Source organism: Lithobates pipiens, unplaced genomic scaffold (genome assembly GCF_037356315.1).
Source record: "Lithobates pipiens isolate NorthernLeopardFrog02 unplaced genomic scaffold, aLitPip1_a1.2 Scaffold_19, whole genome shotgun sequence".
NCBI lineage: Eukaryota > Metazoa > Chordata > Amphibia > Anura > Ranidae > Lithobates > Lithobates pipiens.
In genome coordinates, this window is record NW_027507764.1 from 1352632 (window position 1) to 1424720 (window position 72089).

The 72089-nt window shown below is 46.1% G+C and overlaps 1 protein-coding gene across 2 annotated transcripts; it reads left to right on the forward strand.

Moving 5' to 3' along the window:
- Positions 1 to 17058: 17058 nt before the first annotated feature.
- On the forward strand, positions 17059 to 59001 carry LOC143995758 (cytochrome P450 11B, mitochondrial). Of its 2 annotated transcripts, none has more exons than XM_077490472.1 (9): positions 17059 to 17300; positions 45882 to 46037; positions 46403 to 46602; positions 51232 to 51435; positions 55108 to 55262; positions 55554 to 55720; positions 55797 to 55875; positions 56209 to 56400; positions 58721 to 59001. In XM_077490472.1, exons 1-9 carry the CDS (start codon positions 17278 to 17280, stop codon positions 58829 to 58831), a joined length of 1287 nt encoding a protein of 428 aa, XP_077346598.1. In that variant the 5' UTR covers positions 17059 to 17277; the 3' UTR covers positions 58832 to 59001. The 2 variants fall into 2 exon arrangements, with proteins under 2 accessions (XP_077346598.1, XP_077346597.1); XM_077490471.1 differs by lacking the exon at positions 17059 to 17300 and adding an exon at positions 27293 to 27785.
- The last annotated feature ends 13088 nt before the right edge of the window (positions 59002 to 72089 follow it).

Consider the following 72089-nt stretch of genomic DNA (forward strand, 5'->3'; position numbering starts at 1 on the left):
AAGGGTCGGTGTCTCCTCTATAAAGGGTTGGTGTCTCCTCTATAAAGGGACGGTGTCTCCTCTATAAAGGGTCGGTGTCTCCTCTATAAAGGGTTGGTGTCTCCTCTATAAAGGGTTGGTGTCCTCTCTATAAAGGGTTGGTGTCTCTTCTATAAAGGGTCGGTGTCTCCTCTATAAAGGGTTGGTGTCCTCTCTATAAAGGGTCGGTGTCTCCTCTATAAAGGGTCGGTGTCTCCTCTATAAAGGGTGGGTGTCCTCTCTATAAAGGGTCGGTGTCTCCTCTATAAAGGGTGGGTGTCCTCTCTATAAAGGGTCGGTGTCTCCTCTATAAAGGGTCGGTGTCTCCTCTATAAAGGGTGGGTGTCCTCTCTATAAAGGGTCGGTGTCTCCTCTATAAAGGGTGGGTGTCCTCTCTATAAAGGGTTGGTGTCTCCTCTATAAAGGGTCGGTGTCTCCTCTATAAAGGGTCCGTGTGCTCTCTATAAAGGGTCGGTGTCTCCTCTATAAAGGGTCGGTGTCTCCTCTATAAAGGGTCGGTGTCTCCTCTATAAAGGGTTGGTGTCCTCTCTATAAAGGGTCGGTGTCTCCTCTATAAAGGGTTGGTGTCCTCTCTATAAAGGATCGGTGTCCTCTCTATAAAGGGTCGGTGTCTCCTCTATAAAGGGTCGGTGTCTCCTCTATAAAGGGTTGGTATCCTCTCTATAAAGGATCAGTGTCCTCTCTATAAAGGATCGGTGTCTCCTCTATAAAGGGTCGGTGTCTCCTCTATAAAGGATCGGTGTCCTCTCTATAAAGGGTCGGTGTCCTCTCTATAAAGGGTCGGTGTCTCCTCTATAAAGGGTTGGTGTCTCCTCTATAAAGGGTCGGTGTCTCCTCTATAAAGGGTCGGTGTCTCCTCTATAAAGGGTTGGTGTCTCCTCTATAAAGGGTTGGTGTCCTCTCTATAAAGGGTTGGTGTCTCTTCTATAAAGGGTCGGTGTCTCCTCTATAAAGGGTGGGTGTCCTCTCTATAAAGGGTTGGTGTCTCCTATATAAAGGGTTGGTGTCCTCTCTATAAAGGGTTGGTGTCTCTTCTATAAAGGGTCGGTGTCTCCTCTATAAAGGGTGGGTGTCCTCTCTATAAAGGGTTGGTGTCTCCTATATAAAGGGTGGGTGTCCTCTCTATAAAGGGTTGGTGTCTCCTATATAAAGGGTTGGTGTCACCTCTATAAAGGGTTGGTGTCTCCTCTATAAAGGGCCGGTGTCCTCTCTATAAAGGGTTGGTGTCTCCTCTATAAAGGGTTGGTGTCTCCTCTATAAAGGGTCGGTGTCTCCTCTATAAAGGGTGGGTGTCTCTTCTATAAAGGGTTGGTGTCCTCTCTATAAAGGGTCGGTGTCTCCTCTATAAAGGGTCGGTGTCTCCTCTATAAAGGGTGGGTGTCCTCTCTATAAAGGGTCGGTGTCTCCTCTATAAAGGGTGGGTGTCCTCTCTATAAAGGGTTGGTGTCTCCTCTATAAAGGGTCGGTGTCTCCTCTATAAAGGGTCGGTGTCTCCTCTATAAAGGGTGGGTGTCCTCTCTATAAAGGGTCGGTGTCTCCTCTTTAAAGGGTAGGTGTCCTCTCTATAAAGGGTTGGTGTCTCCTCTATAAAGGGTCGGTGTCTCCTCTATAAAGGGTCGGTGTGCTCTCTATAAAGGGTCGGTGTCTCCTCTATAAAGGGTCGGTGTCTCCTCTATAAAGGGTCGGTGTCTCCACTATAAAGGGTTGGTGTCCTCTCTATAAAGGGTCGGTGTCTCCTCTATAAAGGGTTGGTGTCCTCTCTATAAAGGATCGGTGTCCTCTCTATAAAGGGTCGGTGTCTCCTCTATAAAGGGTCGGTGTCTCCTCTATAAAGGGTCGGTGTCTCCTCTATAAAGGGTCGGTGTCTCCTCTATAAAGGGTCGGTGTCTCCTCTATAAAGGGTTGGTGTCCTCTCTATAAAGGGTCGGTGTCTCCTCTATAAAGGGTTGGTGTCTCCTCTATAAAGGGTTGGTGTCTCCTCTATAAAGGGTCGGTGTCTCCTCTATAAAGGGTTGGTGTCTCCTCTATAAAGGGTTGGTGTCTCCTCTATAAAGGGTCGGTATCTCCTCTATAAAGGGTTGGTGTCTCCTCTATAAAGGATCGGTGTCCTCTCTATAAAGGATCGGTGTCCTCTCTATAAAGGGTCGGTGTCTCCTCTATAAAGGATCGGTGTCCTCTCTATAAAGAATCGGTGTCCTCTCTATAAAGGGTTGGTGTCTCCTCTATGAAGGGTCGGTGTCTCCTCTATAAAGGGTTGGTGTCTCCTCTATAAAGGGTCGGTGTCTCCTCTATAAAGGATCGGTGTCTCCTCTATAAAGGGTCGGTGTCTCCTCTATAAAGGATCGGTGTCCTCTCTATAAAGGGTCGGTGTCTCCTCTATAAAGGATCGGTGTCTCCTCTATAAAGGGTCGGTGTCTCCTCTATAAAGGGTTGGTGTCTCCTCTATAAAGGGTTGGTGTCTCCTCTATAAAGGGTTGGTGTCCTCTCTATAAAGGGTTGGTGTCTCCTCTATAAATGGTCGCTGTCTCCTCTATAAAGGGTCAGTACCTCCTCTATAAAGGGTCGGTGTCTTATCTATAAAGGGTCGGTGTCTTATCTATAAAGGGTTGGTGTCCTCTCTATAAAGGGTTGGTGTCCTCTCTATAAAGGGTCGGTGTCTTCTCTATAAAGGGTTGGTGTCCTCTCTATAAAGGGTCGTTGTCTTCTTTATAAAGGGTCGGTGTCCTCTCTATAAAGGGTCGGTGTCTCTTCTATAAAGGGCCGGTGTCTCCTCTATAAAGGGTCGGTGTCTCCTCTATAAAGGGTCGGTGTCTCCTCTATAAAGGGTTGGTGTCCTCTCTATAAAGGGTTGGTGTCTCCTCTATAAAGGGTCGGTGTCCTCTCTATAAAGGGTCGGTGTCTCTTCTATAAAGGGCCGGTGTCTCCTCTATAAAGGGTCGGTGTCTCCTCTATAAAGGGTCGGTGTCTCCTCTATAAAGGGTTGGTGTCCTCTCTATAAAGGGTTGGTGTCTCCTCTATAAAGGGTCGGTGTCTCCTCTATAAAGGGTCGGTGTCCTCTCTATAAAGGGTCGGTGTCTCCTCTATAAAGGGTTGGTGTCTCCTCTATAAAGGGTTGGTGTCTCCTCTATAAAGGGTTGGTGTCCTCTCTATAAAGGGTCGGTGTCTCCTCTATAAAGGGTTGGTGTCTCCTCTATAAAGGGTTGGTGTCTCCTCTATAAAGGGTTGGTGTCTCCTCTATAAAGGGTTGGTGTCCTCTCTATAAAGGGTCGGTGTCTCCTCTATAAAGGGTTGGTGTCTCCTCTATAAAGGGTCGGTGTCTCCTCTATAAAGGGTCGGTGTCCTCTCTATAAAGGGTCGGTGTCTCCTCTATAAAGGGTCGGTGTCTCCTCTATAAAGGGTCGGTGTCCTCTCTATAAAGGGTCGGTGTCTGCTCTATAAAGGGTCGGTGTCTCCTCTATAAAGGGTCGGTGTCCTCTCTATAAAGGGTCGGTGTCTCCTCTATAAAGGGTCGGTGTCTCCTCTATAAAGGGTCGGTGTCTGCTCTATAAAGGGTCGGTGTCTCCTCTATAAAGGGTCGGTGTCCTCTCTATAAAGGGTTGGTGTCTCTTCTATAAAGGGTCGGTGTCTCCTCTATAAAGGGTTGGTATCCTCTCTATAAAGGGTTGGTGTCCTCTCTATAAAGGGTTGGTATCCTCTCTATAAAGGGTCGGTGTCTCCTCTATAAAGGATCGGTGTCCTCTCTATAAAGGGTTGGTGTCCTTTCTATAAAGGATCGGTGTCTCCTCTATAAAGGGTCGGTGTCTCCTCTATAAAGGGTTGGTGTCTCCTCTATAAAGGGTTGGTGTCCTCTCTATAAAGGGTTGGTGTCTCTTCTATAAAGGGTCGGTGTCTCCTCTATAAAGGGTGGGTGTCCTCTCTATAAAGGGTCGGTGTCTCCTCTATAAAGGGTCGGTGTCTCCTCTATAAAGGGTTGGTGTCCTCTCTATAAAGGGTCGGTGTCTCCTCTATAAAGGGTCGGTGTCTCCTCTATAAAGGGTTGGTGTCTCTTCTATAAAGGGTCGGTGTCTCCTCTATAAAGGGTGGGTGTCCTCTCTATAAAGGGTTGGTGTCTCCTCTATAAAGGGTCGGTGTCTCCTCTATAAAGGGTCGGTGTCCTCTCTATAAAGGGTCGGTGTCTCCTCTATAAAGGGTCGGTGTCTCCTCTATAAAGGGTTGGTATCCTCTCTATAAAGGATCGGTGTCCTCTCTATAAAGGGTTGGTGTCTCCTCTATAAAGGGTCGGTGTCTCCTCTATAAAGGATCGGTGTCCTCTCTATAAAGGGTTGGTGTCCTCTCTATAAAGGGTCGGTGTCTCCTCTATAAAGGGTTGGTGTCTCCTCTATAAAGGGTCGGTGTCTCCTCTATAAAGGGTCGGTGTCTCCTCTATAAAGGGTTGGTGTCTCCTCTATAAAGGGTTGGTGTCCTCTCTATAAAGGGTTGGTGTCTCTTCTATAAAGGGTCGGTGTCTCCTCTATAAAGGGTGGGTGTCCTCTCTATAAAGGGTTGGTGTCTCCTATATAAAGGGTTGGTGTCCTCTCTATAAAGGGTTGGTGTCTCCTATATAAAGGGTTGGTGTCACCTCTATAAAGGGTTGGTGTCTCCTCTATAAAGGGCCGGTGTCCTTTCTATAAAGGGTTGGTGTCTCCTCTATAAAGGGTTGGTGTCTCCTCTATAAAGGGTCGGTGTCTCCTCTATAAAGGGTGGGTGTCTCTTCTATAAAGGGTTGGTGTCCTCTCTATAAAGGGTCGGTGTCTCCTCTATAAAGGGTCGGTGTCTCCTCTATAAAGGGTGGGTGTCCTCTCTATAAAGGGTCGGTGTCTCCTCTATAAAGGGTGGGTGTCCTCTCTATAAAGGGTTGGTGTCTCCTCTATAAAGGGTCGGTGTCTCCTCTATAAAGGGTCGGTGTCTCCTCTATAAAGGGTGGGTGTCCTCTCTATAAAGGGTCGGTGTCTCCTCTATAAAGGGTGGGTGTCCTCTCTATAAAGGGTTGGTGTCTCCTCTATAAAGGGTCGGTGTCTCCTCTATAAAGGGTCGGTGTGCTCTCTATAAAGGGTCGGTGTCTCCTCTATAAAGGGTCGGTGTCTCCTCTATAAAGGGTCGGTGTCTCCTCTATAAAGGGTTGGTGTCCTCTCTATAAAGGGTCGGTGTCTCCTCTATAAAGGGTTGGTGTCCTCTCTATAAAGGATCGGTGTCCTCTCTATAAAGGGTCGGTGTCTCCTCTATAAAGGGTCGGTGTCTCCTCTATAAAGGGTCGGTATCCTCTCTATAAAGGATCGGTGTCCTCTCTATAAAGGATCGGTGTCTCCTCTATAAAGGGTCGGTGTCTCCTCTATAAAGGATCGGTGTCCTCTCTATAAAGGGTCGGTGTCCTCTCTATAAAGGGTCGGTGTCTCCTCTATAAAGGGTTGGTGTCTCCTCTATAAAGGGTCGGTGTCTCCTCTATAAAGGGTCGGTGTCTCCTCTATAAAGGGTTGGTGTCTCCTCTATAAAGGGTTGGTGTCCTCTCTATAAAGGGTTGGTGTCTCTTCTATAAAGGGTCGGTGTCTCCTCTATAAAGGGTGGGTGTCCTCTCTATAAAGGGTTGGTGTCTCCTATATAAAGGGTTGGTGTCCTCTCTATAAAGGGTTGGTGTCTCCTATATAAAGGGTTGGTGTCACCTCTATAAAGGGTTGGTGTCTCCTCTATAAAGGGCCGGTGTCCTCTCTATAAAGGGTTGGTGTCTCCTCTATAAAGGGTTGGTGTCTCCTCTATAAAGGGTCGGTGTCTCCTCTATAAAGGGTGGGTGTCTCTTCTATAAAGGGTTGGTGTCCTCTCTATAAAGGGTCGGTGTCTCCTCTATAAAGGGTCGGTGTCTCCTCTATAAAGGGTGGGTGTCCTCTCTATAAAGGGTCGGTGTCTCCTCTATAAAGGGTGGGTGTCCTCTCTATAAAGGGTTGGTGTCTCCTCTATAAAGGGTCGGTGTCTCCTCTATAAAGGGTCGGTGTCTCCTCTATAAAGGGTGGGTGTCCTCTCTATAAAGGGTCGGTGTCTCCTCTTTAAAGGGTGGGTGTCCTCTCTATAAAGGGTTGGTGTCTCCTCTATAAAGGGTCAGTGTCTCCTCTATAAAGGGTCGGTGTGCTCTCTATAAAGGGTCGGTGTCTCCTCTATAAAGGGTCGGTGTCTCCTCTATAAAGGGTCGGTGTCTCCTCTATAAAGGGTTGGTGTCCTCTCTATAAAGGGTCGGTGTCTCCTCTATAAAGGGTTGGTGTCCTCTCTATAAAGGATCGGTGTCCTCTCTATAAAGGGTCGGTGTCTCCTCTATAAAGGGTCGGTGTCTCCTCTATAAAGGGTCGGTGTCTCCTCTATAAAGGGTTGGTGTCTCCTCTATAAAGGGTCGGTGTCTCCTCTATAAAGGGTTGGTGTCTCCTCTATAAAGGGTTGGTGTCTCCTCTATAAAGGGTCGGTGTCTCCTCTATAAAGGGTTGGTGTCTCCTCTATAAAGGATCGGTGTCCTCTCTATAAAGGATCGGTGTCCTCTCTATAAAGGGTCGGTGTCTCCTCTATAAAGGATCGGTGTCCTCTCTATAAAGGATCGGTGTCCTCTCTATAAAGGGTTGGTGTCTCCTCTATAAAGGGTCGGTGTCTCCTCTATAAAGGGTTGGTGTCTCCTCTATAAAGGATCGGTGTCCTCTCTATAAAGGATCGGTGTCCTCTCTATAAAGGGTCGGTGTCTCCTCTATAAAGGGTCGGTGTCTCCTCTATAAAGGGTTGGTGTCTCCTCTATAAAGGGTCGGTGTCTCCTCTATAAAGGGTCGGTGTCTCCTTTATAAAGGATCGGTGTCTCCTCTATAAAGGGTCGGTGTCTCCTCTATAAAGGATCGGTGTCCTCTCTATAAAGGGTCGGTGTCTCCTCTATAAAGGATCGGTGTCTCCTCTATAAAGGGTCGGTGTCTCCTCTATAAAGGGTTGGTGTCTCCTCTATAAAGGGTTGGTGTCTCCTCTATAAAGGGTTGGTGTCCTCTCTATAAAGGGTTGGTGTCTCCTCTATAAAGGGTCGGTGTCTCCTCTATAAAGGGTCGGTGTCTCCTCTATAAAGGGTTGGTGTCTCCTCTATAAAGGGTTGGTGTCTCCTCTATAAAGGGTTGGTGTCCTCTCTATAAAGGGTTGGTGTCTCCTCTATAAAGGGTTGGTGTCCTCTCTATAAAGGGTCGGTGTCTCCTCTATAAAGGGTTGGTGTCTCCTCTATAAAGGGTCGGTGTCTCCTCTATAAAGGGTCGGTGTCTCCTCTATAAAGGGTCGGTGTCTCCTCTATAAAGGGTTGGTGTCCTCTCTATAAATGGTCGGTGTCTCTTCTATAAAGGGTCGGTGTCTCTTCTATAAAGGGTCGGTGTCTCCTCTATAAAGGGTCGGTGTCTCCTCTATAAAGGGTTGGTGTCCTCTCTATAAAGGGTCGGTGTCTCCTCTATAAAGGGTCGGTGTCTCTTCTATAAAGGGTTGGTGTCTCATCTATAAAGGGTCGGTGTCCTCTCTATAAAGGGTTGGTGTCTCTTCTATAAAGGGTTGGTGTCTCCTCTATAAAGGGTCGGTGTCTCTTCTATAAAGGGTTGGTGTCTCATCTATAAAGGGTCGGTGTCTCCTCTATAAAGGGTCGGTGTCTCTTCTATAAAGGGTTGGTGTCTCCTCTATAAAGGGTCGGTGTCCTCTCTATAAAGGGTTGGTGTCTCCTCTATAAAGGGTCGGTGTCTCTTCTATAAAGGGTTGGTGTCTCCTCTATAAAGGGTCGGTGTCTCCTCTATAAAGGGTCGGTGTCTCTTCTATAAAGGGTTGGTGTCTCCTCTATAAAGGGTCGGTGTCTCCTCTATAAAGGGTTGGTGTCTCCTCTATAAAGGGTTGGTGTCCTCTCTATAAAGGGTTGGTGTCTCCTCTATAAAGGGTCGGTGTCTCCTCTATAAAGGGTTGGTGTCTCCTCTATAAAGGGTCGGTGTCTCCTCTATAAAGGGTTGGTGTCTCCTCTATAAAGGGTCGGTGTCTCCTCTATAAAGGGTTGGTGTCTCCTCTATAAAGGGTCGGTGTCTCCTCTATAAAGGGTTGGTGTCTCCTCTATAAAGGGTCGGTGTCTCCTCTATAAAGGGTTGGTGTCTCCTCTCTATAAAGGGTCGGTGTCTCCTCTATAAAGGGTCGGTGTCCTCTCTATAAAGGGTCGGTGTCTCCTCTATAAAGGGTCGGTGTCTCCTCTATAAAGGGTCGGTGTCTCCTCTATAAAGGATCGGTGTCTCCTCTATAAAGGGTTGGTGTCTCCTCTATAAAGGGTTGGTGTCTCCTCTCTATAAAGGGTTGGTGTCTCCTCTCTATAAAGGGTTGGTGTCTCCTCTATAAAGGGTTGGTGTCTCCTCTCTATAAAGGGTTGGTGTCTCCTCTCTATAAAGGGTTGGTGTCTCCTCTATAAAGGGTTGGTGTCTCCTCTCTATAAAGGGTTGGTGTCTCCTCTCTATAAAGGGTTGGTGTCTCCTCTATAAAGGGTTGGTGTCTCCTCTCTATAAAGGGTTGGTGTCTCCTCTATAAAGGGTTGGTGTCTCCTCTCTATAAAGGGTTGGTGTCTCCTCTATAAAGGGTTGGTGTCTCCTCTCTATAAAGGGTTGGTGTCCTCTCTATAAAGGGTCGGTGTCTCCTCTATAAAGGGTCGGTGTCTCTTCTATAAAGGGTCGGTGTCCTCTCTATAAAGGGTCGGTGTCTCCTCTATAAAGGGTCGGTGTCTCCTCTATAAAGGGTCGGTGTCTCCTCTATAAAGGGTCGGTGTCTCCTCTATAAAGGGTTGGTTAAATAAATTTAAAAGTTGCGATGCGCTAATTTCAAACCATAAAATAATCGTAGTAAACCACAAATATACAATTAAAAATACAAAGTGCAACTGTGCATAAGTTAATCAAATAATGCTTCTGTGCATGCATAAAAGTGATAGCTAGTGCCTAAACCGTAGAGTGACTATCTGTGCAAATAAACGCAAATTTGTCATAAAGACCAAAATACATACATATATATAGTGTATGAACTTTTTTGCAAAATATATATAATAAAGCAAAGACAAGTTAGGAGTGTACGTTTAAGTGATAACTGGTGTAAGGACCATAAAGTGGCTAAATGTGCAAAAAACGCAAATTTACGCAAAATTATCATATGAAAAAAACATATAAAGAGTGGATATTACTTATAAAAACATATAAAGAGTGGATATTACTTAAAAATGAAAAATACAGGTATCAAACAAATATAAACTGTTCAGTACAAGTGACCAGCGTGATTGGAGATAAAAATGTCCCATACACAGGCAGATCATGCAATTCGGTAAATGCACTAAGTGAGATGTGCAACGTGCTGGGCAATCAATCCATCCGTGATGATCCGTGCAATAAAGTGCAAATAATATGCAATTACCTCACTGCTGTGAGTAAACAGCAATATAAATGATGATCGCCAGGATGATTGCTGGAAACGGCAGAGTAACACAATCTTTTGGGAAACTTCTCTAACTTCCTCGTAAATGGCAAGTAAACTCAAAGGAATAGATTAAAGGAGACCGCCATAGTGTAGTATTTCAAACATCTAAGTTTTATTAAACAAGTTTAAAAACTACTCACAAACGATGCTGGTTTAAGCACATCAGACAAACAGCATTAGAGCAAAACCGGATATGGACGTCACTTCCGGGTTCCTACGCGTTACGTCTTGGAGACTTCAACTGGGATAGTTACACAGGGTACAGGAAGTGACTTATAGGTGTACTGGGCGGGACTACGCCGCCCATTTCATTGATATGCTAATGCAACGCTGTGTAGCCATAGTAATGCTAGTGGGGGGCGGGCCGAATGGATTTAGATGTTATGGGTGGCCTCCCATCTAAATAAAGCATTAGACAGCGCAGCGGAGACAGTAGATACAGGGGCGCAAACGGAAGAGCGGGGGGGAGGTTTGGCCAGACATTATACTGAATGTGGCGAACTGATTAAGTTATAACTCCGGACTGTGCTATATCATAGATCGTGCTATATGCTATTAAACTAATGTAAAATGATAGAGCACGTCCGGCGGCCATTTTGTTGGAGCTCAAATTTAGATATGTAAGTGGCCATGTTTTGGTGGTTTAATGTTATATAGAGCATTAAAATTATAGAGCTAAAATTGAAACTAAGATACAAAACACGGGAACCTCAATAGATATCGATCTATCTTATTGGGCCAGCAGAGAAAGGTAGAAAATGGCTAAAGGAACCATATCTTAGCGAGTAAACCTACTAAAGTCTTTGAATTTTTAGCCTCAAGTACCGGTAATACCCACAAGATTAAAGATTTTATCTCCTGTAATACAGTAGGCGCTGTTTATGTTTTAGAGTGCAGTTGCGGTCTGCAGTATGTAGGCCGCACAAAAAGGCCTTTAAAAATTCGATTGAAAGAGCACATACAAAATATACAAAAGGGGTACGATAAGCATAATGTCTCTAAACATTTCGCTACTCACCATAATAGAGACCCCAAGCATTTGAAATTTTGGGGTATTGTCCCCTATGTTAGACACTGGAGGGGAGGGCACAAGGTGAGGACTCTAAGTCAGATAGAGTCCAAATGGATATATACCCTCGATACCTTTGCCCCCAGGGGATTAAATATAGAGTTCGACTTGAACTGTTTTATTAGCGATTTTTAACCCCTTTTAGATATAAATTTTTATGTGCGATTTCATGTTATGGTCCTTTATCTTCTTTCAATATTTTAATTTTCTTATACCTTTTAAAATGATTTATCTACATACCGTCATCTTAATATCATATGTTCTTAAACCTATGCTCCTATAATTTTAGGCTAAACAATTTTATGCGATTTTATGCATTTTTTATAGTTTTAGCTTGCTATGTTTGTATCACATGTCTAATGTGGACGTCACCTCCGTGCCTCCACATTATGTGTGTTTGTAACCTGCTTAGTAACCTCCCTTTGGACTTTATTTTAAATTTGAACACTATTTTAAAATTGAACAATAATTTTAAATTGATTTTAATTACCTTTCCAGTTTTCTAAATACAGCTGTGTATATGTAGCCTTTTATATCTACCGATATAAGATATGGTTCCTTTAGCCATTTTCTACCTTTCTCTGCTGGCCCAATAAGATAGATCGATATCTATTGAGGTTCCCGTGTTTTGTATCTTAGTTTCAATTTTAGCTCTATAATTTTAATGCTCTATATAACATTAAACCACCAAAACATGGCCACTTACATATCTAAATTTGAGCTCCAACAAAATGGCCGCCGGACGTGCTCTATCATTTTACATTAGTTTAATAGCATATAGCACGATCTATGATATAGCACAGTCCGGAGTTATAACTTAATCAGTTCGCCACATTCAGTATAATGTCTGGCCAAACCTCCCCCCGCTCTTCCGTTTGCGCCCCTGTATCTACTGTCTCCGCTGCGCTGTCTAATGCTTTATTTAGATGGGAGGCCACCCATAACATCTAAATCCATTCGGCCCGCCCCCCACTAGCATTACTATGGCTACACAGCGTTGCATTAGCATATCAATGAAATGGGCGGCGTAGTCCCGCCCAGTACACCTATAAGTCACTTCCTGTACCCTGTGTAACTATCCCAGTTGAAGTCTCCAAGACGTAACGCGTAGGAACCCGGAAGTGACGTCCATATCCGGTTTTGCTCTAATGCTGTTTGTCTGATGTGCTTAAACCAGCATCGTTTGTGAGTAGTTTTTAAACTTGTTTAATAAAACTTAGATGTTTGAAATACTACACTATGGCGGTCTCCTTTAATCTATTCCTTTGAGTTTACTTGCCATTTACGAGGAAGTTAGAGAAGTTTCCCAAAAGATTGTGTTACTCTGCCGTTTCCAGCAATCATCCTGGCGATCATCATTTATATTGCTGTTTACTCACAGCAGTGAGGTAATTGCATATTATTTGCACTTTATTGCACGGATCATCACGGATGGATTGATTGCCCAGCACGTTGCACATCTCACTTAGTGCATTTACCGAATTGCATGATCTGCCTGTGTATGGGACATTTTTATCTCCAATCACGCTGGTCACTTGTACTGAACAGTTTATATTTGTTTGATACCTGTATTTTTCATTTTTAAGTAATATCCACTCTTTATATGTTTTTATAAGTAATATCCACTCTTTATATGTTTTTTTCATATGATAATTTTGCGTAAATTTGCGTTTTTTGCACATTTAGCCACTTTATGGTCCTTACACCAGTTATCACTTAAACGTACACTCCTAACTTGTCTTTGCTTTATTATATATATTTTGCAAAAAAGTTCATACACTATATATATGTATGTATTTTGGTCTTTATGACAAATTTGCGTTTATTTGCACAGATAGTCACTCTACGGTTTAGGCACTAGCTATCACTTTTATGCATGCACAGAAGCATTATTTGATTAACTTATGCACAGTTGCACTTTGTATTTTTAATTGTATATTTGTGGTTTACTACGATTATTTTATGGTTTGAAATTAGCGCATCGCAACTTTTAAATTTATTTTTCCAGTAGTGAGAGACAACTCATTTAGTGATTGCTGCTTTTTTCTATTAGTTATTTTCCATTCTTCCCATAGAGCGCAGAAGTTTTTAGATATATATACTAGACGTTTACATAAACTTTTTTACCTTCCGCTGCAAATATGGAGGTCTTCTCTTTTTTAGAAAAGAGACAGATCAATTTAGAAGAAGTATTTAATGCCACTAATATAGAGACCAAATCCAAGAATAATAGTGTTGAGCAACTTACCAAAAAATTGAGATATAATATGGAAAAAAGAGTGAGCTTATGGTGGGACACCACCACCTTTGAACAATACCTAAAGGATGGGCTAGTCCCTAGACGGCTAAGGTGGGATGTACCACCCAATGATGGATTGATGGACCAGGAGTCAATAGATGAATGGTTCAAATTCTTTAATGAAAAGGGATTAGAGTTACTAAAATTCTTGATCAAAAGAAAACAGAGAAAGATTAGGATGGTTGAACAGAATATTGAACAAATCAAAAATGATCTGGAGATACACAAAGATTCTGCTGAATTCCTCACATTGACAACACAGCTTAGTAAAGACCTGATTAAAAAAGACAAAGAAGTCCAAACAAGGAAGAGCAAAAAATATGCCAGAGACATGGGGGATTTTAAAAATGATCAGGTGTTCAGGTGGCAGGGGCAGTTGGGACGAGTAGATCCCATCTCCGCCTACTCAACACCTGAGAGACCTGTAAGAATAGAGTCTATATTACCCCCAACTAACCCCACTGTAATATCTTCTACAAGTGGACAAACAACAAAAAATGTAAAAAATGTATCTAACGAGTCCCCAATGAGGAATAGACCCAATGTGGGACAGAATTATCCCAAACAGTCAACACCTCAATACCCGGAAAAAAGGCCTCCACACAACCCCCATACGCCGAAAAAGGGGTGGAAAAAACCCCACTGGAAAAAAGCCCAGAATAAGAGGGCGAATCAGGATGACCAATGGCATCACCCTTCGTACGAACAGCCTCGAGCCCCCTACTATCCTCCTCAAATAAGGAACCCTGCTCCTTATTACGATCAGAACCGAAGAGAGAGAGATGATTGGGGTCCAGCACAACCCTATTATCGACCCTACGACCACTATTCAGTCCCCACATACAATCATTATGCACCATTAAGGGACTATCGAGAGAATGAAAGGGAAGAAGAGTACTATCAGACCTACTACCCCGATCCAAATACAAATAGGGCTTTTTTAGGCAGAGGCCCGGACCATCACACTCCGAGGGTGAGGGATGTGCAGAGAGACAGAGAACGAAGCCCAAAAAGAAGAGAGGAAGAAGAGCAGGAGCGAGAACTCAAGCGAAAAAGAGAGTAAAAGGAGTAGGTGTTTTTAACTTGAGTGGCATCTCGCTAACAACTGAAGAATTGACAGTATTAGACAAAGGCCTCAAGTTTGCCCCAAAAAAGAACCTGAACAAATTCGAGACTTATGTTAATATTCAGAAGTACATAAGGGGCTTAAATATGAAAAAATATTTTTTAAACAACCCCAGAACCACTTCTGTCCCGCCACCTAATGATATCAAACATAGCACTTTTAGGAATAAATCTACTTTTAACCCGCAAATCAGTAATAACAAATTTGTAGATGTTTTTAAGAAAATTGTTGCAGAAGATTTAAAGGACCTTGACACCAAGAAACATACCGAGCCAAACCATATGAGATGTGGAATGAAACGCCTCAGTGAGCGGAAAGATATAGTGATCCGCCCAGCGGACAAAGGTGGAGGCATTGTAGTTTTGTCCAAAACGCAATACAATGATAATATGGCAAAATTGCTGAGCGACACTAAGACTTACACTATCTTACCAAAAAATCCTATCTTTAGAGGAAAAAAAGAGCTGGAGCTTGTAGTCCATCTGGGCCTAAAAAAAGCTATCTTGACCAAAAAAGAAGCCCAATACCTCATACCAGAAGCAGCAAGAACACCAATTATCTATTATTTACCTAAAATTCACAAGGACAGGACCAACCCCCCACCGAGACCCATAGTAAATGGGATAGATTCCCTTACTTCAAGGATGGGATCCTACATAGATAACTTCCTACAGCCGACAGTACAAAAGACGAAGGCTTATCTCCGTGACACCAAGCATGTTTTACAGATTTTAGATGAGCTCACACAGGACGGACCTTTTATTCTGGTCACGGCAGACGTAACTTCACTCTATACCATAATTCCCCACCATGAAGCATGCGAGGCTGTGAAGTGGGGTCTGAGAAATCACTCTGACCTCATTTGCTTTCAACGAAAGTTTTTAGTTAAATGTCTGGACTTTTGTTTAAAAAATAATTATTTTTGGTTTAATAAAACGTTTTATCACCAAACTACAGGCGTCGCGATGGGGGCCAAATTTGCCCCGAGTGTGGCCGGTTTATTCATGGCTAGATGGGAAGAGAACGTAGTATTTTTAAACCCACCTAAAGAACTAGTGCTTTATAGACGTTATATTGACGATATTTTAATACTTTGGAAAGGGAGTAGTGCCAGTCTTAATCTGTTCCAACAAAAATTAGATGAGAATAATCTAAATATAAAACTTACCTGGAATTCAGATGAGAAGGAGATAGTTTTTTTAGATTTACTAATTGCACAAAGTGGCGGGAGAATAGAAACTAAAACACACTTTAAAAGTGTAGACAAAAACAGCTATCTCCCGCTGACAAGTTGCCATCACCAAAATTGGCTTTTCAATATCCCCAAGGGGCAATTTATGCGCCTACGGAGAAATTGTAGCAAAAAAGAAGTGTTCCTCGAACAAGCGGAATCCATGGGACAAAGATTCCAGGAGAAGGGTTACGACAAGTGCGTAATTCAAGAAAAAATATCAGAAGTGGAGAAGATGGACCGCGAACATCTCCTTAAAGATATGAAAACGCAACACAAAGCCAAAAAAGGTGTAGAAGGAGCAATAATTCTGGACTATAATAACCAATACAAAAAAATAGAAAGTATAATCAAAAAACACTGGCACATTCTCTTGAATGATAAAGATTTGCACAAAGTTCTACCTCCTAAACCGAAGTTTATTTATAGACGCGCCCCCAACCTCAGAGACATGCTAGTGAAAAACATACCTGATCCTCCTGTGAATAATTTCACGTTCTTCACTGGGAAAGGTTTCTTCCCTTGTAAAAGATGCCTAGCGTGTACCAGAGCGAGTAAACCTACTAAAGTCTTTGAATTTTTAGCCTCAAGTACCGGTAATACCCACAAGATTAAAGATTTTATCTCCTGTAATACAGTAGGCGCTGTTTATGTTTTAGAGTGCAGTTGCGGTCTGCAGTATGTAGGCCGCACAAAAAGGCCTTTAAAAATTCGATTGAAAGAGCACATACAAAATATACAAAAGGGGTACGATAAGCATAATGTCTCTAAACATTTCGCTACTCACCATAATAGAGACCCCAAGCATTTGAAATTTTGGGGTATTGTCCCCTATGTTAGACACTGGAGGGGAGGGCACAAGGTGAGGACTCTAAGTCAGATAGAGTCCAAATGGATATATACCCTCGATACCTTTGCCCCCAGGGGATTAAATATAGAGTTCGACTTGAACTGTTTTATTAGCGATTTTTAACCCCTTTTAGATATAAATTTTTATGTGCGATTTCATGTTATGGTCCTTTATCTTCTTTCAATATTTTAATTTTCTTATACCTTTTAAAATGATTTATCTACATACCGTCATCTTAATATCATATGTTCTTAAACCTATGCTCCTATAATTTTAGGCTAAACAATTTTATGCGATTTTATGCATTTTTTATAGTTTTAGCTTGCTATGTTTGTATCACATGTCTAATGTGGACGTCACCTCCGTGCCTCCACATTATGTGTGTTTGTAACCTGCTTAGTAACCTCCCTTTGGACTTTATTTTAAATTTGAACACTATTTTAAAATTGAACAATAACTTTAAATTGATTTTAATTACCTTTCCAGTTTTCTAAATACAGCTGTGTATATGTAGCCTTTTATATCTACCGATATAAGATATGGTTCCTTTAGCCATTTTCTACCTTTCTCTGCTGGCCCAATAAGATAGATCGATATCTATTGAGGTTCCCGTGTTTTGTATCTTAGTTTCAATTTTAGCTCTATAATTTTAATGCTCTATATAACATTAAACCACCAAAACATGGCCACTTACATATCTAAATTTGAGCTCCAACAAAATGGCCGCCGGACGTGCTCTATCATTTTACATTAGTTTAATAGCATATAGCACGATCTATGATATAGCACAGTCCGGAGTTATAACTTAATCAGTTCGCCACATTCAGTATAATGTCTGGCCAAACCTCCCCCCGCTCTTCCGTTTGCGCCCCTGTATCTACTGTCTCCGCTGCGCTGTCTAATGCTTTATTTAGATGGGAGGCCACCCATAACATCTAAATCCATTCGGCCCGCCCCCCACTAGCATTACTATGGCTACACAGCGTTGCATTAGCATATCAATGAAATGGGCGGCGTAGTCCCGCCCAGTACACCTATAAGTCACTTCCTGTACCCTGTGTAACTATCCCAGTTGAAGTCTCCAAGACGTAACGCGTAGGAACCCGGAAGTGACGTCCATATCCGGTTTTGCTCTAATGCTGTTTGTCTGATGTGCTTAAACCAGCATCGTTTGTGAGTAGTTTTTAAACTTGTTTAATAAAACTTAGATGTTTGAAATACTACACTATGGCGGTCTCCTTTAATCTATTCCTTTGAGTTTACTTGCCATTTACGAGGAAGTTAGAGAAGTTTCCCAAAAGATTGTGTTACTCTGCCGTTTCCAGCAATCATCCTGGCGATCATCATTTATATTGCTGTTTACTCACAGCAGTGAGGTAATTGCATATTATTTGCACTTTATTGCACGGATCATCACGGATGGATTGATTGCCCAGCACGTTGCACATCTCACTTAGTGCATTTACCGAATTGCATGATCTGCCTGTGTATGGGACATTTTTATCTCCAATCACGCTGGTCACTTGTACTGAACAGTTTATATTTGTTTGATACCTGTATTTTTCATTTTTAAGTAATATCCACTCTTTATATGTTTTTATAAGTAATATCCACTCTTTATATGTTTTTTTCATATGATAATTTTGCGTAAATTTGCGTTTTTTGCACATTTAGCCACTTTATGGTCCTTACACCAGTTATCACTTAAACGTACACTCCTAACTTGTCTTTGCTTTATTATATATATTTTGCAAAAAAGTTCATACACTATATATATGTATGTATTTTGGTCTTTATGACAAATTTGCGTTTATTTGCACAGATAGTCACTCTACGGTTTAGGCACTAGCTATCACTTTTATGCATGCACAGAAGCATTATTTGATTAACTTATGCACAGTTGCACTTTGTATTTTTAATTGTATATTTGTGGTTTACTACGATTATTTTATGGTTTGAAATTAGCGCATCGCAACTTTTAAATTTATTTTTCCAGTAGTGAGAGACAACTCATTTAGTGATTGCTGCTTTTTTCTATTAGTTATTTTCCATTCTTCCCATAGAGCGCAGAAGTTTTTAGATATATATACTAGACGTTTATATAAAGGGTTGGTGTCTCCTCTATAAAGGGTTGGTGTCCTCTCTATAAAGGGTCGGTGTCTCCTCTATAAAGGGTCGGTGTCTCCTCTATAAAGGGTCGGTGTCCTCTCTATAAAGGGTCGGTGTCCTCTCTATAAAGGGTCGGTGTCTCCTCTATAAAGGGTTGGTGTCTCCTCTATAAAGGGTCGGTGTCTCCTCTATAAAGGGTTGGTGTCTCCTCTATAAAGGGTCGGTGTCTCTTCTATAAAGGGTCGGTGTCTCTTCTATAAAGGGTCGGTGTCTCTTCTATAAAGGGTCGGTGTCTCTTCTATAAAGGGTCGGTGTCCTCTCTATAAAGGGTCGGTGTCTCATCTATAAAGGGTCGGTGTCTCTTCTATAAAGGGTCGGTGTCTCTTCTATAAAGGGTTGGTGTCTCCTCTATAAAGGGTCGGTGTCTCTTCTATAAAGGGTCGGTGTCTCATCTATAAAGGGTCGGTGTCTCTTCTATAAAGGGTCGGTGTCTCTTCTATAAAGGGTCGGTGTCTCTTCTATAAAGGGTCGGTGTCTCTTCTATAAAGGGTCGGTGTCTCTTCTATAAAGGGTCGGTGAAGAAATATAACAGAGTCACTGAGCATGCTCTCTGCAGATCAGGTGGGGGGTGGCTGGGAAGATGAGTGCTGCATCACAGAACGGGGGGGAGGGTCAAGTGACCCGGCTACAGACAATCACTCATCTCTGTATCTATAAGCACTCTGGAGCAGTGACATCATCAACCCAGTCAGCTCTCTTCTCCCCCCTCATTCAGCCCCCCTCCCCCGTCTTTATTATTACAGATTAGAAGGTTGTTGGGGGGAGGGTAGATCTCTTGAGTCCATGCTATAAGGAGAGAACAGGGGAAGTTAACCTGCTAAGTCATTACTGGAAGGGGGGACAGAGGAGCTGAGCTTTTATGTCACTGATGGGAGGGGGGACAGAGGAGATGAGCTTTTATGTCACTGATGGGAGGGGGGACAGGGGAGATGAGCTTTTATGTCACTGATGGGAGGGGGAACAGAGGAGCTGAGCTTTTATGTCACTGATGGGAGGGGGGACAGGGGAGCTGAGCTTTTATGTCACTGATGGGAGGGGGGACAGGGGAGCTGAGCTTTTATGTCACTGATGGGAGGGGGGACAGAGGAGCTGAGCTTTTATGTCCCTGATGGGAGGGGGAACAGGGGAGCTGAGCTTTTATGTCCCTGATGGGAGGGGGGACAGGGGAGCTGAGCTTTTATGTCACTGATGGGAGGGGGGACAGGGGAGCTGAGCTTTTATGTCACTGATGGGAGGGGGGACAGAGGAGCTGAGCTTTTATGTCCCTGATGGGAGGGGGAACAGGGGAGCTGAGCTTTTATGTCCCTGATGGGAGGGGGGACAGGGGAGCTGAGCTTTTATGTCACTGATGGGAGGGGGGACAGGGGAGCTGAGCTTTTATGTCACTAATGGGAGGGGGGACAGAGGAGCTGAGCTTTTATGTCACTAATGGGAGGGGGGACAGAGGAGCTGAGCTTTTATGTCACTGATGGGAGGGGGAACAGGGGAGCCGAGCTTTTATGTCACTGATGGGAGGGGGGACAGGGGAGCTGAGCTTTTATGTCACTGATGGGAGGGGGAACAGGGGAGCCGAGCTTTTATGTCACTGATGGGAGGGGGGACAGGGGAGATGAGTTTTTATGTCACTGATGGGAGGGGGGACAGAGGAGCTGAGTTTTTATGTCACTGATGGGAAGGGGGACAGGGGAGATGAGTTTTTATGTCACTGATGGGAGGGGGGACAGAGGAGCTGAGCTTTTATGTCACTGATGGGAGGGGGGGCAGAAGAGCTGAGCTTTTATGTCACTGATGGGAGGGGGGACAGGGGAGCTGAGTTTTTATGTCACTGATGGGAGGGGGGACAGGGGAGATGAGTTTTTATGTCACTGATGGGAGGGGGGACAGAGGAGCTGAGCTTTTATGTCACTGATGGGAGGGGGGGCAGAAGAGCTGAGCTTTTATGTCACTGATGGGAGGGGGGACAGGGGAGATGAGTTTTTATGTCACTGATGGGAGGGGGGACAGAGGAGCTGAGTTTTTATGTCACTGATGGGAGGGGGGACAGGGGAGATGAGTTTTTATGTCACTGATGGGAGGGGGGACAGAGGAGCTGAGCTTTTATGTCACTGATGGGAGGGGGGGCAGAAGAGCTGAGCTTTTATGTCACTGATGGGAGGGGGACAGGGGAGATGAGTTTTTATGTCACTGATGGGAGGGGGGACAGAGGAGCTGAGCTTTTATGTCACTGATGGGAGGGGGGGCAGAAGAGCTGAGCTTTTATGTCACTGATGGGAGGGGGGACAGAGGAGCTGAGCTTTTATGTCACTGATGGGAGGGGGGACAGAGGAGCTGAGCTTTTATGTCACTAATGGGAGGGGGGCAGAAGAGCTGAGCTTTTATGTCACTGATGGGAGGGGGGACAGAGGAGCTGAGCTTTTATGTCACTGATGGGAGGGGGGACAGGGGAGCTGAGCTCTTATGTCACTGATGGGAGGGGGAACAGAGGAGCTGAGCTTTTATGTCACTGATGGGAGGGGGGACAGAGGAGCTGAGCTTTTATGTCACCGATGGGAGGGGGGACAGAGGAGCTGAGCTTTTATGTCACTGATGGGAGGGGGGACAGGGGAGCTGAGCTTTTATGTCACTGATGGGAGGGGGGACAGGGGAGCTGAGCTTTTATGTCACTGATGGGAGGGGGGACGGGGGAGCTGAGCTTTTATGTCACTGATGGGAGGGGGGACAGAGGAGCTGTTCTTTTATGTCACTGATGGGAGGGGGGACAGGGGAGCTGAGCTTTTATGTCACTGATGGGAGGGGGGACAGGGGAGCTGAGGGACAGGGGAGCTGAGCTTTTATGTCACTGATGGGAGGGGGGGCAGAAGAGCTGAGCTTTTATGTCACTGATGGGAGGGGGGACAGAGGAGCTGTTCTTTTATGTCACTGATGGGAGGGGGGACAGGGGAGCTGAGCTTTTATGTCACTGATGGGAGGGGGGACAGGGGAGCTGTTCTTTTATGTCACTGATGGGAGGGGGGACAGGGGAGCTGAGCTTTTATGTCACTGATGGGAGGGAAGACAGGGGAGCTGAGATTTTATGCCACTGATTGGAGGGGGGACAGGGGAGCTGAGCTTTTATGTCACCGATGGGAGGGGGGACAGGGGAGATGAGTTTTACGTCACTGATGGGAGGGGGGACAGAGGAGCTGAGCTTTTATGTCACTGATGGGAGGGGGGACAGAGGAGCTGAGCTTTTATGTCACTGATGGGAGGGGGGACAGGGGAGCTGAGTTTTTATGTCACTGATGGGAGGGGGGACAGGGGAGATGAGTTTTTATGTCACTGATGGGAGGGGGGACAGAGGAGCTGAGCTTTTATGTCACTGATGGGAGGGGGGACAGAGGAGCTGAGTTTTTATGTCACTGATGGGAGGGGGGACAGAGGAGCTGAGCTTTTATGTCACTGATGGGAGGGGGGACAGGGGAGCTGAGTTTTTATGTCACTGATGGGAGGGGGGACAGGGGAGATGAGTTTTTATGTCACTGATGGGAGGGGGGACAGATGAGCTGTTCTTTTATGTCACTGATGGGAGGGGGGACAGAGGAGCTGAGCTTTTATGTCACTGATGGGAGGGGGGACAGAGGAGCTGAGCTTTTATGTCACTGATGGGAGGGGGGACAGGGGAGCAGAGCTCTTATGTCACTGATGGGAGGGGGAACAGGGGAGCCAAGCTTTTATGTCACTGATGGGAGGGGGGGCAGAGGAGCTGAGTTTTTATGTCACTGATGGGAGGGGGGACAGGGGAGATGAGTTTTTATGTCACTGATGGGAGGGGGGACAGAGGAGCTGAGCTTTTATGTCACTGATGGGAGGGGGGGCAGAAGAGCTGAGCTTTTATGTCACTGATGGGAGGGGGGACAGGGGAGATGAGTTTTTATGTCACTGATGGGAGGGGGGACAGAGGAGCTGAGTTTTTATGTCACTGATGGGAGGGGGGACAGGGGAGATGAGTTTTTATGTCACTGATGGGAGGGGGGACAGAGGAGCTGAGCTTTTATGTCACTGATGGGAGGGGGGACAGGGGAGCTGAGTTTTTATGTCACTGATGGGAGGGGGGGCAGAAGAGCTGAGCTTTTATGTCACTGATGGGAGGGGGGACAGGGGAGCTGAGTTTTTATGTCACTGATGGGAGGGGGGACAGGGGAGATGAGTTTTTATGTCACTGATGGGAGGGGGGACAGAGGAGCTGAGCTTTTATGTCACTGATGGGAGGGGGGGCAGAAGAGCTGAGCTTTTATGTCACTGATGGGAGGGGGGACAGAGGAGCTGAGCTTTTATGTCACTGATGGGAGGGGGGGCAGAAGAGCTGAGCTTTTATGTCACTGATGGGAGGGGGGACAGAGGAGCTGAGCTTTTATGTCACTGATGGGAGGGGGGACAGGGGAGCTGAGGGACAGGGGAGCAGAGCTTTTATGTCACTGATGGGAGGGGGGACAGGGGAGCTGAGGGACAGGGGAGCAGAGCTTTTATGTCACTGATGGGAGGGGGGACAGAGGAGCTGAGCTTTTATGTCACTGATGGGAGGGGGGACAGGGGAGCTGAGCTCTTATGTCACTGATGGGAGGGGGAACAGGGGAGCTGAGGGACAGAGGAGCTGAGCTTTTATGTCACTGATGGGAGGGGGGACAGAGGAGCTGAGCTTTTATGTCACCGATGGGAGGGGGGACAGAGGAGCTGTTCTTTTATGTCACTGATGGGAGGGGGGACAGAGGAGCTGTTCTTTTATGTCACTGATGGGAGGGGGGACAGGGGAGCTGAGCTTTTATGTCTCTGATGGGAGGGGGGACAGGGGAGCTGAGTTTTTATGTCACTGATGGGAGGGGGGACAGAGGAGATGAGCTTTTATGTCACTGATGGGAGGGGGGACGGGGGAGCTGAGCTTTTATGTCACTGATGGGAGGGGGGACAGGGGAGCTGTTCTTTTATGTCACTGATGGGAGGGGGGACAGGGGAGCTGAGCTTTTATGTCACTGATGGGAGGGGGGGCAGAAGAGCTGAGCTTTTATGTCACTGATGGGAGGGGGGACAGGGGAGCTGAGCTTTTATGTCACTGATGGGAGGGGGGACAGGGGAGATGAGTTTTTATGTCACTGATGGGAGGGGGGACAGAGGAGCTGAGCTTTTATGTCACTGATGGGAGGGGGGACAGGGGAGCTGAGCTTTTATGTCACTGATGGGAGGGGGGACAGGGGAGCTGTTCTTTTATGTCACTGATGGGAGGGGGGACAGGGGAGCTGAGCTTTTATGTCACTGATGGGAGGGAAGACAGGGGAGCTGAGATTTTATGCCACTGATTGGAGGGGGGACAGGGGAGCTGAGCTTTTATGTCACCGATGGGAGGGGGGACAGGGGAGATGAGTTTTACGTCACTGATGGGAGGGGGGACAGAGGAGCTGAGCTTTTATGTCACTGATGGGAGGGGGGACAGAGGAGCTGAGCTTTTATGTCACTGATGGGAGGGGGGACAGGGGAGCTGAGTTTTTATGTCACTGATGGGAGGGGGGACAGGGGAGATGAGTTTTTATGTCACTGATGGGAGGGGGGACAGAGGAGCTGAGCTTTTATGTCACTGATGGGAGGGGGGACAGAGGAGCTGAGTTTTTATGTCACTGATGGGAGGGGGGACAGGGGAGATGAGTTTTTATGTCACTGATGGGAGGGGGGACAGAGGAGCTGAGCTTTTATGTCACTGATGGGAGGGGGGACAGAGGAGCTGAGTTTTTATGTCACTGATGGGAGGGGGGACAGAGGAGCTGAGCTTTTATGTCACTGATGGGAGGGGGGACAGGGGAGCTGAGTTTTTATGTCACTGATGGGAGGGGGGACAGGGGAGATGAGTTTTTATGTCACTGATGGGAGGGGGGACAGAGGAGCTGTTCTTTTATGTCACTGATGGGAGGGGGGACAGAGGAGCTGAGCTTTTATGTCACTGATGGGAGGGGGGGCAGAAGAGCTGAGCTTTTATGTCACTGATGGGAGGGGGGACAGAGGAGCTGAGCTTTTATGTCACTGATGGGAGGGGGGGCAGAAGAGCTGAGCTTTTATGTCACTGATGGGAGGGGGGACAGAGGAGCTGAGCTTTTATGTCACTGATGGGAGGGGGGACAGGGGAGCTGAGGGACAGGGGAGCAGAGCTTTTATGTCACTGATGGGAGGGGGGACAGGGGAGCTGAGCTCTTATGTCACTGATGGGAGGGGGGACAGAGGAGCTGTTCTTTTATGTCACTGATGGGAGGGGGGACAGGGGAGCTGAGCTTTTATGTCACTGATGGGAGGGGGGACAGAGGAGCTGAGCTTTTATGTCACCGATGGGAGGGGGGACAGAGGAGCTGTTCTTTTATGTCACTGATGGGAGGGGGGACAGAGGAGCTGTTCTTTTATGTCACTGATGGGAGGGGGGACAGAGGAGCTGAGCTTTTATGTCACCGATGGGAGGGGGGACAGAGGAGCTGTTCTTTTATGTCACTGATGGGAGGGGGGACAAAGGAGCTGTTCTTTTATGTCACTGATGGGAGGGGGGACAGGGGAGCTGAGCTTTTATGTCACTGATGGGAGGGGTAACAGAGGAGCTGAGCTTTTATGTCACTGATGGGAGGGGGGACAGAGGAGCTGAGCTTTTATGTCACCGATGGGAGGGGGGACAGAGGAGCTGTTCTTTTATGTCACTGATGGGAGGGGGGACAAAGGAGCTGTTCTTTTATGTCACTGATGGGAGGGGGGACAGAGGAGCTGAGCTTTTATGTCACTGATGGGAGGGGTAACAGAGGAGCTGAGCTTTTATGTCACTGATGGGAGGGGGGACAGAGGAGCTGAGCTTTTATGTCACTGATGGGAGGGGGGACAGGGGAGCTGAGCTTTTATGTCACTGATGGGAGGGGGGACAGGGGAGCTGAGCTTTTATGTCACTGATGGGAGGGGGGACAGGGGAGCTGAGATTTTATGCCAGTGATTGGAGGGGGGACAGGGGAGCTGAGCTTTTATGTCACTGATGGGAGGGGGGACAGGGGAGCTGAGCTTTTATGTCACTGATGGGAGGGGGAACAGGGGAGCCGAGCTTTTATGTCACTGATGGGAGGGGGGACAGGGGAGCTGAGCTTTTATGTCACTGATGGGAGGGGGAACAGGGGAGCCGAGCTTTTATGTCACTGATGGGAGGGGGGACAGGGGAGCTGAGCTTTTATGTCACTGATGGGAGGGGGGACAGGGGAGCCGAGCTTTTATGTCACTGATGGGAGGGGGGACAGGGGAGCTGAGCTTTTATGTCACTGATGGGAGGGGGGACAGAGGAGCTGAGCTGTTGAGTCACAGCTGAAAGAAGAGCAGGAGGAGCTAAACTTTTGAGTCACTGCCGGAAGGGTGAGTTGAGCTTTTTTAGTCACTGTTGGGAGAAAGAACAGAGCTGCTAAGTCACTGCAGGGAGGAGGAGCAAGAGTTGTTGAGCATTTAAAGCTAAAGTGGAAGTTCCGCTCATCGGAACCCCCCCTCCGGTGCCACAGTTGGCACCTTTCAGGGGGGAGGGGGTTGGGTATAATACAGGTATCTGCACCCACTTCTGGGAATAGCTAGCCGCAGATGGGGGGGGGGGGGGGGTGGATGACAACCCGGTAAGATGGGAATTCAATTGTGGAGACACTTTATGAAAAATATATAAAAACCAAACTGACCACTGTAACCCCCCAACACCCCGGGGGGGGGGGGGGGGGGCTCCATCATATTCGCCAGTATATAACTTTCATCGCTTTACAGTTTTGACAAAAAACATAATGGGAGGTTTGATTGCCCCCTCAGATCGCCCCGTCAGATCACCCCCTCAGATCGCCCCGTCAGATCACCCCCTCAGATCGCCCCGTCAGATCGCCCCGTCAGATCGCCCCGTCAGATCGCCCCATCAGATCGCCCTGTCAGATCGCCTCGTCAGATCACCCCGTCAGATCGCCCCATCAGATCGCCCCGTCAGATCACCCCCTCAGATCGCCCCGTCAGATCACCCCGTCAGATCGCCCCATCAGATCACCCCCTCAGATCGCCTCGTTAGATCGCCTCATCAGATCGCGCCGTCAGATCGCCCCATCAGATCGCCCTGTCAGATCGCCTCGTCAGATCACCCCGTCAGATCGCCCCATCAGATCACCCCCTCAGATCGCCCTGTCAGATCGCCTCGTTAGATCGCCTCATCAGATCGCGCCGTCAGATCGCCCCATCAGATCGCCCCGTCAGATCGCCCCCTCAGATCGCCCCGTCAGATCGCCCCGTCAGATCGCCCCATCAGATCGCCCGTCAGATCGCCCCCCTCAGATCGTCCCCTCAGATCGCCCCGTCAGATCGCCCCATCAGATCGCCCGTCAGATTGCCCGCCAGATCGCCCCCCTCAGATTGCCCCCTCAGATCGCCCCGCCAGATCACCCCGTCAGATCGCCCCCTCAGATCGCCCCATCAGATCGCCTCGTCAGATCGCCTCATCAGATCGCGCCGTCAGATCGCCCCATCAGATCGCCCCATCAGATCGCCCCGTCAGATCGCCCCCTCAGATCGCCCGTCAGATTGCCCGCTAGATCGCCCCGTCAGATCACCCCGTCAGATCGCCCCCTCAGATCGCCCCATCAGATCGCCCCGTCAGATTGCCCCCTCAGATCGCCCCGTCAGATCACCCCGTCAGATCGCCCCCTCAGATCGCCCCATCAGATCGCCCGTCAGATTGCCCGCCAGATCGCCCCATCAGATTGCCCGCCAGATCGCCCTAGGTGAGGGACTTTCCAGAACTTCTAATGGGAAGATGAATGGATCTGATTTATTACTATTCACTTCAAACAGAAGAGTTGTGTGGACGATAAGAAGGATCTAAGAGAGGTCGAGGGTGGGGTGGGCAGGGGGGTGGGCAGGGGGGGGCAGGGTGCTCCAGGGGAGGGGAGGCTCCATGTCATGGAAAGATGATACTGATAACTTGTGTATATACACCAGTTTGGGAGTCCGGAGACCAGCGACTGACTGGGACTCTATACTGGGAGAGAGGAGCACCGAGAGCTTTGCTCCCATATTCCAGCAGAGACCCCTCAGACATATTCCCAGTTCCTATCAATGATTGGATGGAGTGAGGACAAGGCGTGACATCTGAGAGGGACACGTGAGGAAGATCACGTACAGATAACATACAGACTCTCCAGCCATGTTGGAGAACACGGCTGCTCGTCAGGTTGGGTCGTGTTTGATGAGATGTCGTACTTTGGACACTACAAGTCCCCTGTGGACAGGATTCTCCAGGCTGTCCACAGCCCCTCTCATCCATGAGGCCAGTGAAGATGGTTCCCTGGCCAGTCAGACTCTGCCCTACGAGGCCATGCCAACCACCGGGCGCAGCACCTGGTTCAACCTCTTCCAGTTCTGGAGGAAGAACAGCTTCCAGCACATGCACCTTGCCATGGAGGAGAACTTCCAGAACCTGGGGCCCATCTACAGGTAAGTGCCCTTCATTATGTCATTCAGCAAACATAATGATACACTGTGATTTATGTGCATTAATGTATGTGAACTCCCCACCAATGGAGGGTAGGTGTCTCCAGTGAAGGGTCCTAGTGGTCCGCCATCATACAAAGACACTGGGCTCTTCCAGCCTGGTGGTAACAGTTTAGTCCCTTTTCTATTCCCTCATGACTGTGTCCCCCCCCCCCCCCCCGTGTACAGAGCCAGATCCACAAAGACACGGTGTGACCAGTTTGGTGTGGAGGAACTTGAGTGTCCTGCACAGAGCCCTGACCTCATCCCTACTGAACATCTTTGGGATGACCTGGAACACCAATGGTGATCTGGATCTTCTCATCCAACATAAATACCGGACCTCACGGAGGTTCTTTTGGCTTAATGGACACAAAATCCCACAGACACACTTCCAAATTTTGTGGGAAGCTTTTCTGGAAGAGTGGCACCACCTCCACAATGACATAGTGTAACCAGTTTGGTTTGGAGGAACTCCAGTGTCCTGCACAGAGCCCTGACCTCATCCCTACTGAACATCTTTGGGATGACCTGGAACACCAATGGTGATCTGGGTCTTCTCATCCAACATAAATACCGGACCTCACGGAGGTTCTTTTGGCTTAATGGACACAAAATCCCACAGACACACTTCCAAATTTTGTGGGAAGCTTTTCTGGAAGAGTGGCACCACCTCCACAATGACATAGTGTAACCAGTTTGGTTTGGAGGAACTCCAGTGTCCTGCACAGAGCCCTGACCTCATCCCTACTGAACACCTTTGGGATGAATTGGAACTCCAATTGAGAACGGGGTCTTCTCATTCAGCATCAGTCCCGTCCTTAAAGGTTTTTGATTAAAAAAAACCTTACCAATAATGGTAATATAGTCATGTCACTCCTAACAGATAAACTATATGGCCCAAAGGATGCAGACACCCTTCCCAACAATGGGATTTCGGTTTGGTGAAGACCCTTTTCTATTTCCCCATGACTGTGCCCTCCTTGTATACAAAGCCAGCTACATAAAGACATGGTGTGACCAGTTTGATGTGGCGGAATCCAAGTGTCCTGCACAGAGCCCTGACCTCAACCCTACTGTTCACCTGTGGAAAGAATTAGGCCACGATTGTGGGACAGCTTCATACAGACTTGGTGTGACCCGTTTGGTGTGGAGAAACTCAGGTATCCTGCACAGAGCCCTGACCTCAACCCTACTGTTCACCTGTGGGAAGAATTAGGCCACGATTGTGGGACAGCTTCATACAGACTTGGTGTGACCCGTTTGGTGTGGAGAAATTCAAGTATCCTGCACAGAGCCCTGACCTCATCCCTACTGATCACCTTTGGAATGAACTGAAACTCCAATTAAGACCCAGGTCTTCTCATCCAGCATCAGGACCTGACAACAAATGGGGACAAATTCCTTACACCCTGCATAATCTTGTGCAAAGTCTTCCCAGATGAGTGGAGGATGGCCACGAGGTCATAGTTCTAGAATGTGATATCACTCGGATGTGATGGTCAGGTGTCCACCAGCTTTGGGCCATAAGTTATAGTATAGACTACATTTGATTATCAGTCACCTCAGGCTTTGTATAGGCGTTGTGGGAAATTAGCTCAAGTGTAGGGCTTCCAAGGACATGTCCACTCTGAAAATCTTCATTTTAGGGCAGTTCTGACCATTTTTATTTGAAAGAAACACAGAAAAAGGATATCGGGGAACTGGAGAAAGTGCAGAGAAGGGCAACCAAACTGATAAGAGGCCTGGAGGGGCTCAACTATGAGGAAAGATTAGAGATGCTGCGGGCCATAGATGGGGCGATTGTCTTTCCTGCAACCACGGGCGGCGGGGAGGAGCTGCCCCCACTGGAAATACACAGTGATTATTGCTAGCAGCTATAGTGGCCGCTAGCAATAATCGCATGTAAAACCCCACATGTTGCTTGTACCCAAGTTGCCAGATCGATCAACTTGGGTACATTCAGCCTGCCCATACATGGTTCAAATCTCAACAAACATGCACAATGTACGTCCTCCAACTCTACCCCCCATTAATAGAGCAATTTCTTGCTTCTGTTTTTATTCCATTGACTTCCTTGATATTCCACTATTAGTGCAGTATATATATACAGTGTGTGACGGAACCCATCCCCCACAGTGCTTCCGTCAGTATACCGCTTCCTAAGTCCTGGAACACGACGCCAATGGATCTGCTATAGGAACCCCGAAGAACCAGACAACACCAGCCTTGGAGGACATCAGGAATCGTCCTTTATTTGAGATCTCACACAAATATATACTGCAGGATGACTAAAACCTAACCTAATTAGCATGAGCTAATTATCTAATCAACACTGGACTCCTTCATTCAATTGCAGGTTAATTAGCACAAACAACAAAACAACAATAGGTGAAATACTCTTTAGAATCTGTGTCAAGCCAGACTAGACTCATCTACATTATACAAGACAACAGACGGGTGGCTGGAGGTGATGACATTGGCATCTAACAGTTGTGTCCCGACAGTGTGATCCAGTCTATTGCTAATATGGCAAATACATATCCAGAGTCTGTGTGCCTTGGGGGGGGGACATGGACCTGAATCCAAGTAACACCACCTCAGGGGTCCCCACATACAGCTCACAAAGAGCCCCGTTCCCCCAAATGCCAGGGCCCATAATTGGTCGGCAAGAGGCTGGCATTCAGTCCCCTCCAAGAGCCTCTGTCCCGGGTAGGTCTGACATATTTCTCCCCTTTCGGCAGGAGACCAACACAGGAGGAGACCCCAGACGGGTTGACTCCGAAGTTAGTCAGGGGTTCCAGTCCCCCAATGCCGGTATCAACACAGTACCCCAAACAAATTGTCCCAAAGAGAGTATTCCTCACCCAGCCAACCTCTGCCTCTCTCAGAGAACACATCCGCCGCTGGGGAGAGGCCTGGACTGGCCCTTCTCCCTGGAGTCTTTTCAGCCACTGGAGAGAAGACAGGGTGACTGGGCTCACTCCATCAAGTTGTTGGGGATCTGGGCCGACCACCCACCATCCCTGGGGTATACCAGTGGAGACTGAAGTCCCATCCACTGATATCAGCTCAAGCTGCAGTTGTGTGTAGGGGCCAGTAGCATTCTGTCCTGCTAGCACTTCAGCTGAGGACCCCACATCATCCACTCCAGCTGACTTTTGGGTGGTGAGGCCGGCCGCCCCGGCTCCCTGGAACTCTGCAGCCATTACCAGTGCTGGGCAGAGGTTGGTAGCACTCTGCCTGGTTGCCAGCGCTTCAGCTGGGTTGGTGTCATCATTCTGGGGCACCGTCTGCTGTTGGAACTCCCTTTCACTGGTATTGTCTCCCAGGTGCATGAACCCTTGTTGGGGAGGGAAAATGGCTGCTTCTCCTCCCTTCATCTCTGAAATCCACTGGAGAGAGGGACCATCACCTTCTCACCTTGGGCCTCCGAAACTGCCCCGGGTGTGGAGCAGGGGTCTGCAGTACTCTGTCCTGCTGCAAGTACTCGAGCAGGTGATGTGTAATCTATGACATCCTCTGATGAACAGTCCATTAAGTCCATACATTATGTAATCTGTGGCTGGAGAGATGGGCCAACTGTCCCAGCCCAGCCCAGCCCAGCCCAGCCCTGGAACTGCACAGTTGCTGCCGGTGTTGGGCAGAGGTTGGTAGCACTCTGGCCTGTTGCCAGCACTTCTGCTGGGGGCTCCACATCATCGGCTTCGGATAACTGTTGGGGCAGGAGGCTGGATTCCTCCACTCCCAAACTGTGAAGCTGCCATTGGAGAGGTGAGCCGGCTGCTTCCCTTTCCATTCCCTCATCTGGCTGCTGGGATGACATGTCTCTGGTATTGTCTCCCAGGTGCACGGATCTTTGCTGGGGAGGAAAGACCACTTTCTCCACCCTGGCCGATTGTTGAGGGGGGACAACAAACACCTCCTTTCCCTTCTCCCCTGTATCTGCTGCTGGGAAGTGATCGCTACCTTCTCACTCTGCGCCTCCGGAACTGCCACAGGTGTGGTGCAGAGGTCTTGGACCCTCTGCCTGGTGACCAGTGCTTCAGCTGGGGAAGTTCCTTGTAATTCCAGAGATACTGCTGTTGGTTCTGGGCAGAGCACAGGGAAGTTTGGCCCTAATATCAGCTCTTCTGCTGGAGGCTCATCAGGTTCTTCTTCCTCAGCAGAAAAGTCTATCAAATCCCCTGTCTCTGCAACTGGTGTCTGGGGATAGAGGTTCACCATCTCCTGTCCGTGGAACCGAAAAATCAGTGCTGAGCAGAGGTTAGCAGAGCTCTGCCCTGTTGTCAGCACTTCAGCTTTGGGGATGGCAATCTCCAGATTTTCCACTGCCGATTCTCTGGCATGCTGCTGGAGAGGCACATTCCTCCATCCAAGATCATCCCATGCAGAGACAGGATTATCAAGGTCAGTCAGCACTTGCTGCATCCGCCATAAGACCTCCGCGTCCATAGCTGCGGGGGCAGGTTGGCAAAGCACTCTGTTACTCTGCCACATTGCCGACACTTCAGCCAGGATTTCAGAGTTGTCTACAGGTATTTCCTTATAGTCCCAGGCAAAGGGAGCCCAGCCCTGGCGCTGAGCAGAGTCCAGCAGCCATCTGTAGGCGATCTCCAGCTCCCATTCCTGAACGGCCAGAAACTCCAAAATCTTCCAGTGCCCAGTGCACTTCCAAGACGTTCAGTAGCCCTTTTCCATGATTTCATCCAACCGCCAATCCAAATCACTCCCAAAGTTAGAGTCCCCTGTCAGCTTCACATACAACAGTCCCAGGCCGCCGTAGCTTTAGCCTTTAATTGGGCTGTCATCCGCTATCCAGGTATATGCTTGGGATACATGCCACCGGAGGGCGCTGTAACTCTCATCCAGCTTCATCTCTGCCCAGACCAGCTTAATTCAGCTGTCTGCTCCTTGTGTGGTTTTTCTCCCAAAAACAGCACCCGAAATCCATACTGCGACCAGGAATCCATACTGCGACCAGGAATCCATACTGCGACCAGGAATCCATACTGCGACCAGGAATCCATACTGCGACCAGGAATCCATACTGCGACCAGGACCTTTCCTGGTTGGAGGGGAGAACTTTTCCCTGGTGACGCTGCTCACGGGCTAGCGCTTCCTTCCAGAGTCCGCAGCCAATAGAATCAAACCATCCCAGCAGGACCTGCTCTGTTACCGGTCCTCTGTGCTGTAGCTGCATCTCTCGCAACCTCCTTCTGAATTCCTCTTCCATGGCGGCTGCTATCTGTACCTCTCCTCCTCTCCTGCTATCCGGACCTTGGATCCAGGTGGAGGTTTGGATGTCCCAGACTGCAGGAAGCGTCCCACTGATGCCAACAATGTGACGGAATCCCCCACACTCCGCTTGAGTGCTTCCGTCAGTAATACCGCTTCCTAAGTTCTGGAACACAAGTCCAATGGATTTGGCTATAGGAACCCCCAAGAACCAGACAAAACCAGTCTTGGAGGACATCGGGAATAGCTTTTATTTGAGATCTCACACAAATATATACAGCAGGATGACTAAAACCTAACCTAATTAGCATGAGCTAATTATCTAATCAACACTGGACTCCTTCATTCAATTGCAGGTTAATTAGCACAAACAACAAAACAACAATTGGTGAAATACTCTTTAGAATCTGTGTCAAGCCAGACTAGACTCATCTACATTATACAAGACAACAGACGGGTGGCTGGAGGTGATGACATTGGCATCTAGCAGTTTGTGTCCCGACAGTGTGATTCAGTCTATTGCTAATATGGCAAATAAATATCCAGAGTCTGTGTGTCTTGGGGGGGGGGGGGGGGGACATGGACCTGAATCCAAGTTACACCACCTCAGGGGTCCCCAGGCATACAGCTCACAAAGAGCACCGTTCACCCAAATGCGAGGGCCCATAATCGGTGAGTCAAGAGGCTGGAATTCAGTCCCCTCCAAAAGCCTTGGTCCCGGCTAGATCTGTCACACAGTGCCTTGCAAAAGTATTCACACCCTTGGCATTTTACGTGTTTTGTTGCCTCACAACCTGGAATAACACGGATCGTTTGAGGATTTGCATCATTTAATGTACAGAACACGCCCACAACTTTGAAGATGATTTTTTTTTTATTGTGAAGCAAACAACAAATAGGACAAAATAGCAGAAAAAGTCAATGTGCATAACTATTCACCCCCCTTAAGTCAATACTTTGTAGAGCCGCCTTTTGCGGCTATCACAGCTCCAAGTCTCTTTGGATAAGTCTCTATGAGCTTCCCACGTCTTACCACTGGGATTTTTGCCAATTCCTCCTTGCAAAACTGCTACTTCAAGTTGGATGGTTTGTGCTTGTGAACAGCAATCTTTAAGTCTGACCACAGATTTTCTATTGGATTGAGGTCTGGGCTTTGACTAGGCCAGGGGTGCTCAACCTTTTGAAGAGCGAGGGCCACTTAAGCGATTTGGTAACCGGTTGCGGCCACAATGAACAGAGCAGGCAGATGACAGGTCCGTGCAGAGTGGGCATTGCCACAGCCCACTCTACTCCAATCCGCCCAGACAGAAGGGGATTGATCCTCTTTGTTTATTATTATTTTATTTTTTTTAGTGAATCAGATTGGAGGTAGGCGGGTGTAAAAGGACACAAATCTGTTTACATCTGCCGTGTCATAGAGGTGAATGGAGGGTCCGATTGGGTCAGACTGATTGTGTGAAAGGGGCCTTTCACACTAATGCAGCGCAGTGACCTGTGTCTTTCCTGTGTCTTTCCTGCAGGTTGGCTGCACTTTGCCGTAGACTTCTATTATATCCTGCAGGTGAAGTGCACTTTCTGAAAGCTCACCAAACCCTCAGGTAATAACAGAAGTCTAGGCCTCAGTGCAGGTAACCTGAAGGTGCATTGCACCTGTGGATCAGTTTGGAAGCAGCCCGGTAACCACTGTGCAGATATTCCCATATACACTGCAATTTTAGTAATAAACTGACCTTTAATAACAGTCTTCCATTGAGGAATCGCCTGCTGTTGCTGTCCCCGGCAGAGTGCATTTGGTCTCACTCCCCCTGTGGCAAGAGACGGCGCTATACAGGAAGCATCGGCTTATACAGCTCTGCTCCACAGCTGCTTGTATTGCCGGCTTCATTAACAACGCAGACGCTCTGGGATGGCGGATCTGCAACCCATGATGTGGGCTTGCCAATCCGCCATCCCACAGAAGGGGGTCACGGGCCACATCAGAGGGCTCCACGGGCCACATGTGGCCCCTGGGCCACTGGTTGGGCACCCCTGGACTAGGCCATTCCAAGACATTTACATGTTTCCCCTTAAACCACTCAAGTGTTGCTTTAGCAGTGTGTTTGCGGTCATTGTCCTGCTGGAAGGTGAACCTCCGTCCTCGCCTCAAATGACCCACAGGGTGGTGCAGGTTTTGCTCAAGAATATCCCTGTATTTAACACCATCCACCTTTCACTCAACTCTGACCAGTCCCCACTGCTGAAAAACACCCCCACAGCACAATGCTGCCACCACCATGTTTCATGGTGGGGATGGTGGTCTTTGGGTGATGTGTTGGGTTTGCGCCAGACATATTGTTTTCTTTGATGGCCAAAAAGTTCAATTTTAGTCTTATCAGACCAGATCACCTTCCTCCATACATCAGACCAGATCACCTTCCTCCATACATCAGAGCAGATCACCTTCCTCCATACATCAGACCAGATCACCTTCCTCCATACATCAGACCAGATCACCTTCCTTCATACATCAGAGCAGATCACCTTCCTCCATACATCAGAGCAGATCACCTTCCTCCATACATCAGAGCAGATCACCTTCCTCCATACATCAGACCAGATCACCTTCCTCCATACATCAGACCAGATCACCTTCCTCCATACATCAGACCAGATCACCTTCCTCCATACATCAGACCAGATCACCTTCCTTCATACATCAGAGCAGATCACCTTCCTCCATACATCAGAGCAGATCACCTTCCTCCATACATCAGAGCAGATCACCTTCCTCCATACATCAGAGCAGATCACCTTCCTCCATACATCAGAGCAGATCACCTTCCTCCGTACATCAGACCAGATCACCTTCCTCCATACATCAGAGCAGATCACCTTCCTCCATACATCAGAGCAGATCACCTTCCTCCATACATCAGAGCAGATCACCTTCCTCCATACATCAGACCAGATCACCTTCCTCCATACATCAGAGCAGAGCACCTTCCTCCATACATCAGAGCAGATCACCTTCCTCCATACATCAGACCAGATCACCTTCCTCCATACATCAGAGCAGATCACCTTCCTCCATACATCAGACCAGATCACCTTCCTCCATACATCAGAGCAGATCACCTTCCTCCATACATCAGACCAGATCACCTTCCTCCGTACATCAGACCAGATCACCTTCCTCCATACATCAGAGCAGATCACCTTCCTCCGTACATCAGACCAGATCACCTTCCTCCGTACATCAGACCAGATCACCTTCCTCCATACATCAGAGCAGATCACCTTCCTCCATACATCAGACCAGATCACCTTCCTCCATACATCAGAGCAGATCACCTTCCTCCATACATCAGACCAGATCACCTTCCTCCGTACATCAGAGCAGATCACCTTCCTCCATACATCAGACCAGATCACCTTCCTCCATACATCAGAGCAGATCACCTTCCTCCATACATCAGAGCAGATCACCTTCCTCCATACATCAGACCAGATCACCTTCCTCCATACATCAGAGCAGATCACCTTCCTCCATACATCAGAGCAGATCACCTTCCTCCATACATCAGACCAGATCACCTTCCTCCATACATCAGAGCAGATCACCTTCCTCCATACATCAGAGCAGATCACCTTCCTCCATACATCAGAGCAGATCACCTTCCTCCATACATCAGACCAGATCACCTTCCTCCATACATCAGACCAGATCACCTTCCTCCATACATCAGAGCAGATCACCTTCCTCCATACATCAGACCAGATCACCTTCCTCCATACATCAGACCAGATCACCTTCCTCCATACATCAGACCAGATCACCTTCCTCCATACATCAGACCAGATCACCTTCCTCCGTACATCAGACCAGATCACCTTCCTCCATACATCAGAGCAGATCACCTTCCTCCGTACATCAGACCAGATCACCTTCCTCCGTACATCAGACCAGATCACCTTCCTCCATACATCAGAGCAGATCACCTTCCTCCATACATCAGACCAGATCACCTTCCTCCATACATCAGAGCAGATCACCTTCCTCCATACATCAGACCAGATCACCTTCCTCCGTACATCAGAGCAGATCACCTTCCTCCATACATCAGAGCAGATCACCTTCCTCCATACATCAGAGCAGATCACCTTCCTCCATACATCAGACCAGATCACCTTCCTCCATACATCAGACCAGATCACCTTCCTCCATACATCAGAGCAGATCACCTTCCTCCATACATCAGACCAGATCACCTTCCTCCATACATCAGACCAGATCACCTTCCTCCATACATCAGACCAGATCACCTTCCTCCATACATCAGACCAGATCACCTTCCTCCGTACATCAGACCAGATCACCTTCCTCCATACATCAGACCAGATCACCTTCCTCCATACATCAGACCAGACAGTGCTGGACTGGGACAAAAATTTGGCCCTGGACTTCATCCAGACCGGCCCACTCCAATTTTGAAAACACGCACAAAAACAGTATGCTGCGCACTTGCACGAGAGTGACGCCATCACGGCCCGGCTAGCCACATAGCAGGAGTATGCAAACCCAGAAGCAAGACCAGGTGAAGGGGGAACCCCTCGGCAGCAGTGACAGTGCACTACTGGAGGGCTTTGCTTCAAAGGTATGTTTGTCAAGTGACAATAAAATCGTGCCCACACTGTAAGGTCTTGTTTAGGTCCAGGCAGTATGAAAAAGGAAGATTTGTTTACTTGATCCTCCATCCTGTTAGACTGGTCCTCAGAGTCTTCTCCCCCCATGCTCCAAGGTCTTCTGATGTCATCAAGACTGATGCAGAAACCATAACACCAATTTTTCCCATTGGGCCCCCTTCATTCTATAGGGTCCTTCTTCTAGGCCCCCCACATACCATACAACCCCTTCATTCCATAGGGTCCTTCTGATAGGGCCTCTACATCTCAAGTCTTCATTCCTTTGGACCCCTTCTTCCCACAAAAGCCTCTTCATTCCATGGGTCCCCTGGTGATCTTTTATTTTCCAGCCCCCCTCTACCCCCTGGTGTCCCCCTGTCACCTGCCCAAAGCCTGGCTCTGCATTATATATTTTAAAATAAAAAACTAATGCACACACCTATTTTTGATCAACCGCAGTAGCGAGAAGCTGCCAACATCAAACAGGTTAACACAAACCCACAGATAAATTGAATATATAGCAAAGGATGTGACGCTAACCAGAATAACATCAAAAATCCATTTGGTGCAAATAATGATTCAAATAATATGCAAAATCCAACATAGCTAAAAGTACATCAAAAGTGTCAATTAATATTGAAATGTGCATAAAAAAATTTCAGCAAAAAAATCATATATAAACCATTCATTATAAAACCATTATATCCAAACTATGTCCTTGGTATTAAAGCGCAAAAAGAATGCAAAAAAAAAGGGGGGTTTTAATTATAAGCATGGTTTATAAATGAATTTTTTGCAGAAAATATTTTTATGCACATTTTAATATTAATTGACAGTTTTGGTGAACTTTTAGCTACCATATGTTGGATTTTGCATATTATTTTAATCATTATTTTCACCAAATTGATTTTTTTATGTTATTTTATGCCACATCCTTTGCTATATATATATATATACAACCATATTCTATATACAGCTATATGCTATATACAGTATATATATATATATATACAGCCATATTCTATATACAGCTCTATGCTATATACAGTATATATATATACAGCCATATTCTATATACAGCTATATGCTATATACAGTATATATATATATATATATATATATATATATATATACAGCCATATTCTATATACAGCTATATGCTATATAGAGTGTATATATATATATATATATATATATATATATATATATATATATATATATATGCAGTGTGTATATATATATATATATATATACACACAACTATATACAGTATATATATATATATACAGCTATATACAGTATATATATATATATACAGCCATATTCTATATGTGTATACAGCCATGTGCTATATATAGTATTCAATGGCTGTGCTGGGCCGGCCGGTTACCTGGACGGGTTCCAGCAGCACCACCATCCTCTGGCCTCCCTCGTCTGCCGGGGACTTCTCTGCCTGTGGGCTGCTCTCAGGACATCCCACAGCGGCCACCGGCTCATTTAAACTCACAACGTCCGTTACCGCGGGGGCCGCCGGAGATAGCCGAATTTTCTTAGCTGAAGTTGAAGAGCTGTCGGAGAGGAGAAGGGCGGGGGAAGCCGAGCAGTGACGGAAAAGGACGACTGTGGGCCGGAGGTGGTCGAAGATCTGTGCAGTGCCAGTGTTCTGAAAGCACCGAGTGGGGGCGGAAAGAGCCGAAGTGTGCCGCGCTGCGCTCGGAAGTACAGCGGTGCTCAAATTAATGGCTGCGCGAGCAGCGCAGCCATCAATTTGGCAGGCTGTCACTTAAAACCGGCCCACTGAGCCATCGGCCCTCCGGGAAACTCTCGGTAGTCCCGATGGCCAGTACATGCCTGAGACCAGATCACCTTCCTCCATACATTTCGGGAGTCTCCCACATGCCTTTTCCCAAACTCAAAACCTGTCATTTAGTTTTTTGGTGAAAGTAATGTCTTTCTTCTGGCCACTCTGCCATAAAGCCCAACTCTATGGAGCGTACGTCTTATTGTCCTCCTACAGATACTCCAGTCTCTACTGTGGAACTCTGCAGCTCCTCCAGGGTCACCTTAGGTCTTGGTGCTCCTCTCTGATTAATGCCCTCCTTGCCCGGTCCGTGAGTTTTGGTTTGCGGCCGTCTCCTGGCAGGTTTGCGGTTGTGCCAGGTTCTTTCCATTTGGTTATGATAGATGTGATGGCGCTCCTAGGGGATCATCAAAGATTTGGAGATTTTTTTTATAACCCAACCCTGACTTGTACTTCTCAACAACATTCTCCCTTACTTGTTTGGAGAGTTCCTTAGGTGTTGCAGCCTCTGGGGCCTTTCACAAAGGTGTGTCTATGTAATGGCAGGTCATGTGACACTTAGATCGCACACAGGTGGACATCATTTCACTAATTATGTGACTTCTGAAGGTAATTGGTGGCTCCAGAGCTTTTTATGGGCTTCATAGCAGAGGGGGGTGAATACATACGCACATGACAATTATCAGTTTTTTTATTTCTGAAAAATAGTTTTATGTTTCTATTTTTCTAATTTTACTTCACCAACTTAGACATTGAACTAAAGGCTGTAATGTAACAAAATAGGTAAAAAGCCAAGGGGGGTGTACACTTTTGCAAGGCACTGTATGTATGGCTTTCTTTTATTTTGACTCAATATCTATTATATGTAGCGATGCCCCCATAGGAGCCGCTGAGCGTCACCCTCCCCAGCCCGGAATTCAATTCCCAGTCACTCTAATGCCACGTACACACGATCGGAATTTCCGACAACAAATGTTGGATGTGAGCTTGTTGTCGGAAATTCCAACCATGTGTAGGCTCCATCGGACATTTGCTGGCGGAATTTCCGACAATAGATGTTTGAGAGCTGGATCTCAAATTTTCTGACAACGAAATCCGTTCGAGCGTGCGTACACAATTCCAACACCCAAAATTCCACGCATGCTCAGAATCAAGCAGAAGAGCCGCACTGGCTATTGAACGTAATTTTTCTCGGCTTGTTTTACGTGTTGTAGGTCACCTCATTCTTGGCGATCGGATTTTCCAACAACATTTGTGCGACCGTGGGTATGCAAGACAAGTGTGAGCCAACATCCGTCCATCGAAAATCAGATCGTCTGTACGTGGCATAAGACAATGGACAGTCCATGTGCTTGGTTTTTGTTTTATTGAGGGAATCTAACTTGGGTGGGGTAAGGAATATGGGATGCACGGTGAATTGTATGTCAATCAATTGGGACAAACTATGTACACTCCCTGTACACATTAATACTTCATTCTCCTCCAGCACTTTCCCTGCTTATTCCTCTTCCTTCCTCCCACACAACTCTTAATCCTCAGGACCAGCTAGCACATGTAAGGCTGGGCCTGACACAGGCTCTGTCAGGTCTCAGCAACTGCCCTTTGCAGGCAGGGACCGCAGGTCCCTATAGTTTAGCAAGAAATAGAAAGTCTATAGTGCTAGCTGTCCTACAGATATACTAGTGCTCCCAGTCAGCCCTCTTCAGGCGCTACCAGCCCTCCTGGCTGAAGCTGCCCGACTCCACTTCCCATGACATCACAGTCCTCACCACTGGCCTGCACCCATTCCAGACTGCATGCTTCCAGCCCTCTCCACTCAGGCGTGCCTCACCAGTCCTCCCGATTGCCCATGTCACTCACCAGCCCTCCTGGCTGCAACCGGTGGCTCCCTCCTGAAGACTTGCCCAGCAGTACTAGCTCCTGCTGCCCTCTTTGCTCCTCCTGTCTAGAACCTTAATGTTTTCTTGAGAGGCTCCATCCTGCACCTGAGCCCAGGCCCTCAGTCATGCCCCCCCCCCCCTCAAAGGCCTAGAAAGTACAGCACTTCATCTACAGTTCTTCCACCCGACAACTCCTCCCCAGCTGGGCTGATCCTGGGTATTTAAGGAGGCCTGCCCCTGCCAATCCAGGTTGGGGATTGGTCAGGGCTTCTTAGAACATGGCAGGCATCTCCACCTTTCCTTCTAGAATCCTCAAGAAGAAAGAGGGAGGTCTCAGGGACGCTGCCTGTGAGCCGCCAGCTGCTACTCTGAGCCACTCCCAGCCCACATAAACCAAAACAAACAGGCCTGCCTAAATGTACCTACTCTCCAAAACAAAAATCCTATTCTAGCACCTACCTAAGTAGAGGGTGCTACATCTATGTTGTATTTATTGTGCAATGAATGATAGCTTGCCTTTTCTCTCCAGCATAGCACCTTAATGGTTAAATGACTAACTGTCATCCCAGCTGAAGAAGAGGGGGGGGGGGGGTTGGATTGCTTTACTGTATATCTATGTAGTCGGTTATGTCAGACTAACTATGACAAAGGCCCTGATAGGCTGAAATGCGTTAGTGTTGGCTCTTTATGGAACATGTGTACTCCTGACTTTATACATAAGGGGGGATATTATCACCATGTGTGAGGAAAAAAGATTTAATCTCCAAACACAGAAAGGTTTCCTCACTGTAAGAGCTGTGAAAATGTGGAATACACTCCCTCCAGAGGTGGTTCTGTCCAGGGGCAGGGCACAGGATTGGAGTGGCAGGGAGCTCATGTGAGGAGCCCTGACCAATCCTCAATTGGAATTGGCAGGGGCAGGCCTCCCATATAAGCTCAGGTCCCAACCCACTGGGGAGGAGTTGTAGGCCAGGAAACTTGGAGAATGGAGCACTGGGCAGTGGCAGGGGCCCCACCCCATCTGGGGGGGGTGCGAGGCCTGGCGGAGGAGCCCGGGAGAGCTGGGAGGGAGCTTCATCCTTACACGGTCATGGATGACGTGTCCTGGAACAGATGGGCTGGAGAAGCTGTTGGAACATGTGTTCAGTTAAAGTTCTCCATCATGGACTCGGGGCAGGAGAAGGTCGGTGAGTGGACCACAGTGGATTTCTGGATGAGGTCGGCCAGGGGAGCTGGGTGTGAGGCCAGAGAAGAGACTGCGGGGGAAAGTGTCAAGTCAATGCAGCCTGAGGGCACAGGATTCGCAAACTGGACTAGCTGGGAGCAGTTGTGCACCAAGCTACACATGGTACTAAATTACTAGGCCGCCGGGGAGAGGTACTGCAGACCTCTGGCCTAGTAACAGTATCTATGATAGCCAGGCATTGTTCAGAGCGACCTCTCTCCCTCATAGATTGAGGATGGGACAGGAAATATAAGGATCTACAGTAAAGTTTGTGCAGGAGGGTAGAATTCCTGGGAGCAACAGTCTGCAGGGGGAGAAATAGTCTGCATGGTGATGCAGGGGAAGTCACTATAGATATTATCTGTGCATCAGTACTTCAAGGCTCAACCCAATTTCAAGTTCTTTATTATGATGGCAAAGCAACATGTTCTATGGGCATCCCAAATTCCCTTTCCCCAATCAAGTTATACCCCCCCCCCCCCAAATAAACAAAACAAAACAACGCAAATGACTGTTCATTGTGTCTGAAGTGATGGATGGAGGTCTGGCAGCAGGGTTTGGGATGTATCTCTGGAGGGATCAGGTCTGGGGTGTATCTCTGGAGGGATCAGGTCTGGGGTGTATCTCTGGAGGGATCAGGTCTGGGATGTACTGTATCTCCAGAATATTAGGTTTGGGATGCATCTCTAGAGGGATCAGATTTGGGATGTACCTCTGGAGGGATAAGGTTTGGGATGTACCTCTGTAGGGATCAGGTCTGGGATGCATCTCTGGAGGGATCAGGTCTGGGATGTACTGTATCTCCAGAATATTAGGTTTGGGATGCATCTCTAGAGGGATCAGGTTTGGGATGTACCTCTGGAGGGATAAGGTTTGGGATGTACCTCTGTAGGGATCAGGTCTGGGATGCATCTCTGGAGGGATCAGGTCTGGGATGTACTGTATCTCCAGAATATTAGGTTTGGGATGCATCTCTAGAGGGATCAGGTTTGGGATGTACCTCTGGAGGGATAAGGTTTGGGATGTACCTCTGTAGGGATCAGGTCTGGGATGCATCTCTGGAGGGATCAGGTCTGGGATGTACTGTATCTCCAGAATATTAGGTTTGGGATGCATCTCTGGAGGGATCATGTCTGGGATGCATCTCTGGAGGGATCAGGTTTGGGATGTATCCCTGGGGGGATCAGGTTTGGGATGTATCCCTGGAGGGATCAGGTCTGGGATGTATCTCTGGAGGAATCAGCTCTGAGGTGTATCTCTGGAGGGATCAGGTCTGGGGTGTATCTCTGGAGGGATCAGGTCTGGGATGTATCTCTGGAGGGATCAGGTCTGGGATGTACTGTATCTCCAGAATATCAGGTTTGGGATGCATCTCTAGAGGGATCAGGTTTGGGATGTACCTCTGGAGGGATAAGGTTTGGGATGTACCTCTGTAGGGATCAGGTCTGGGATGCATCTCTGGAGGGATCAGGTTTGGGATGTATCCCTGGGGGGATCAGGTTTGGGATGTATCCCTGGAGGGATCAGGTTTGGGATGTACAGTATCTTTAGAGGGATCAGGTTTAGGATGTATCTCTGGAGGGATCAGGTTTGGTAGGTATCTCTGGAGGGATCAGGTTTGGGATGTACAGTATCTTTAGAGGGATCAGGTTTAGGATGTATCTCTGGAGGGATCAGGTCTGGGATGTATCTCTGGAGGGATCAGGTCTGGGATGTATCTCTGGAGGAATCAGGTCTGGGATGTATCTCTGGAGGAATCAGCTCTGGGGTGTATCTCTGGAGGGATCAGGTCTGGGGTGTATCTCTGGAGGGATCAGGTCTGGGGTGTATCTCTGGAGGGATCAGCTCTGGGGTGTATCTCTGGAGGGATCAGGTCTGGGGTGTATCTCTGGAGGGATCAGCTCTGGGGTGTATCTCTGGAGGGATCAGGTCTGGGATGTATCTCTGGAGGGATCAGGTCTGGGATGTACTGTATCTCCAGAATATCAGGTTTGGGATGCATCTCTAGAGGGATCAGGTTTGGGATGTACCTCTGGAGGGATAAGGTTTGGGATGTACCTCTGTAGGGATCAGGTCTGGGATGCATCTCTGGAGGGATCAGGTTTGGGATGTATCCCTGGGGGGATCAGGTTTGGGATGTATCCCTGGAGGGATCAGGTTTGGGATGTACAGTATCTTTAGAGGGATCAGGTTTAGGATGTATCTCTGGAGGGATCAGGTTTGGTAGGTATCTCTGGAGGGATCAGGTTTGGGATGTACAGTATCTTTAGAGGGATCAGGTTTAGGATGTATCTCTGGAGGGATCAGGTTTGGGATGTATCCCTGGAGAGATCAGGTTTGGGATGTACAGTATCTTTAGAGGGGTCAGGTTTAGGATGTATCTCTGGAGGGATCAGGTTTGGGAGGTATCTCCAGAGGGATCAGGTTTGGGAGGTATCTCCAGAGGGATCAGGTTTGGGATGTACAGTATCTTTAGAGGGATCAGGTTTAGGATGTATCTCTGGAGGGATCAGGTTTGGGAGGTATCTCCAGAGGGATCAGGTTTGGGAGGTATCTCCAGAGGGATCAGTTTTGGGAGGTATCTCCAGAGGGATCAGGTTTGGGAGGTATCTACAGAGGGATCAGGTTTGGGATGTACAGTACCTCTAGAGCAGTGATGGCGAACCTTGGCACTCCAGATGTTTTGGAACTACATTTCCCATGATGCTCTGGCACTCTGCAGTGTAGTTGAACATCATTGGAAATGTAGTTCCAAAACATCTGGAGTGCCGAGGTTCACCATCACTGCTCTAGAGGGATCAGGTTTAGGATGTATCTCTGGAGGGATCAGGTTTAGGATGTATCTCTGGAGGGATCAGGTTTGGGATGTATAACCGGAGGGATCCGGATGTATCTCCAGAGGGATCGGGTTTGGGATGCATCGCTGGAGGGATCAGGTTTGGGATGTATAACCGGAGGGATCCGGATGTATCTCCAGAGGGATCGGGTTTGGGATGCATCGCTGGAGGGATCAGGTTTGGGATGTATAACCGGAGGGATCCGGATGTATCTCCAGAGGGATCAGGTTTGGGAGGCATCTCTGAAGGGATTAGGTTTGGGATGTATGTCTGAAGGGTGCAGTGAAAGGCAATATTTTTCCACAATGCAGGAATACTACCGTTGATCAATGAAGCTTTGAAGACCCCATTGCCCCAATATAACCAGTTGCCCCCATATAACCAGTTGCCCCCATATAACCAGTTGCCCCCTTGCAGGGAGAAGTTGGGCACGCACAGCAGTGTGAATATCATGCTTCCACAGGATGTGGCCAGACTCTTCCAGTCTGAGGGTGTCTTCCCACGTAGGATGACCATGGAGGCTTGGTCCAAGCACAGAGAACTACGCAACCACAAGCAAGGAGTCTTCCTACTGTAAGTGTAACCTACCTACCTCCTAAACTACACCAGCTATCCACGCTAACTGATCTACTCCAAGTGTCTTCACAGTTCTGCATGGAGTGTGGGAGGGTTAGAACCTGTGTCGGGGTTTTCGATCACCCTCCCTATTGATCTTGGTGGTCATTGTCACCACGACAGAGGGCTACAGGGAAATCCACAATTTTGGAAGCAAGGCAAAATCTTCCATTGGGGTTACCTCTGTTCTGGTGCCTTATGGAGGACTTCCCATCCTGTTGTGTCTACAGGACAGTAATCCAAATCCAGGGGTTCTGACCACTTCCTACTCCATCCAACACCAAGAGATATATTTCAATTGTAACATTTTCCCCCAATTGCAGCAACGGCGAGGCCTGGCGTTCTGACCGAATTATCCTGAACAAAGAGGTTCTCAGTCTTCCCGGGGTGAAGAAGTTCCTCCCGTTCTTGGACGAAACCGCGGCCGACTTTGTGACCTTCATGAAGAAGCGCGTGAGCAAAAATGCGAGAGGCTCGCTGACCGTGGACCTGTACGCCGACCTCTTCCGATTCACGCTCGAAGGTCAGTGAAATGGGGAATTCCTGAACATTGATCTTCTCATATTCCATTCCTTCCCGTCTGTTACATATCCCATCGGAAGCCTTATATTGTATCTGTTCACTAAGGACCAGAAAGACCAGAAATTCAGAACTGTCCTCTGCACACTTCCTGCTTTATCTCAGGGAATCTAATTAGCCCCCCTAAGTCTTATCTTGGACTACAAAACTATTTTCCTCTACTTGTGGAGATGAGGAGAGTGGGAAAAATTCAATAGTTTATCAAAAGACAGCTGAGCAGGGCTGACACCATTTTTTTGCAAATTCAATCCAAAACTGGCAGTGTGTTGGGGACTTAAGGTGCTGAGGTGTTTTCTGGCAGGTTAACAGTAACATTTCCTGTACTTGCAGAGTCTTTGGAGGTAAAACACGAGGAGGTGTGTGTATATATATATATATATATATATATATATATATATATATATTTTTTTTTTTTTTTTTTATCCTGACATACACTTTAGGGGAATGTATCTATACAACAATTTGCACAGGTATTCATCTAGCGAATCTGCTGGTACATTCGTTGTGTGTAAATGGAACAAAATTAAAGGTTCTACTTCTATTTCCTCTACAGGTCAAATGTTATTCATTCATAAAAAATAAATAGAGTGATTCAGGAAAATAATGCATTATTGCCACTAGATGGAGCTGAGAATCGTAGGAAATACATATTTTTTCCCCTATGCCAGCTCCATCTAGTGTCCATAATGCTGTATTTTCCTGAATTACTCTATTTTCTATGAATGAATAATAATTGACCTGAAAAGATTAAGCTTTTTCTCATTTTGGAACTGTTTGAAGGAGAAAATAATGGAGCCACGTAATCTAAAAGGGGATTGGCCAATGACCAAATTGTAAAATATGTTTTTAGATTTAGCATGTGGAGGTGTTTGCAGCCTCACGGCTGAACCAATTAAAGTCTTTATTCAGTCTTCACCTTTTTTTATACAGTTTTTGGATGGAGTAGGGAAGGGTTGCGAAAAGTGTCGGGTTATTTTTGGCATCTGTCATGTTGGGAAGATATCCCTTCGCTTCCTGTCCTGGAGATGCAAACACAAAGTGAGAAGAAATCTCCCCAATAGGAAGGAGCGCCCCTCTTAGACATTGGTCACTGGAGCAGGTGCCCCTATCGGACGAATTCCTGACCATTTTTTTTGTTCTGGTGACAAGTGTGAAATGTCAGATGTCTCATCATTTTCTATCTTGGTGAACAATAGTCCGCCGTGCAAGTAGAAGGATGAATCTCGCCAACGGGGACACAGATAGCAATAAAAATCTGACAGGGAATCTAACCCCTTCTTACTCCCTTCAGTAACACCTATATACTCTACAGATCACTTTTCAACACAACGCGAGGGCCACGCGAGGGCCACAGTTCTCACAATAGTACTCCAAATTATAGATGCTAACTGTGACGGATCCAACCAGGAAAGGGGCATTTGGTGGGGACTGTAGGGTAGAATCTTGCCTACTGACTATGGGCCCTGACATTTGAGGGCGCTACAAGCATTTACGAAGATGCCCGAAGGTCCTGGTATGGATTGGGGGAAGACCCCAACACTGTTTTTTTTTTTATATGTATATCATTTTTCTTTTGCTGGCAAATTCGGTAATGTTTTTTTTTTTTTCATTCAGCTGTCAGCAGGGAAGCCCGCTGACAGCTGAGGACTCATTCATTGTTAAGGACGTGGTGGCCAGCTTCCCGGCCCCCTTCCCAACAACCTATTTACTGTGCGCTCGGTGGGTGAACATCCCGCCGATCGCCCCCAATAATTCAGGTGTTCAGTGAGCAGGCGATGTTCAGGAACTCATGTTTGGCCCAAACTGCTCACCCATCCCTAGCAAACAGGAAAATAATTAACATAGCTAAGGGACAGCCAACATAAACAGGGAACTAATTTAACAATAAGCTAACTAGTCACCAAGAGAAGGCTAGGTGACTCAGTGCCCACCCAGACCCTCCAGCACCAGTCCCCCAATAAAAAGACCTAGGGCCGTCCAAATCAAAGGATTAGCATACAGACAGAAATAATAGGTGACTCAATTAACAATGGGAATTCACACCTAGGAGGCACACAACAAGGAATTCTACCATAAGAGAAAGATACCTTAGTAAACAGATTATATCAGGTAACCCCAGTATTGGGTTTGAGCTGATTATATTAACATCCGTTCTGAGTCTCACATGGAGACAAAGGCCCCAAATCTGTATCCAGGTCCCAGGTTCCCAGAGTCTGAGTGTTTCAAGGAGACATGTACCTACCTGAATCCAAAGCAACATCACTCCAAGGGTCCCCCAAGCACCCACCTCCCAAGAATAGAGCCCCCTCAAAAGCCAGGGCCCATAGTACAGTATTCATACCCCTTGAAATCTCCCACATTTTGTCATGTTACAACCAAAAATAAAATGTCACATAATTGTGAAGTGGAAGGAAAATGATAAATGATACAAATAAATATGTGAAAATTGTGGGGGAGGGGCATTTGTATTCAGCTCCCTTTACTCCGATACCCCTAACTAAAATCTAAGGGAACCAATTGCCTTCATTAGTAAATAGAGTCCACCTGTGTGTCATTTAATCTCAGTATAAATACAGCTGTTCTGTGAAGCTCTCAGAGGTTTGTTAGAGAACCTTAGTGACAAACAGCATCATGAAGACCAAGGAACACACCAGACAGGTCAGGGATGAAGTTGTGGAGAAGTATAAAGCAGGGTTGGGTTATAATAAAATCTCCCAAGCTTTGATCATCTCACGGAGCTCTGTTCAATCCATCATCGGAAAATGGAAAGAGTATGGCACAACTGCAAACCTACCAAGACATGGCCGTCCACCTAAACTGACCGGGCCGGGCAAGGAGAGCATTCATCAGAGAAGAGCCAAGAGGTCCATGGTGACTCTGGAGGAGCTGCAGAGATCCACAGCTCAGGGGGGAGATTCTGTCCAAAGGACAGCTATAATGGCGCGTACACACAATCAGGAAATTCCATCATAAAAACGTGGGTGTTTTTTCTTGACGGAATTCCGCTCAAGCTTGGCTTGTATACACACGGGTCACACAAAAGTCCTCTGAACTTTCGACCGTCAAGAACGCGGTGACGTGCAACACTACGACGAGCCAAGAAAATGAAGTTCACTGCTTCCGAGCCGGTGTCGAATTGTTTCCAAGCATGCAAAGGAATTGCTACAGACGATCGGAATTTCCAATCAGAACTTTTTCGACCGAAAAATAGAGAACCTCCCCTCAATCTTTTGCTGGCGGGAATTCGGCCAGCAAAAGTCAGATGGAGCGTACACACGGTCGCATTGTCCGACCAAAAGCTCACATCGGACGTTTACTGGCGGGATTTCCGATCGTGTGTATGGGGCATTAGTCGTGCACTCCACAGATCTGCCCTTTATGGAAGAGTGACAAGAAGAAAGACATTGGAGAAAGAAAGTCATAAGAAGTCCTGTTTGTAGTTTGTGAGAAGCCATGTGGGGGAGGGGGCAGCAAACATGTGGAAGAAGGTGATCTGGTCAGAGGAGACCAAAAGTGAACTGTGTGGGGAAAACTAACACTGCCCATCCCCTTGAACACACCATCCCCACCGTGAGACATGGTGGTGGCAGCATCATGTGGTGGGGATGGTTTTCTTCAGCAGGGACAGGGAAGCTGGTCAGAGGTGATGGGAAGATGGATGGAGACAAATACAGGACAATCTTAGAAGAAAACCTGTTAGAGTCGGCAAAAGACGTGAGACCGGGGCGGAGGTTCCCCTTCCAGCAGGACAACGACCCGAAACATCCAGCCAGAGCTACAATGGAATGGTTTACATCAAAGCATATTCATGTGTTAGAATGGCCCAGTCACAGTCCAGACCTAAATCCCATTGAGAATCTGTGGCCAGACTTGAAAATTGCTGATCACAGACGCTCTCCATCCAATCTGACAGAGCTTGAGATATTTTACAAAGAAGAAGAATGGGCAGAAATGTCCTCTCTAGATGGGCAAAGCTGGTAGAGACACCCCCAAAAAGACTTGTAGAGAAAGGGGGTTCTACAAAGTATTGACTCCGGGGGGCGCCATACAAATGCCCCTCCCCCACACTTTTCATATATTTATTTGTATCATTTATCATTTTCCTTCCACTTCACAATTATGTGACACTTTGTGTTGGTCCATTACAGAAAATCCCAATAAAATACATTTATGGTTTTGGTTGTAACAAAATGTGGGGAAGTTCAAGGGGTATGAATACTTTTTCAAGGCACTGTAAGTACACAAAAGGCCACCCTGCAGTCCCCTCCAAAAGCCGTGTCCTGGTTGGGTCTGTCATACTAACAATATAAACTTCAGTTTACTAAGTGACATCATTCAGACCCCAAGCCTGGAATGTATATGGAGGTCCCACATATGTCCTCCTTTCTTATACCAGAAGCCTGGCCAATCGGAAGCAGGTTCCTTAGAGAACGTCCCGTCCAGCTGATCTGCCCTCCTGTTCAGTCACTCAATGTCATGTTATAAACAATAATGGGAGATTCTGTATTTCTATAAATGTTATCCTTATTGGGTGAATAATCCACCATATTTATCCTCATGTTTGGCCCGGCAGCCAGCAGCTACGTGTTGTATGGACAGCGCCTTGGACTCCTGGAAGAACATCCGAACGCCGACACTCTACGTTTCATCTCGGCAGTGGAGACTGTATTAAAGACCACCCTGCCATTATTGTATTACCCCCACCAGATCCTGCAACTCTTCCAGACCCGCCTATGGAATGAACACATGCATGCCTGGGATGTCATATTTGAGCAAGGTAAGAGAGGGAGGGTAGCAGACAGGAGCCACGAACTTCAGTCGCCAGACATAAACAGGGGGCCCAGATCTAGTCCTATGTCTCCCCTTCATGGACAGACAAGGTTCCAGATATAGTACTATGACTGTCCTCCATGGACAGATGGGGACCCAGATCTAGTCCTATGACTCCCCTGCATGGACAGATGGGGGCCCAGATCTAGTCCTATGTCTCCCCTTCATGGACAGATGGGGGCCCAGATCTAGTCCTATGTCTCCCCTTCATGGACATACAAGGTTCCACATATAGTACTAGGACTCTCCTCCATGGACAGATGGGGACCCAGATCTAGTCCTATGACTCTCCTCCATGAATAGATGGGACCCATATCTATTCCTATGACTCTCCTCCATGAACAGACGAGGTCCCAGATTTAGTCCTATGACTCTCCTCCATGGACAGACGAGGTCCCAGATTTAGTCCTATCTCCTCCATGGACAGACGAGGTCCCAGATCTAGTCCTATCTCCTCCATGAACAGACGAGGTCCCAGATCTAGCCCTATCTCCTCCATGAACAGACGAGGTCCCAGATCTAGTCCTATGACTCTCCTCCATGAACAGACGAGGTCCCAGATCTAGTCCTATGACTCTCCTCCATGAACAGACGAGGTCCCAGATCTAGTCCTATGACTCTCCTCCATGAACAGACGAGGTCCCAGATCTAGTCCTATGACTCTCCTCCATGAACAGACGAGGTCCCAGATCTAGTCCTATGACTCTCCTCCATGAACAGACGAGGTCCCAGATCTAGTCCTATCTCCTCCATGAACAGACGAGGTCCCAGATCTAGTCCTATGACTCTCCTCCATGAACAGACGAGGTCCCAGATCTAGTCCTATGACTCTCCTCCATGAACAGACGAGGTCCCAGATCTAGTCCTATGACTCTCCTCCATGGACAGACGAGGTCCCAGATCTAGTCCTATGACTCTCCTCCATGGACAGACGAGGTCCCAGATCTAGTCCTATCTCCTCCATGAACAGACGAGGTCCCAGATCTAGTCCTATGACTCTCCTCCATGGACAGACGAGGTCCCAGATCTAGTCCTATCTCCTCCATGAACAGATGAGGTCCCAGATCTAGTCCTATGACTCTCCTCCGTGGACAGACGAGGTCCCAGATCTAGTCCTATGACTCTCCTCCATGAACAGACGAGGTTGTTGTAATATATGTGTATTATATGTTGATATAGATATATATATATATATATGTGTGTGTGTGTATGTCCATGTATTTTATATATAGTGTTATATGGACACATACAGTACAAGATTGACCAGGCCAGATTTCAGTTGACTGACTTGTTGAGTGACTTGTCCGAGCCAACTCAATTACACATATCAAAGGGGACTTGTTGACCAAAAGGTTGTTAAGGTGGTATCTGTTAATCTAATTGCGCATATTGAAGGATACTTGTTTATGTTTATATGAAAGAATGCAAATTAGGGCAGTTTATGACTACAGCTGTTCACGGCTAGGGGTAATCATTTGTCACTCTGAAAAAAAAGACACAAGGAGATCAAAGCATTTAATGGAAAGGGCCAATCAAATTGCTCAGCCATTAAATGCGTAGGATATATAACATGGCAGTCAGTCTTGTCTGGGTGTGTGGTTATGAAGGCACCAAGGATTAAGGAACATGGAGCTCTAAATATGTTCTAGATTTGTCAGATTATACTCTGTTGGATTGTGTCATCTGTTGCAAGACTTTGTTCTGTATTGGAAGTCAATAAAGTGCATCTCTCTGGAAGAATTGGGTTGCTGCGGAAGAGTACTTATAATAACGAATTAATCATTTAGCCACTATATATTTAATATATCACTACAGAGGTCCCAGATCTAGTCCTATGACTCTCCTCCATGAACAGACGAGGTCCCAGATCTAGTCCTATGACTGTCCTCCATGGACAGATGGGGGCCCAGATCTAGTCCTATGACTCTCCTCCATGGACAGATGGGGGCCCAGATCTAGTCCCATGACTCTCCTCCATGGACAGACGAGGTCCCAGATCTAGTCCTATGACTCTCTTCTTTGAACAGATGGGGGCCCAGATCTAGTCCTATGACTCTCCTCCATGGACAGATGAGGTCCCAGATCTAGTCCTATGACTCTCCTCCATGAACAGACGAGGTCCCAGATCTAGTCCTATGACTCTCCTCCATGAACAGACGAGGTCCCAGATCTAGTCCTATGACTCTCCTCCATGAACAGACGGGGTCCCAGATCTATTCCTATGACTCTCCTCCATGAACAGACGAGGTCCCAGATCTAGTCCTATGACTCTCCTCCATGAACAGACGAGGTCCCAGATCTAGTCCTATGACTCTCCTCCATGAACAGACGAGGTCCCAGATCTAGTCCTATGACTCTCCTCCATGGACAGATGAGGTCCCAGATCTATTCCTATAACTCTCCTCCATGAACAGACGAGGTCCCAGATCTAGTCCTATGACTCTCCTCCATGAACAGATGGGGGCCCAGATCTATTCCTATGAATCTCCTCCACGAACAGATGGGGGTCCAGATCTATTCCTATAACTCTCCTCCATGGACAGATGAGATTCTAAAGGCCTGTACACACAATCGGACTTTTTGACAACAAACATGCAAATTAGCTGTTTTAAGACAACGTCCAACCGTGTGTACTCTCCATTGGACAAACTGTTTCGGTTTTCATCAGACTTTTGTTGGCTGTGTGAATGGACAAACTTTCTGGCAACAAAAGTCCGATGGAACAAAGTCCGATCGTGTGTACAGAAAACCATAGGACTTTTGTACAAAGTACAAACAGGCATGCTCAGAACCAATGCAAAATATCAGACAACAATACAGAAGTTGACCAAAGGTGGCGGTAAAGAGCAGAAAAAACACGTGATTTGGTGAAAGTTGGCTGAAAAAGTCCTGCTGTGTGTATGCAATACAAGTTCACGGCGGACGCCCTTTGTACAAAAATCCACGGGAAAGTTTGTACAAAGTCCGATCGTGTGCATGAGGCTTAACAATATTCCTATGACTCACCTCCATGGACAGACAAGGTCCCAGATCTATTCCTATGACTCTCCTCCATGGATAGACATGCTACCAGATCTATTCTTATGTCTCTCCTCCAGAGAAGCTCCCATCTCTATCTGAAGGTACAGTTCTTGGCCTGGGGGGAGGAGTCACAGCTCTGGAGGGGAAGGAGTCACTATTCTGAGTCATCTGTGGGTATAAAATTCACATTCAGCTACTGAGCTCTGTAAACAAGCTTTATTTTACAAAATAAAGGAGGCAAGAAAAGAAATATAGAATATACCTAGAGAATGGGGGGAGATTTACTAAAACTGGAGTACACAGAATCGGGTGCATCTGTGTATGGTAGCCAATCAGTTTCTAACTTCATCTTGTTCAATAAAGCTTTGACAATAAGTCCTAGAAGCCGATTGGCTACCATGCACAGTTGCACCAGATTTTGTGTACATCATTTTTAGTAAATCCCCCTCAATGTCCTATATATACCTGACGAATAATAATGGGAAGATACTCTGGTCACCATACATTCCTATTAATGTCCTCCTCATGTCTATACTCTGAACCCTTTCCTCTAATTCCGCTCCCTGGCTAACCGATTGATGTGTGTGACCTCCTGCAGCCGATCGTTGTATCCAGAACCTCTACCAGGAGTACTGTCTGGGTCAGAAGAGGGGGTACTCGGGTATAATGGCTGAGCTTCTACTACAAGCTGAGCTTCCACTTGACTCCATAAAGGCCAATATCACCGAACTGATGGCGGGAGGAGTGGACACGGTAAGAGGAAATGTTTGGGTTCAGAAGACAAAAATGGACCCTCTTAGTCCATGCAATACCCCTCAGCTGCCTACTCCTCATTCTATACTCCAACCCCTCTGAACCAACCTCCTCAATCTGTACTGGAATCTCCTGCACCCCTCCTCAATCTTTACTGTACCCACACCCCCTTTTTTATTCTGTAATCAGCTCCCCCATACTCTCCTCCTCAGTCTTTACTCCAACCCCCTGCACCCTCTACATCTAATCTACAGAAGTTCTCACTCCCTCTGTATTCCTCTCTTCCCGTAGACAGCCATGCCATTAATCTTCACTCTCTTTGAGCTGGCTCGGAACCCCTCTGTGCAGAGAGAGTTGCGGGAAGAGATTCGGAAAGCAGAAGCAGAAAACCCCAATGACCTGAACCAGGTACTGAACTCCTTGCCTCTTCTGAAAGGAGCAATCAAAGAGACCCTTAGGTAAGTCTCTAGTGTCTGCAGTACGGACTCTTGGACCATGAATGAGGCCTGTCTGATGTATTATTGTTGTCTGCAGGTTGTATCCTGTAGGGATCACCATCCAGAGACATCCAATCAAGGACATCGTTCTGCACAACTACCACATTCCTGCAGGGGTGAGGCACCTGGCCTAATAATGCTTACTACAGGGCATGGGGCAAGAGAGGGCAATTCTGAGAGGTGGAGGGTTACAGCCAGATACACCCAACTACAAACAATCTGCAAAATGCAATAGAAACAGGAGTGTTCCAGAAAAGGGGGGGGGGGGTTGTTTGCAGGGCTCAGTCTGCATGGAGTTAGTATGGCGCTCCTGCGTTTATCTGGGTACTTCTGGTTTCGGGTCAGACGTGTTTTTTATAATATGTCAGTTTTATAACAATGTGAGAAATAATGAAGTCTATGAATGATGTTGTTGATCTTCTGACTGATGTGGTCCCTCCTGTCTGCAGACTCTGGTCCAAGTTGGATTGTACCCCATGGGGCGCAGTCCCCTCCTATTCAAGGATCCCCTGCGCTACGACCCCGCACGCTGGCTAAAACGGGAGGACACGAACTTTAAGGCGTTGGCATTCGGCTTCGGATCCCGGCAGTGTATTGGACGCAGGATCGCCGAGACAGAAATGACCCTTTTCCTGATGCATGTGAGTGGGGGGGGGGGGGGGGGTCATTCTAGGGACCCTGAGGAGGAATCTGGGGTTAATTATGATAAAGAAACACCTGGATCAGGAAACCCGCTGGCTAAAGAGGATACAGCATTCAGGAATTGGGCAATCTTCGTCATTTCTGGTTTGTTTAGGTCTCTATCCTCAATGATCTTAGTTCTATCAGATCTGTCTGTCTTTCTCCATTAGATCCGTCAGTTTGACCATTGCCTTAGATCTCTGTCCTCCGTGCACTCGGCTCTGTCCATCTGTTTTCAGTGCCCTGAGATCTGTCCATCTATTCTCCTTCATTAGATCCGCCTGTCTGCTCATCACCGTATACCTCTGGCTATCTGTCCACCACAACCTCAACTGTGTAAGCTCTCTCCATTTGTCCTTCACCATAAGATCCATCAGTCTGTCCATCACTGTTATGCCGCGTACACAGGGTTGGACTTTCCGACCCATTAGATCCATCAGTCTGTCCATCACTGTTATGCCGCATACACAGGGTTGGACTTTCCAACACTGTGTAAGCTCACTCCATTTGTCCTTCACCATTAGATCCATCAGTCTATCTGTGACGGAACCACTGTCCATCACTGTTATGCCGCGTACACAGGGTCGGATTTTCCGACCCATTAGATCCATCAGTCTGTCCATCGCTCTTATGCCGCGTACACAGGGTCGGATTTTCCGGCGGGAAATATTCGATAGGAGCATGTTTTGTCGGAAATTCCGACTGTGTGTCAGAATTTCCGTTTTCCGTCAGAATTTCCGACAAACAAAATTTGAGATCTGGATCTCAAATTTTCTGACAGCAAAATGCATTGGCCTAAATTCCGATTGTGTATACACAATTCCGATGCACAAAGTTGCACGCATGCTCAGAATCAAGCAGAAGAGCTGCGTTGGCTATTGAACTTCATTTTCTCGGCTTGTCATACGTGTTATAAGTCACCGCGTTGTTGGTGATTGGAATTTCCGACAAGATTTGTGTGACCGTGTGTATGCAAGACAAGTTTGAGCCAACATCCGTCAGAAAAAAAACATGGATTTTGTTGTCGGAATGTTGTGTGTACAGGGTATTAAGGTTCTGTCCTGGGTTTTCTCAGTTCTGTCAGGTCTGTCTATCTGTCCTCCTCCATTAGATGCATCAGTCTGTCCATCACTATTAGGTCACTGTCCTCCTCTATTAGGTCCATAAGTCTGCCCATCACTATTAGGTCTCTGTCCTCCTCCATTAGATGCATCAGTCTGTCCATCACTATTAGGTCTCTGTCCTCGGTATGCTTTATTTCAAAGGTATGTCCACCTGTCCTCCATTAGGTCCGTTAGTCTGTCCATCTGCTCTCCTCCATTAGATCCATCAGTTTAATTGCCATAGACCTCTGTCCTGTGCGCTCTCGGCTCTATCAGTCCAACTCTCCTAGCTCCAACTGTCAGGCCATCACCATTGGGTCTCTGTCCTTAGTGATATTAGTTCTATCAGCTCTGTCCATCTGTCCATCTGTGCTCCTCCATTAGATCATCAGTTTGTCCATTGACATAGATCTCCTTCCTCAGCACTCTTGACCCTGTCTAACTGTCCAACTCACCTAGCACCTTCTGTCTGTCCATCACCATCCCTGGAGGAGGAATCTGGGGATAACAATGATGGGGAGCACCTGAATCAGGAAAGTCATTAGCTGAGGAAAATATGGCACTTTGAGGAACGAGGTGATCTTTGTAATTTCTGCTCTTTCTGTTTAGGCCTCGGACTCAGTGCTCTGAGTTCTGTCAGGTTTGTCTCTCTGTTCTTCTTCATTAGACCAGCCACTTGTTCCTCACCATAGATGTCTGTCCACCACAATCTCAGCTGTGTCAGCTCTGTCCATCTGTCCTTCTCCATTAGGTCCATCAGTCTATCCATCACTGTTATGCCTCTACCATCAGTAGTCTCAGTCTGTCAGCTCGTTCCATCAGTCTGTCCATCACGATTATTATTACCTCATTACGCTCAGCTTTGTCAGGTCTGTCCATCTGTCCTCCATTAGATCCATCAATCTGTCCATCTGTCTGTCCATCTGTTAGGTCTCTGCCCTCAGTTCTGTCCATCTGCCCTTCTCTGCTACGTCCATCACTATTAGGTCTCTGTCCTCCTCCATTAGACCCATCAGTCTGTCTATCCATCGCTGTTAGATCTCAGCTCTGTCCATCTGTCCTCCATTAGATCTATCAGTCTGTCCATCACTGTTAGGTCTCTGTCCTCAGTACTCCTAGCTCTGCCAGGTCAGATCTGTATATTTGTCTGTCTCAGACAGTTTTTCTGTCTCTGCAGATGTTGAAGAATTTCCAGATAGACACGGTGAGCAAAGATGACATAAAGACAGTGTTTGGATTTATCCTAATGCCGGACAAGCCGCCTCTTCTCACCTTCAGACCCGTCTAACATCAGGAGACCCTCATCTCTGGACATTGGAGCCCCGGCCAATCCCAGCATGCAGTACAGATTGTGAGCTCTTGTGGGCAAGGCTCTTTTTTTTTATCATGTATATGGAATGATGATAACCTCCAGTGCAATAACTATACTGAGATTTATAATAAACGTTGTATGACAGATTCAGACTGATTTTCCTTTGTCTACATAGAATACATAGAATAGACCAGGGTTCCTCCAGATTACTTGGGGTTCCTTGAGCACTGACCACCAATGTAAGGAACATTCTTCTCACTGATCACCAATGTAAGGAACATTCTTCTCACTGATCACCAATGTAAGGAACATTCTTCTCACTGATCACCAATGTAAGGAACATTCTTCCCACTGATCACCAATGTAAGGAACATTCTTCTCACTGATCACCAATGTAAGGAACATTCTTCTCACCGATCACCAATGTAAGGAACATTCTTCCCACTGATCACCAATGTAAGGAACATTCTTCCCACTGATCACCAATGTAAGGAACATTCTTCCCACTGATCACCAATGTAAGGAACATTCTTCCCACTGATCACCAATGTAAGGGACATTCTTCCCACTGATCACCAATGTAAGGAACATTCTTCCCACTGATCACCAATGTAAGGAACATTCTTCCCACTGATCACCAATGTAAGGGACATTCTTCTCACTGACCACCAATGTAAGGAACATTCTTCTCACTGATCACCAATGTAAGGAACATTCTTCTCACTGATCACCAATGTAAGGAACATTCTTCCCACTGATCACCAATGTAAGGAACATTCTTCCCACTGATCACCAATGTAAGGGACATTCTTCTCACTGACCACCAATGTAAGGAACATTCTTCTCACTGATCACCAATGTAAGGAACATTCTTCCCACTGATCACCAATGTAAGGAACATTCTTCTCACTGATCACCAATGTAAGGAACATTCTTCCCACCAATCACCAATGTAAGGGACATTCTTCTCACTGACCACCAATGTAAGGAACATTCTTCTCACTGATCACCAATGTAAGGAACATTCTTCTCACTGATCACCAATGTAAGGAACATTCTTCCCACTGATCACCAATGTAAGGAACATTCTTCCCACTGATCACCAATGTAAGGGACATTCTTCTCACTGACCACCAATGTAAGGAACATTCTTCTCACTGATCACCAATGTAAGGAACATTCTTCTCACTGATCACCAATGTAAGGAACATTCTTCTCACTGATCACCAATGTAAGGAACATTCTTCCCACTGATCACCAATGTAAGGAACATTCTTCCCACTGATCACCAATGTAAGGGACATTCTTCTCACTGACCACCAATGTAAGGAACATTCTTCTCACTGATCACCAATGTAAGGAACATTCTTCTCACTGATCACCAATGTAAGGAACATTCTTCCCACTGATCACCAATGTAAGGAACATTCTTCTCACCGATCACCAATGTAAGGAACATTCTTCTCACTGACCACCAATGTAAGGAACATTCTTCTCACTGATCACCAATGTAAGGAACATTCTTCTCACTGATCACCAATGTAAGGAACATTCTTCTCACTGATCACCAATGTAAGGAACATTCTTCTCACTGATCACCAATGTAAGGAACATTCTTCTCACTGATCACCAATGTAAGGAACATTCTTCTCACTGACCACCAATGTAAGGAACATTCTTCCCACTGATCACCAATGTAAGGAACATTCTTCTCACCGATCACCAATGTAAGGAACATTCTTCTCACTGATCACCAATGTAAGGAACATTCTTCTCACTGATCACCAATGTAAGGAACATTCTTCTCACTGATCACCAATGTAAGGAACATTCTTCCCACTGATCACCAATGTAAGGAACATTCTTCTCACTGATCACCAATGTAAGGAACATTCTTCTCACTGATCACCAATGTAAGGAACATTCTTCTCACTGATCACCAATGTAAGGAACATTCTTCCCACCGATCACCAATGTAAGGAACATTCTTCTCACCGATCACCAATGTAAGGAACATTCTTCTCACTGATCACCAATGTAAGGAACATTCTTCTCACTGATCACCAATGTAAGGAACATTCTTCTCACTGATCACCAATGTAAGGAACATTCTTCTCACTGATCACCAATGTAAGGAACATTCTTCTCACTGATCACCAATGTAAGGAACATTCTTCTCACCGATCACCAATGTAAGGAACATTCTTCTCACTGATCACCAATGTAAGGAACATTCTTCTCACTGATCACCAATGTAAGGAACATTCTTCTCACTGATCACCAATGTAAGGGACATTCTTCTCACTGATCACCAATGTAAGGGACATTCTTCTCACTGATCACCAATGTAAGGAACATTCTTCTCACTGATCACCAATGTAAGGGACATTCTTCTCACTGATCACCAATGTAAGGGACATTCTTCTCACTGATCACCAATGTAAGGAACATTCTTCTCACTGATCACCAATGTAAGGAACATTCTTCTCACTGATCACCAATGTAAGGAACATTCTTCTCACCGATCACCAATGTAAGGAACATTCTTCTCACTGATCACCAATGTAAGGAACATTCTTCTCACTGATCACCAATGTAAGGAACATTCTTCTCACTGATCACCAATGTAAGGGACATTCTTCTCACTGATCACCAATGTAAGGGACATTCTTCTCACTGATCACCAATGTAAGGAACATTCTTCTCACTGATCACCAATGTAAGGGACATTCTTCTCACTGATCACCAATGTAAGGGACATTCTTCTCACTGATCACCAATGTAAGGAACATTCTTCCCACTGATCACCAATGTAAGGAACATTCTTCCCACTGATCACCAATGTAAGGAACATTCTTCTCACTGATCACCAATGTAAGGAACATTCTTCTCACCGATCACCAATGTAAGGAACATTCTTCTCACTGATCACCAATGTAAGGAACATTCTTCTCACTGATCACCAATGTAAGGAACATTCTTCTCACTGATCACCAATGTAAGGGACATTCTTCTCACTGATCACCAATGTAAGGGACATTCTTCTCACTGATCACCAATGTAAGGAACATTCTTCTCACTGATCACCAATGTAAGGGACATTCTTCTCACTGATCACCAATGTAAGGGACATTCTTCTCACTGATCACCAATGTAAGGAACATTCTTCTCACTGATCACCAATGTAAGGAACATTCTTCTCACTGATCACCAATGTAAGGAACATTCTTCTCACCGATCACCAATGTAAGGAACATTCTTCTCACTGATCACCAATGTAAGGAACATTCTTCTCACTGATCACCAATGTAAGGAACATTCTTCTCACTGATCACCAATGTAAGGGACATTCTTCTCACTGATCACCAATGTAAGGGACATTCTTCTCACTGATCACCAATGTAAGGAACATTCTTTTCACTGATCACCAATGTAAGGGACATTCTTCTCACTGATCACCAATGTAAGGGACATTCTTCTCACTGATCACCAATGTAAGGAACATTCTTCCCACTGATCACCAATGTAAGGAACATTCTTCCCACTGATCACCAATGTAAGGAACATTCTTCTCACTGATCACCAATGTAAGGAACATTCTTCTCACTGATCACCAATGTAAGGAACATTCTTCTCACTGATCACCAATGTAAGGAACCTTCTTCTCACTGATAACCAATGTAAGGAACATTCTTCTCACTGATCACCAATGTAAGGGACATTCTTCTCACTGATCACCAATGTAAGGGACATTCTTCTCACTGATCACCAATGTAAGGAACATTCTTCCCACTGATCACCAATGTAAGGAACATTCTTCCCACTGATCACCAATGTAAGGAACATTCTTCTCACTGATCACCAATGTAAGGAACATTCTTCTCACTGATCACCAATGTAAGGAACATTCTTCTCACTGATCACCAATGTAAGGAACCTTCTTCTCACTGATCACCAATGTAAGGAACCTTCTTCTCACTGATCACCAATGTAAGGGACATTCTTCTCACTGACCACCAATGTAAGGATCATTCTTCTCACTGATCACCAATGTAAGGAACATTCTTCACACTGATCACCAATGTAAGGAACATTCTTCTCACTGATCACCAATGTAAGGGACATTCTTCTCACTGACCACCAATGTAAGGAAAATTCTTCTCACTGATCACCAATGTAAGGAACATTCTTCTCACTGATCACCAATGTAAGGGACATTCTTCACACTGATCACCAATGTAAGGAACATTCTTCTCACTGATCACCAATGTAAGGAACATTCTTCTCACTGATCACCAATGTAAGGGACATTCTTCTCACTGACCACCAATGTAAGGAACATTCTTCCCACTGATCACCAATGTAAGGGACATTCTTCTCACTGATCACCAATGTAAGGAACATTCTTCTCACTGATCACCAATGTAAGGAACATTCTTCTCACTGATCACCAATGTAAGGGACATTCTTCCCACTGATCACCAATGTAAGGAACATTCTTCTCACCGATCACCAATGTAAGGGACATTCTTCCCACTGATCACCAATGTAAGGGACATTCTTCTCACTGATCACCAATGTAAGGAACATTCTTCCCACTGATCACCAATGTAAGGAACATTCTTCTCACTGATCACCAATGTAAGGAACATTCTTCTCACTGATCACCAATGTAAGGAACATTCTTCTCACTGATCACCAATGTAAGGAACCTTCTTCTCACTGATAACCAATGTAAGGAACATTCTTCTCACTGATCACCAATGTAAGGGACATTCTTCCCACTGATCACCAATGTAAGGGACATTCTTCTCACTGATCACCAATGTAAGGAACATTCTTCTCACTGATCACCAATGTAAGGAACCTTCTTCTCACTGATCACCAATGTAAGGAACCTTCTTCTCACTGATCACCAATGTAAGGGACATTCTTCTCACTGATCACCAATGTAAGGAACATTCTTCTCACTGATCACCAATGTAAGGAACATTCTTCTCACTGATCACCAATGTAAGGGACATTCTTCTCACCGATCACCAATGTAAGGAACATTCTTCTCACTGATCACCAATGTAAGGAACATTCTTCCCACTGATCACCAATGTAAGGGACATTCTTCCCACTGATCACCAATGTAAGGGACATTCTTCTCACTGACCACCAATGTAAGGAACATTCTTCTCACTGATCACCAATGTAAGGGACATTCTTCACACTGATCACCAATGTAAGGAACATTCTTCTCACTGATCACCAATGTAAGGAACATTCTTCTCACTGATCACCAATGTAAGGGACATTCTTCTCACTGACCACCAATGTAAGGAACATTCTTCCCACTGATCACCAATGTAAGGGACATTCTTCTCACTGATCACCAATGTAAGGAACATTCTTCTCACTGATCACCAATGTAAGGAACATTCTTCTCACTGATCACCAATGTAAGGGACATTCTTCCCACTGATCACCAATGTAAGGAACATTCTTCTCACCGATCACCAATGTAAGGGACATTCTTCCCATTGATCACCAATGTAAGGAACATTCTTCTCACTGATCACCAATGTAAGGAACATTCTTCTCACTGATCACCAATGTAAGGAACATTCTTCTCACTGATCACCAATGTAAGGAACATTCTTCTCACTGATCACCAATGTAAGAAACATTCTTCTCACTGATCACCAATGTAAGAAACATTCTTCCCACTGATCACCAATGTAAGGAACATTCTTCTCACTGATCACCAATGTAAGGAACATTCTTCTCACTGATCACCAATGTAAGGGACATTCTTCCCACTGATCACCAATGTAAGGAACATTCTTCCCACTGATCACCAATGTAAGGAACATTCTTCTCACTGATCACCAATGTAAGGGACATTCTTCCCACCGATCACCAATGTAAGGAACATTCTTCTCACTGATCACCAATGTAAGGAACATTCTTCTCACTGATCACCAATGTAAGGAACATTCTTCTCACTGATCACCAATGTAAGGAACATTCTTCTCACTGATCACCAATGTAAGGAACATTCTTCTCACTGATCACCAATGTAAGGAACATTCTTCTCACTGATAACCAATGTAAGGAACATTCTTCTCACTGATCACCAATGTAAGGGACATTCTTCCCACTGATCACCAATGTAAGGAACATTCTTCCCACTGATCACCAATGTAAGGAACATTCTTCTCACTGATCACCAATGTAAGGAACATTCTTCTCACTGATCACCAATGTAAGGAACCTTCTTCTCACTGATCACCAATGTAAGGAACCTTCTTCTCACTGATCACCAATGTAAGGGACATTCTTCTCACTGACCACCAATGTAAGGATCATTCTTCTCACTGATCACCAATGTAAGGAACATTCTTCACACTGATCACCAATGTAAGGAACATTCTTCTCACTGATCACCAATGTAAGGGACATTCTTCTCACTGACCACCAATGTAAGGAAAATTCTTCTCACTGATCACCAATGTAAGGAACATTCTTCTCACTGATCACCAATGTAAGGGACATTCTTCACACTGATCACCAATGTAAGGAACATTCTTCTCACTGATCACCAATGTAAGGAACATTCTTCTCACTGATCACCAATGTAAGGGACATTCTTCTCACTGACCACCAATGTAAGGAACATTCTTCCCACTGATCACCAATGTAAGGGACATTCTTCTCACTGATCACCAATGTAAGGAACATTCTTCTCACTGATCACCAATGTAAGGAACATTCTTCTCACTGATCACCAATGTAAGGGACATTCTTCCCACTGATCACCAATGTAAGGAACATTCTTCTCACCGATCACCAATGTAAGGGACATTCTTCCCACTGATCACCAATGTAAGGGACATTCTTCTCACTGATCACCAATGTAAGGAACATTCTTCCCACTGATCACCAATGTAAGGAACATTCTTCTCACTGATCACCAATGTAAGGAACATTCTTCTCACTGATCACCAATGTAAGGAACATTCTTCTCACTGATCACCAATGTAAGGAACCTTCTTCTCACTGATAACCAATGTAAGGAACATTCTTCTCACTGATCACCAATGTAAGGGACATTCTTCCCACTGATCACCAATGTAAGGGACATTCTTCTCACTGATCACCAATGTAAGGAACATTCTTCTCACTGATCACCAATGTAAGGAACCTTCTTCTCACTGATCACCAATGTAAGGAACCTTCTTCTCACTGATCACCAATGTAAGGGACATTCTTCTCACTGATCACCAATGTAAGGAACATTCTTCTCACTGATCACCAATGTAAGGAACATTCTTCTCACTGATCACCAATGTAAGGGACATTCTTCTCACCGATCACCAATGTAAGGAACATTCTTCTCACTGATCACCAATGTAAGGAACATTCTTCCCACTGATCACCAATGTAAGGAACATTCTTCTCACTGATCACCAATGTAAGGGACATTCTTCCCACTGATCACCAATGTAAGGGACATTCTTCTCACTGACCACCAATGTAAGGAACATTCTTCTCACTGATCACCAATGTAAGGGACATTCTTCACACTGATCACCAATGTAAGGAACATTCTTCTCACTGATCACCAATGTAAGGAACATTCTTCTCACTGATCACCAATGTAAGGGACATTCTTCTCACTGACCACCAATGTAAGGAACATTCTTCCCACTGATCACCAATGTAAGGGACATTCTTCTCACTGATCACCAATGTAAGGAACATTCTTCTCACTGATCACCAATGTAAGGAACATTCTTCTCACTGATCACCAATGTAAGGGACATTCTTCCCACTGATCACCAATGTAAGGAACATTCTTCTCACCGATCACCAATGTAAGGGACATTCTTCCCATTGATCACCAATGTAAGGAACATTCTTCTCACTGATCACCAATGTAAGGAACATTCTTCTCACTGATCACCAATGTAAGGAACATTCTTCTCACTGATCACCAATGTAAGGAACATTCTTCTCACTGATCACCAATGTAAGAAACATTCTTCTCACTGATCACCAATGTAAGAAACATTCTTCCCACTGATCACCAATGTAAGGAACATTCTTCTCACTGATCACCAATGTAAGGAACATTCTTCTCACTGATCACCAATGTAAGGGACATTCTTCCCACTGATCACCAATGTAAGGAACATTCTTCCCACTGATCACCAATGTAAGGAACATTCTTCTCACTGATCACCAATGTAAGGGACATTCTTCCCACCGATCACCAATGTAAGGAACATTCTTCTCACTGATCACCAATGTAAGGAACATTCTTCTCACTGATCACCAATGTAAGGAACATTCTTCTCACTGATCACCAATGTAAGGAACATTCTTCTCACTGATCACCAATGTAAGGAACATTCTTCTCACTGATCACCAATGTAAGGAACATTCTTCTCACTGATCACCAATGTAAGGAACATTCTTCTCACTGATCACCAATGTAAGGGACATTCTTCCCAATTTTTCTTTATTAAAAGTCTTGCAATCAATAAGCATAAAATCACAATATATAAATATACATAAATATATACATATTTACATAAATTAAAATAAATATAGCAAATCTGCTCTCAAAACAAAAAAATACTTTACAGGAATAACATAAATCCTATTACAACTCACACCATTACACCAGACATCAAAATTATGAGGTTAAGAAACAAACCTGTACCCATTATGCATGCAGCCCTTCTTCAAAAAGAAGATACTAACCAACAAAAGCTAAGGGAGTGAAAGAAACAGAAAAAGAAAAGAGCTCCTCACCCAGAGATGGGCAGTTCACCAAAGGCAGGTCTGATATTCCTCCATGCCCTCATCCAGACTGCCCGAGGCTCCCTGCCCTTCTCAAGACCCCAAATTTTCTCACACATAACTCATGCAATAGAAAAAGGGAACATCTAAAGCCCTCCCCACCGTTTTATACACCTCGGTGTTAAAGGGACACTGGAGCAAAATGTGGTCCATAGACTCCACTTTACCAACACACTCCACTATAGGACAATCCCGATCATCCACAGGGCGATGCTTCAGGTTCATTCTCACATAGAGCCTTCCATGGAAAGTAAGCCAGGCATGATCGCTAAACTTTAAAGGGATTCTTTCCAAATTGATTGAACGCAACCCTTCCCTCATTACAGAGCCTGGGCAATCCCTTAAGGCCGGTGACACACTGAAAACAGAACCCAAAATCCTCTTCTCCAGAAAATTCCTGGGGAGGGACTTGATATCCTCCACTGTCACCTGCCACTGCCAAAGTATTTTCAGACACGGGGCAACATAAGCCGGGAGCTTGCCATGTCAGACTTTCAGACTTTTCACTGGCCCGCCATCTTCCCAGCATTGTAGAAAAGGCCTAAACAAATATTAAACAAAGATTGAACTACCCAACCCATCCCGGCGGGTTCTCTGCTAGCATATTAACAAGACTGTACTTTAAAAGAAGCAGAGAAAAGAAAACTATTGGGTTGACCATTCATAGGCCACCTGTCTGCCTGGGCAGGTAAGTTACATTGCGTTTGATCAGGTTCTGCCTATTTACCCATAACAGTTAGAAAAAACAGCTGTACACCCTTGCATAGAGAGATGCTGGCAAGATACAGACAAAGTTGACATATAAAAAGCATGGGATCAGGTAAGTTTTGATCAAATCAACCCTTTCCGTCAAGGAAAATTTAAATTTATTCCAGCTTGCTACTTTGGCATTCACCAACCTGCTTTCCCAATTTTGATGACCATAGTCACCGGGACCAAATTTGATGCCCAACACTTTAATTTCCTGCTGGGGCTCTGGGAAGGCATCCGGAAGTTCGAAGCTTTTACCCTCCTCACCCATCCAGAATCTTCACTCTTTTCATGGTTGAGAATCAGAAACCTCTGGCGCACACCAGAGCCAACCTCAAAAGGCCGTCCAACTCAACCATTAACAAGTGGGAAGCTCTCAGCCCCTCTATATAATGTCTTCAGCCAATCTATAAACCTCCCCTGCAGGCCGTATCTACCAAATAGCAAATACAGGTACTCGTGATTGACTCTATCAAAAGCCTTCGCCTGATCCAATGCCAGCAAGTACTTTCTCCATCCAGCAGCCCTGCATCGTTCCAAAGCCTCCCGGACAGCTAAAACCGCTGAAAAGGTACTTCTACCTTGGACCGAGCAGTGCTGATGACTGGACAACAAATCGCCTGCCACTGACGACAAGCGCCAAAAAAGAATCTTCGCCAAGATCTTTCTATCAACATTGAGAAGACTGATGGGGCGCCAGTTCTCAATCATTGAGGGGTATTGTGGAAATTGTATTAAGATGTATTTAATATGTATTGTCACAGTGTCTCCCAGTGTTAGTTCTCCTGCAGCCCGCTCTCAAGAGTGGACTGGGGCAGACTGATGCCAGTTGAGACCCGTTTTGGTAGTGGAAAGCTTCTTGTAAGATGTAGAGAAGTGTTTGCAGAGTGGGGACATGTCTGCCAGTGAAGGGTCCCATGTGCATTGCACAGACGATCGTTTGGGGGATGTGTTCATTCTGCGAAGACATTATCGGTTATGGGGGATGTATGCTCGTGTCTCTTGTGTGTCTGATCAGCATGTGGGGGGGGGGGGCTATGGCGTGTCTCTATAGATAATCTCCCATCCTCAGGAGTGGTAGAATAATCCGGGTATGCGTTGTTCTCTGAACAATGCAAAATAAGGATTCGCGCCAACGGTAAAAACGAGAACTTTTGTGGGCGTTGTGAATCCTTAGGCCAGCCATGTGGTACAAGGGGTGGGGAATCGTACACACCGCCCCTGCCCAGACACGCCCATAAACTCCCATAGACATTGTTCATTGGTTGAGATATGTATAACTCTTCCTGTTTGAAGGAATGCCTGTGCTTGATTGGCCGATTGTGACGCTAACAAGCTCTATTGTTAATTACTATGAATAAACAGAGGGGATTTGGCCTGTGGAGATAAGGATGTGAGGATGGGGGTCATTTCTGTTTTACTCAGGAAACGGATTTACTAAGATGCATTATACCAAAAGGCTGAAAGGTCGCTTTATTAGCGCAGGAGACATGGATTATGCATAGCATATAGGGGAATTTCAACGTATGGGGTCTTTAACTTTTGACAGAATAATCACAGCGGATTGCCTCATGGAGGGAGGGAGCGAACCCTCTTCTAGACAGCTGTTATAAACCTCCGCTAAAAAGGCAGCCAGAATGGCCTTAGAAACACTTGTAAAATGTAGCTGTCAACCCATCTTGGCCAGGCGATTTTTTTGGTAGCCAGCTTCTCTATAGAGCTTCTCTATAGCATGAACTACCTCATCCACTGAAACTGGTTCTGTCAAAGGTGTTTAAATGGCTATAAAAGGTCACCATCCTCACCTGTGATCTGTTAGTAATTAGTGTGTAAAAAAAGGTCAATGAATTTCTGGACTCCTGACAGACCCTTCCATCCAGTGCTGCACTGACCTCTCTGGATTCTGAGTCATGGGGAAAGCAAAATAATTGGCAAAGGATCTGCGGGAAAAGGTAGTTGAACTGTATAAAACAGGAAAGGGATATAAAAAGATATTCAAGGAATTGAGAATGCCAATCAACAGTGTTCAAACTCTAATCAAGAAGTGGAAAAGGAGGGGTTCTGTTGAAACCAAACCACGGTCAGGTAGACCAATTAAAATTTCAGCCACAACTGCCAGGAAAATTGTTCGGGATGCAAAGAAAAACCCACAAATGACTTCAGGTGAAATACAGGACTCTCTGAAAACATGTGGTGTGGCTGTTTCATGATGCACAATAAGGAGGCACTTGAAGAAAGATGGGCTGCATGGTCGAGTCGCCAGAAGAAAGTCATTACTACGCAAGTGTCACAAAGTATCCCGCTTACAATACGCCAAACAGCACAGAGACAAGACTCAAATCTTCTGCCGCAAAGTTATTTGGAGCGATGAGACCAAAATTGAGCTTTTTGGCCACAACCATAAATGCTACATTTGGAGAGGAGTCAACAAGGCCTATGATGAAAGGTCCACCATTCCTACTGTAAAAACACGGAGGTGGGTCGATGATGTTTTGGGGGTTGTATGAGCTACGAAGGCACAGGAAATTTTGTCAAAACTGATGACAAGATGAATGCAGTATGTTATCACGAAATACTGGAGGAACATTTCATTCATCAGCCAGCCAGGAAGCTGCGCATGGGATGTACTTGGATATTCCAACATGACAATGATCCGAAACACAAGGCCAAGTCTACCTGTCATTGGCTACAGCAGAATAAAGTGAAGGTTCTGGAGTGACCATCTCAGTCTCCTGACCTCAATATCATTGAGCCACTCTGGAGAGATCTCAAACGTGCCGTTCATGGAAGACAGACCGAGAATTTACAGGAACTGGAGGCTTTTTACCAAGAGGAACCATCTGAGAAGATAAACAGCCTCATCCACAAATACCACAAAAGACTTCAAGCTGTCATTGATATTAAAGGGGGCAATACACGGTATTAAGAACTGGGGTATGTAAACTTTTGATCAGGGTCATTTGGGTAGTTTCTGTTGTCATTATGATATAAAACAGTAAACACAGTTGATTGATAATAAATGGCTTCACCCAAACACTAACCATGAGTGGAAGAAAAGTTTTTGTGTTATCATTCATATTCTCTGAAAAATGGCCAAGAAATCATAAATTCTGTCAGGGTATGTAAACTTATGAGCACAACTGTATATGGGTATGTGAATTGAGAATTACATTTTTGGGAGCAGCGGCACCTACACATATATAACTTGTATTTTTATATATATATATATATATATATATATATATATATATATATATATATATATATATATATATATATGTATACATACACCTTACCTTATATACCTTACCAATTTTTCTGTGTTATTATCACAATTACTGTACGTTTACATTACATTACTCCCCTGGTAAGCGCAAAATATTTTACCTATAATCCAATGTACATACCAAGCTGCTTCTTCTTACTTATGGCCTTGAAAAGTCCAATCGCCCTTTGTTTCACAAGCTCCCACCACTCTGACTTACTGCTGCAAAAGTCCAGAATAGAAACCTGTGCCTGAAAAAAGTCCTCAAAGGATTGTCTTACCTCTACGTCTTCCAGGAGAGCCGAATTCAGTTTCCAGGTACCCCTTCCCCTGGGTGGAGTGTCCGAGGCATTCAGAGTCACA

Coding starts and splice junctions, on each gene's coding strand:
- LOC143995758 (XM_077490471.1), top strand. CDS start 27,496: ATGTTGGAGAACACGGCTGCTCGTCAGGTTGGGTCGTGTTTGATGAGA. Junction 27,786..45,881: donor AACCTGGGGCCCATCTACAG/GTAAGTGCCCTT, acceptor GCCCCCTTGCAG/GGAGAAGTTGGGCACGCACA. Junction 55,263..55,553: donor TGGCGGGAGGAGTGGACACG/GTAAGAGGAAAT, acceptor CTCTTCCCGTAG/ACAGCCATGCCATTAATCTT.